Below are 65571 nucleotides of genomic sequence, written 5' to 3' on the forward strand. Positions count from 1 at the left end.
CTATGACGATGACTCACTAATCTCACAGTACCAGTGCACGTGCTTAATGTTTCTTTTAAGCAACAAAACATCCATCAAAAGGCAGCAACAGCTAATATCTGTATTAATGTAAGCTTAGACAGAAGCTACAAATGTGACATTGAGCTTTTCCCATACAATACCAGTAGTTGGCTGAATATCAATACTATCGGTACGTACTCGTTTCAAATAAAAACAAACGTAAAACAACTTTTTATCATCTACAAGCAAATATAATTTTCTTTTGTAGATTAAAATACAGGAAATTCTGATAAATAAGCCCTTAAAAAAGAAGAAAGTCCTAAGGCACATAATTAGCAATAAAAACAAGATGAAAATGTGAACTAGCCAGGATACCAAACCAAGAGTGCCTATAGAAGCATCCACCATGACGCTCTGTCATCACAGGTCTCACTCAAGCTGTGCACCCATAAGGTTATGGACCAATCTGTACCCAGCCAACCAGGTCAATAATCAATTACAGCTAATGACATCACCAAGCTATCAAATCTATGTTCAACAATTTTCTTGTCCTGGCAATTTAATTGAAAAACTTAATTTAAAGCATCTTGTTACTTAGCTTCCCATCATCAGCCCCACAAGTGACCTCAAGAAAAGAGTATGATATAAGGGCAATGTATACCAGGGAAGAAGGGAAGAGATAAATATGCATTTCCATGCGTTCATGTCTGAGTGTTGTGAGAGAGGGAGGAGGGGTGGGAGTTCATGTTGAGGTCATGAACTGTAGGGATCTCAATCCTGAAATCATGGGTAACCCCTCAACACAAAAATAGGGACAGTTGAGAATAGCATTGTAGCAACATCCTTGTTTGCTTCAATTTTAATGGGTCATGTTTATAGCTGACTTATAAGATGATTGATGCATTATATTAGATGACTGGACATGATTGAAGGTGCAGGAAACTCAGAACCGTATTGCACTGTAGGGCAAACATAAGCAGCCTCCTATGACGATGACTCACTAATCTCACAGTACCAGTGCACGTGCTTAATGTTTCTTTTAAGCAACAAAACATCCATCAAAAGGCAGCAACAGCTAATATCTGTATTAATGTAAGCTTAGACAGAAGCTACAAATGTGACATTGAGCTTTTCCCATACAATACCAGTAGTTGGCTGAATATCAATACTATCGGTACGTACTCGTTTCAAATAAAAACAAACGTAAAACAACTTTTTATCATCTACAAGCAAATATAATTTTCTTTTGTAGATTAAAATACAGTAAATTCTGATAAATAAGCCCTTAAAAAAGAAGAAAGTCCTAAGGCACATAATTAGCAATAAAAACAAGATGAAAATGTGAACTAGCCAGGATACCAAACCAAGAGTGCCTATAGAAGCATCCACCATGATGCTCTGTCATCACAGGTCTCACTCAAGCTGTGCACCCATAAGGTTATGGACCAATCTGTACCCAGCCAACCAGGTCAATAATCAATTACAGCTAATGACATCACCAAGCTATCAAATCTATGTTCAACAATTTTCTTGTCCTGGCAATTTAATTGAAAAACTTAATTTAAAGCATCTTGTTACTTAGCTTCCCATCATCAGCCCCACAAGTGACCTCAAGAAAAGAGTATGATATAAGGGCAATGTATACCAGGGAAGAAGGGAAGAGATAAATATGCATTTCCATGCGTTCATGTCTGAGTGTTGTGAGAGAGGGAGGAGGGGTGGGAGTTCATGTTGAGGTCATGAACTGTAGGGATCTCAATCCTGAAATCATGGGTAACCCCTCAACACAAAAATAGGGACAGTTGAGAATAGCATTGTAGCAACATCCTTGTTTGCTTCAATTTTAATGGGTCATGTTTATAGCTGACTTATAAGATGATTGATGCATTATATTAGATGACTGGACATGATTGAAGGTGCAGGAAACTCAGAACCGTATTGCACTGTAGGGCAAACATAAGCAGCCTCCTATGACGATGACTCACTAATCTCACAGTACCAGTGCACGTGCTTAATGTTTCTTTTAAGCAACAAAACATCCATCAAAAGGCAGCAACAGCTAATATCTGTATTAATGTAAGCTTAGACAGAAGCTACAAATGTGACATTGAGCTTTTCCCATACAATACCAGTAGTTGGCTGAATATCAATACTATCGGTACGTACTCGTTTCAAATAAAAACAAACGTAAAACAACTTTTTATCATCTACAAGCAAATATAATTTTCTTTTGTAGATTAAAATACAGGAAATTCTGATAAATAAGCCCTTAAAAAAGAAGAAAGTCCTAAGGCACATAATTAGCAATAAAAACAAGATGAAAATGTGAACTAGCCAGGATACCAAACCAAGAGTGCCTATAGAAGCATCCACCATGACGCTCTGTCATCACAGGTCTCACTCAAGCTGTGCACCCATAAGGTTATGGACCAATCTGTACCCAGCCAACCAGGTCAATAATCAATTACAGCTAATGACATCACCAAGCTATCAAATCTATGTTCAACAATTTTCTTGTCCTGGCAATTTAATTGAAAAACTTAATTTAAAGCATCTTGTTACTTAGCTTCCCATCATCAGCCCCACAAGTGACCTCAAGAAAAGAGTATGATATAAGGGCAATGTATACCAGGGAAGAAGGGAAGAGATAAATATGCATTTCCATGCGTTCATGTCTGAGTGTTGTGAGAGAGGGAGGAGGGGTGGGAGTTCATGTTGAGGTCATGAACTGTAGGGATCTCAATCCTGAAATCATGGGTAACCCCTCAACACAAAAATAGGGACAGTTGAGAATAGCATTGTAGCAACATCCTTGTTTGCTTCAATTTTAATGGGTCATGTTTATAGCTGACTTATAAGATGATTGATGCATTATATTAGATGACTGGACATGATTGAAGGTGCAGGAAACTCAGAACCGTATTGCACTGTAGGGCAAACATAAGCAGCCTCCTATGACGATGACTCACTAATCTCACAGTACCAGTGCACGTGCTTAATGTTTCTTTTAAGCAACAAAACATCCATCAAAAGGCAGCAACAGCTAATATCTGTATTAATGTAAGCTTAGACAGAAGCTACAAATGTGACATTGAGCTTTTCCCATACAATACCAGTAGTTGGCTGAATATCAATACTATCGGTACGTACTCGTTTCAAATAAAAACAAACGTAAAACAACTTTTTATCATCTACAAGCAAATATAATTTTCTTTTGTAGATTAAAATACAGTAAATTCTGATAAATAAGCCCTTAAAAAAGAAGAAAGTCCTAAGGCACATAATTAGCAATAAAAACAAGATGAAAATGTGAACTAGCCAGGATACCAAACCAAGAGTGCCTATAGAAGCATCCACCATGATGCTCTGTCATCACAGGTCTCACTCAAGCTGTGCACCCATAAGGTTATGGACCAATCTGTACCCAGCCAACCAGGTCAATAATCAATTACAGCTAATGACATCACCAAGCTATCAAATCTATGTTCAACAATTTTCTTGTCCTGGCAATTTAATTGAAAAACTTAATTTAAAGCATCTTGTTACTTAGCTTCCCATCATCAGCCCCACAAGTGACCTCAAGAAAAGAGTATGATATAAGGGCAATGTATACCAGGGAAGAAGGGAAAAGATAAATATGCATTTCCATGCGTTCATGTCTGAGTGTTGTGAGAGAGGGAGGAGGGGTGGGAGTTCATGTTGAGGTCATGAACTGTAGGGATCTCAATCCTGAAATCATGGGTAACCCCTCAACACAAAAATAGGGACAGTTGAGAATAGCATTGTAGCAACATCCTTGTTTGCTTCAATTTTAATGGGTCATGTTTATAGCTGACTTATAAGATGATTGATGCATTATATTAGATGACTGGACATGATTGAAGGTGCATTTACTTTTGAACCTAACCTGGAAACATGAAGATCAAGTGTAATGGTGTTTGGAGGCAGGCTTAGTTAACAACAAGCAGGCACAAGCCTGTACTATGACACCATACAAGAATCAATTTTGGGCAAAAATCATTTGGATTCCAGCAGAGAACCTGCCAAATTGGAGCTACAAGTTTACAAGCTCCCCCTTTAATGATCAGCCCATCAACAAATCTACACCTGCCACGATGTTATTTTGGACAAAGAAAGCATGGATCCTTATTATAAAAGGGAGCAAAACCATACCCCATTGCAGCTACTTTTCTTATCACGCGAATGTTCATATACAGAAAAACAAACAAAATTATTCTACTATAGATGGTTTTACATAAAATTGTAAAGGTCATATGCATACTTGTATCAAAGTAATTAAAAGCAATTGGATTGGATACTTAATTATCATGCTTCCTTATCAATAAAGAGCAGTAGTTATATCAAAGAAGCAAGCACAACTTTGGGGGAGGGGGGCCACAGGATCAAATCTGAATAGACAAAAGAAAACAACTTGGAACAAATAGCAAGAAACAGAAGTAATACTGCAAGTGACGATATTGTGAACCCTTCAAAGCTAAAAGCATGTTACTATTGAGGGCAAACTCAATCCGTGGAAATGGACACAAAACGTGAAAGTTATTGACAAACCTCTTCTCGAAGTGTTATAATCATCAACACTGATTTCTTGTATTGTTGGAGGAGTCCATTGCCGCACTGGGGAAATGTCAGAGGGACTACTATAATACGGGCCACCACCATCATTTGCCATATATGGATGATTGGCCACATGATTGCCTCTCAACCAGCTCCTACTTTCTCTACTATTTGAGGATGCTGAAGACCCAAACAGTTGAATCCCGTCATGGGAGCCAAATGACAGTGCTTCAGATTGGAAACGGAAGTCCCATCTCGGCGGTGGCGGTGAATAACTTGAGTTTGTACGCCAGTAAGGTTCATGTGGCCCCACAGACCACTCCCTGCTAGCAGCAGTAGATCCATGTGGCCTTGCAGCCACACAACACAGGGACCCCGTTTTAGCTATCTTTCAGAAAACCCACCAGAAATCAGAAATCCCTCCTGCTAGCTGTCAGAACTCTTTCTAAAGCTCAAAGCTAGCCTATCAAACACTAATCCTTTGTCCTTGTGAGATTGGAAATCTCTGAATGCTTCAAATATGTTTACGACACATAAAACTTGCAAAATAGGGATAAAATCTTCATGTCACTGTTTGAAACAATGAACCCATGCCTAAAGAACTTTGGAAACAATAGATATCTTAAACCCTGATTAACTTGTCACCAATGGAAAAAACAAGGGATAATTGCAGAAACCTCTCCTGAGATTTTTGACATTTGCGCTGACCTCCCCTCTAGGTTTAGAAATTGCATTCACCTCCCCTGAACAGTAACAATTTGTTGCAGAAACCTCCTTGACAGCTTTTGTAGAAGTGAGATAAGAAATTTCTTCCAATTTTGCCCTCTTCTTGCTTGACAATTATTATTTGCTTGACAATTGCTTAACTAATTATCTAATTAGTTAATAGTTAAACTAATTAACTATTAACTAATTATCTGATTAATTATTAACTAATTAACTAATTAATTAATTTCTATTTATCTAATTAACTAAAGCTATTGTCTATCCGAAACTAACAAACTATTTGCATGTTAAACTAATTAACTAATTAACTGCTTAACTAATTAACTAATTAATTAACTAACTAATTAACAAACTATTTGCTTGTTAAACTATATGCAGTACGCATTACCTATTTAAAGTATCGGCTCTTTATCGGTATTTTACTTTCAAATATTTAATTTATGATAAAAACATCAATGTTTGTAAGTAAAATTCAACAAGTGTTACAGTAATATTCTTATGAAAATGGAGGAGCATAGGGTCACAAATTAAATGTTTGAAAGTAACAATATTGATATTTTTTGTAACACTTTTTGAATTTTACTTACAAACATTGATATTTTTATCATAAATTAAATGTTTGAAAGTAAAATACCTATCAAGAGCCGATACTTTAAATAGGTAATGCATACTGCATATAGTTTAACATGCAAATAGTTTGTTAATTAGTTAGTTAATTAGTTAAGCAGTTAATTAGTTAATTAGTTTAACATGCAAATAGTTTGTTAGTTTCGGACAGACAATAGCTTTAGTTAATTAGTTAATTAATTAATTAGATAATTAGTTAGTTAATTAGTTAAGTAGTTAATTAGTTAATTAGTTTTACATGTAAATAGTTTGTTAGTTTCGGATAGACAACAGCTTTAGTTAATTAGTTAATTAGATAAACAAAAATTAGTTAATTAGTTAATTAATTAATTAGATAATTAGTTAGTTAATTAATTAAGTAGTTAATTAGTTAATTAGTTTAACATGCAAATAGTTTGTTAGTTTCGAACAAACAACAACTTTAGTTAATTAGTTTAACATGCAAATAGTTTGTTAGTTTCGGATAGACAACAACTTTAGTTAATTAGTTAATTAGATAAACAAAAATTAGTTAATTAGTTAATTAATTAATTAGATAATTAGGTAGTTAATTAGTTAAGCAGCTAATTAGTTAATTAGTTTAACATGCAAATAGTTTATTAGTTTCGGACAGACAACAGCTTTAGTTAATTAGTTAATTAGATAAATAGAGATTAGTTAATTAGATAAATAGAAATTAGTTAATTAGTTAATTAGTTAATTAGTTAATAGTTAATTAGATAATTAGTTAATAGTTAATTAGTTTAATTATGCAGAAATAGTTTGATTAGTTAATAACTATTAACAATTAGATAATTAGTTAATTAGTTAATAGTTAATTAGATAATTAGTTATTAATTAATTAGATTATTAGTTATTTAGTTAATTAGTTAAACTATGCAGAAATAGTTAATTTAGTGTAATTTTTATTAACAAATGTTTTGTTGGGTTTGATGAAAGTACTAATCACATTCATTTGGTAAAATTAAATCATGTCAGGGGTACTTTAGTAAGTTGACCCACTTTTGCCTATTAAATTGCCTCCAACTTTTGATAGGGGAGGTCAGTGCTATTTCAAAATTGATAGGGGAGGTCAATGCTATTACTATAAAAGTCAGGAGAGGTTTTTGCAATTATCCCAAAAAACAATGCAATCCTCTGCAGAGTGTTTCTCTCACCAACAAGATAAACAATAACCAAGACAGCTAAAATATTCTTCTTAGGCGCCCACCTTTCCCTTGAAGAGTGGATAAGCCTGATTTAAATTCAACACGACGTGAGTTAAGAAAAATTTATGGCAAAGACCTACAATTCAAACCGAAAGCCTGAAATGACATTTACCAGAAGATGAATGTCACAAAATCACAAAGAAAAGTATAGGGATAATTGCAGAAACCTCCCCCAACTTTTATGACCTCCCCTATCAATTTTGAAATAACACTGACCTCCCCTATCAAAAGTTGGAGGCAATTTAATAGGCAAAAGTGGATCAATTTACTAAAGTACCCCTGACATGATTTAATTTTACCAAATGAATGTGATTAGTACTTTCATCAAACCCAACAAAACATTTGTTAATAAAAATTACACTAAATTAACTATTTCTGCATAGTTTAACTAATTAACTAAATAACTAATAATCTAATTAATTAATAACTAATTATCTAATTAACTATTAACCAATTAACTAATTATCTAATTGTTAATAGTTATTAACTAATCAAACTATTTCTGCATAATTAAACTAATTAACTAATTAATTAACTAATTAACTAATTTCTTTTTATCTAATTAACTAATCTCTATTTATCTGATTAACTAATTAACTAATTATCTAATTAACTAATTAACTAAAGCTGTTGTCTGTCCGAAACTAATAAACTATTTGCATGTTAAACTAATTAACTAATTAGCTGCTTAACTAATTAACTACCTAATTATCTAATTAATTAATTAACTAATTTTTGTTTATCTAATTAACTAATTAACTAAAGTTGTTGTCTATCCGAAACTAACAAACTATTTGCATGTTAAACTAATTAACTAATTAACTGCTTAACTAATTAACTAATTAACTAAAGCTGTTGTTTGTCCGAAACTAACAAACTATTTGCATGTTAAACTAATTAACTACTTAACTAATTAACTAACTAATTATCTAATTAATTAATTAACTAATTAACTAATTAATTAAAGCTGTTGTCTATCCGAAACTAACAAACTATTTACATGTTAAACTAACAAACTATTTATCTAATTAACTAAAGCTATTGTCTGTCCGAAACTAACAAACTATTTGCATGTTAAACTAATTAACTAATTAACTGCTTAACTAATTAACTAACTAATTAACAAACTATTTGCATATTAAACTATATGCAGTACGCATTACCTATTTAAAGTATCGGCTCTTTATAGGTATTTTACTTTCAAACATTTAATTTATGATAAAAACATCAATGTTTGTAAGTAAAATTCAACAAGTGTTACAAAAAATATCAATATTCTTACTTTCAAACATTTAATTTATGGCCCTATGCCCCTCCATTTTTGTAAGAATATTACTGTAACACTTGTTGAATTTTACTTACAAACATTGATGTTTTTATCATAAATTAAATGTTTGAAAGTAAAATACCGATAAAGAGCCGATACTTTAAATAGGTAATACGTACTGCATATAGTTTAACATGCAAATAGTTTGTTAATTAATTAGTTAATTAGTTAAGCAGTTAATTAGTTAATTAGTTTAACATGCAAATAGTTTGTTAATTTCGGATAGACAATGGCTTTAGTTAATTAGATAAATAGAAATTAGTTAATTAGTTAATTAATTAATTAGTTAATAGTTAATTAGTTTAACTATTAACTAATTAGATAATTAGTTAAGCAATTGTCAAGCAAATAATAATTGTCAAGCAAGAAGAGGGCAAAATTGGAAGAAATTTCTTATCTCACTTCTACAAAAGCTGTCAAGGAGGTTTCTGCAACAAATTGTTACTGTTCAGGGGAGTTGAATGCAATTTCTAAACCTAGAGGGGAGGTCAATGCAAATGTCAGAAATCTCAAGGAGGTTTCTGCAATTATCCCAAAAGTATAATCTTTTTCTTCCTCAAGTCGAATGACACGAGCAAAGCTAGTCAACATTCAAAAGATGCCTTAAAAAAAATTTAAAAAACAGCAAATGTCTACACACAAAGGAAAACTTTTCTTTTCCACATCATTTGCCCCCTCTGGAATTTTCCCCCTTTTTGGCTTTAGTTTTCTTATGATTATGAGCACAGCTAAAAATACTCAGCTATAGTGACAACATAATTTTTAATGTAATAACCCGTAATAATTCACTATTATTACAAAATCATTGAAACTAGACTACAACCGCCAACTGCTGTATCTCAAGCTATAGTTTTTTAAAATAAATGAAAAAACAGCTAAGCACAGAATAATTCCCAATCATTCGTACCATATTATGTAAAAAGAAAGAAGCAATTAAAAAATTTGAACTTTACGAGAATTACTACCAATCCAGAAATAAAAACTTCTCAAATAAAGAATACCGCATCTACCACCAAAGATTCACGAGGACTTGTGAAGCTTAAGAAAATAAACAAGAAATACAATCCAGCATTAAAGGACTAAAAAACAATTTTTTTAGATAACTAAGCACATATTTACACGAATGATGGTGCTGATGTAAACAAACACAATGGGCTTACAAATTTATTATTGATTCTGTTGGGCTTCTGCTGGGGAAAGGAGTGAAGGTTTAGAGTGTGAATTCTCAGCGTGTAGAAAATAGAAATGTGAGTATAAGAACCCTAATTTGACGGAGAGAGCGCGATTATTTAAGCGTCCTTGTTGCTGACATACCCTCAAATTTGGCTTGATTTTTGGTTGTGTCCCCGTATATTTACTGTGCCCTTTGTAATGGCCCCTGAACATTTTTTTAAAAATTTTTATTATTACATTAAAGGTGCTTGTTTTGTTTCTAGGGAAATGGCGGAGGAAAAGTATGAAAAGTGTAAGTGTGTATTTTTCTTTTTTTCTTGAGCTTGATATTTTAACTTAGCTTTATACTACAAGAGAGTTATAAATTCTTATGTCCTTTCGTAGGTGGAGTATAAATATATAATAAGTGATTCATTCAGAGTTATAGGAGCATGTAACTTAAAAAAAATCGATTTATCGATCGAGTTTGATTCGAATTTTGGAATTCTCGAAATCGGTAAAGCGAAAAACGAAAAGGAAATCGAATTTTTTTATTTTCAAAATATACAAATTTGGTTTGAATTTGAGAATATGTTTTCTCAAAACAAAATTTTGGATTTCGAATTTACAATACGAAATCGGAATTGAATACCTAATTTGATATTCAATTTCAAATTCGTATGTGTTATATATATTAATATATATGTAATATAAAAATTTATATTATATAATAATAAATCTAATTATAATAATATTACAAAACAATACAATAATAAGTCTTATTAAGTTAGTTGTATATTATGTTATAACTATAAACTTATATTATACAAAAGTTGGCATTTAGTTTAGCAAAACTTATATATAATTACAGAATTAGGTGAAATCGGTTATTACCGACTTTCAAATTGCATTCGGAATTTGTGAAATCGAATTTGAAATCGATCGAATTTTCTAGTGTCCAAATTTTCAAAAATTTCAAATTTAAAATTCCAAATTACCGAATTTGATTTCGATGCACGCTCCTATTGAGTAATTTGGACAAAAAAAAAGAGCTTATGCATAGAGGTAAGCTATACTAGTTTGACTTTATGGCTTTTATTTTCACATTTCTTTTGTTATTTACTTCTTATTTTTCTTGCGTCGCATTATAGTTTGATAGGCACCTATATCTTGGGAGAATACAAGCCAAATAATATTTATGAGGGCACGCAGGAGGTATTTGTCAATTTCTTGCTTATTTTGTGTGGCAAGGTAAGAGGAAAAGTAGCAGTAGCCAAGTTTTATGCTAAAAGTCGTGTTAATGAAGGATTTTGTGATGAAAGAAAAGTTAAAACAAAGTCATTGCTCATGTTTAATTTTCTTCACCATCAATTCTTTCACGTCAAAAAAAAATTGAAAAATCTTTGATTTTCACAAGAGGGATAAGAGTTTGAACATGGGGACGCAATTGACACATTATGAATCCATGTTTGCAAATCCTTTTTGGAAAGCCTCAACTCATTCGTCATCAACCACTACCTTAACCAAGTTGGAAGATCAACTAATGCAATAACTTGGGAAATGGAAAATCAATCAATGAACACAGTCATCCACTCTCTAGACCTTTGTCTTTCTCGGACATGCTCCACATGGGAATGTTATCTACTGTCATCACCCAAAAGCAAAAAAGGTAACATGCATGTTCAAGGTTCGACACTCGAAGAGCTTGCCTTCGCCTTTAAGGATTTACCTTTCTTTTCTAGAAGAATCAAGACCAAACATGTTTATTAAATGAACAATTTCCCAATAGTTCCATCCATCCAAAGAATTGAAGAATCAAGACCATAATCGTATATTAACTATCATCTAGCCAAAGAACTGAAGACTTGGGCCACAATCATGTTTATTTACTCTACTACTGCTTTCAGGTTAAGATGAACTAATTGACCAGTAACAATTGGTCAATTAGGAATGCTATTCGACTACAACAATGAAGGTTAGACATCTCATATTTGCACAAGAAATATTTTCAAATATTGCATGAAGTGGCTAAAAATGTTATCTACTAGAGTGTGGGTCTGTTAATTGCTGGGGATCAGTTAAGTGAAAATCGCATGCTGAGAGTTCATAATTCTATTCCAAAATTTCCATACTTGGCAAAAGCCTGAAATGTAACTGTTTGGACATCTAAAAAATGGACAGAGGCCATTTGCGGCCACTGAAAAGTCAGCCACCATGTTAAAATACTGAAGCAAACAGACTACTTGTAAGTTGCAACCACAGCTAAATCAGCAATAATTGCAATATCATCCACCAGCAATTTTACACAAACCAGACATCTGTTAAGCCAATTTCCCTGGTGGCCCATCCGTATCCCAAAATCCCATTAAGGGTCAGCACAAAATATCAAGTATGACAACCAAATTTGAAGGAATATATAATAATGTTCCTCCTCTACTTAGCAAGGAAAGTTTCATTCTTTTGAATATGCAAGAACAACATCTTCAGAATGACAGTTGTTTCTCTATCAGAGCGAAAAACTGGCAATAGAACTTTGATAATAGTTCAAAGAAAGCATACAAAACTCAGTGAAAATCTACTCCATAACAGCAACTCCCCCTACAGTCGTGATCTTCTCTATAATATCATTTACCTCTTCTTTAGCATTAAAACTGGTACTTTCTCAACTAAATCTTTGGCTTCCTTCAACCCCAAATTTGTGAAAGCACGAACCTCTTTGATCACCTTAATTTTTGCAGCAGCATCAAACTTTTCTAACTTGACATCAAATGCAGTTTTTTCAATCTTTTCTCCTCAGCCTTTGAATACCCAGCACCAGACCCTTCCTGAGGACCCAAGTCCATGCCCTCCACTAAAACTGGTTGAATCTAAGGATGCCTTAGTCTGTCTCTAAGCATGGGACCAATCAAATTACGCTCCTCAGGAGACAGGACTGCAATCTGTTCTGCAAGCCGAATGATCTTATCTGAAGATGGGGGTCTAGGGCCATAAGGATCATAGAAAGTAGGATACTTGTGTCTTACGGGCTTTGATTTGGGATCCCTGGGAATGAAATCAGACTGAAATACACGAGACTATAGAGGGCCAGTAACCACACGAAGAGCGGGATAGCTACGCAAGGATTTGAAAACTACAGAAAGCTTCATGGTTTGAAGATAGTTACAAAAAAATAAACACTGAAGGATGATTTCTGGTAAAGCAGTGCCCTTTGGCACTTGTAGCACTAAATGCAGCAAATGAATGTAATCCTTCCTTCCTGTGTAGAAGCTTCACATCCTATTTCCAATGACCTTCTCACCTTAAGAAGAGAAATGGGGAAGATGTCAGTCTCATTCTTATTTTCAAGGACTATCATCTCATTCTGGAATATGGAAATACTACTGGTATAAGAAGACTAATCAACAATATGACATCCAGTATTGCAAGCCGTTTACAACTCATAAATTTTCAGTCCACCAATGTGAAGCCATTGGCTACCATGCTTGATAAATATTTTTTGCATGAATGTGCTTTGGGAAAGAAGACCACACGCAAGAATGTTTTGGTAAATGGTAGCATTCTAGGAATTGACTTCCATGCATATACCCAGAGCATGGCAGACTTGGCATACAACAAATTAAATACTAAGCAACGTTTTTTTGGATTAAGTTTGGTATTAGGCTGCATTCTTACTTGCAATCAAATATTACAAAGGAACAATCTTTAAAGAGAGTGGTTGGCTTATGGAATGAACCTAACCCTTATGAAAAGCTAATGTGCAAAATATACCAATCGATTCAATATTGAGTACCCTTGCAAGATTTTGTTGTTCAAAATCCAAACTATCCAATGTCTCAATAGATCAAAGGAGAAAGAAAAACTAGGAAAGGTATTCGAGGGCTTAAGTAAGGAACAAGTGGAAGTAATTTCGGATTATTTTCATTCATAGTTGACTCATATGTAAAAGAAACCTTAACAGCCAACTTAGGGAACAAATTTTACATCCATCTTCATTCGGGTTTCAGACCAGTTCCAGCCGAAAAATAAAATAAAATAAATAACTCAGGCTCCAGAACTAACAATTTCATTGAACTTCAATAGGTCTAAGCACAAAATAAAATCCAATCACCAAAAACAAATTGTTATGACAAAATATAAACTTTATGGAGAAAAGCTAACCACCAAGAAATAAAGAACTCCAGAGAGACACAATAAGGCATTAGCAACGAAAGGTTCACAAGCTACAATCAAGATCAAGAAATTAAAACATAAATAAATCATCTATTTAACAGGGGAAAAAATCCTTCACAGCTAAACAAACAAACAAATGAACTTACCAATTTTTTGTTGATTTTGTGGGTTGCATAAACAAATACAGAAAAGGACAGTGAGAAGCGTCTGCGTGTGCAAACGCGAATAAGAACCCTGACGGCTATTTAAGTGCCCGTTTTGCAATAATGCCCTTTTTTTTTTATTGATTTTACTCTTTGGCACCGTAAATTACTTTACCAGTGTCTGGCTCCTTTATGGCTTTCCCAATCGCCTTCCTTTATTGTTTTTTTTGGGATAATTTAAAAAATACAGAGACAACATAATTTTTAATGTAATAACCAGTAATAATTCACTATTGTTACAAAATCATTGAAACTAGACAACAACCGCCAACTGCTGTATCTCAAGCTATAATTTTTTAAAATAAATGAAAAAAATAGCTAAGCACAGAATAATTCCCAATCATTCATACTATATTATGTAAAAAGAAAGAAGCAATTAAAAAAATTGAACTTTACGAGCATTACTACCAACCCAGAAATAAAAACTCCTCAAATGAAGAATACAACATCTGCCACCAAAGATTCACGAGGACTTGTGATGCTTAAGAAAATAAACAAGAATTGCAATCCAACATTTAAGGGCTAAAAAACAATTTTAGATAACTAAGCACATATTTACATGAATGATGGTGCTGATGTAAACAAACACAATGGGCTTACGAATTTATTATTGATTCTGTTGGGCTTCTGTTGGGGAAAGGAGTGAAGGTAGAGAGTGTGAATTGTCAGCGTGTAGAAAATAGAAATCTGAATATAAGAACCCTAATTTGACGGGGAGAGCGCGATTATTTAAGCGTCCTTGTTGCCCTCAAATTTGGCTTGATTTCTGGTTGTGTCCCCATAAATTTATTGTGCCATTTGTAATGGCCCTCGAACATTTTTTTTTAAATTTTTATTACTACATTAAAGGTGCTTGTTTTGTTTCTAGGGAAATGACGGAGGAAAAGTATGAAAAGTGTAAGTGTGTATTTTTCTTTTTTTCTTGAGCTAGATATTTTAACTTAGCTTTATACTACAAGAGAGTTATAAATTCTTATGTCCTTTCGTAGGTGGAGTATAAATATATAATAAGTGATTCATTCTGAGTTATAGGAGCATGTAACTTAAAAAAAAAATCGATTTTTCGATCGAATTCGATTCGAATTTTGGAATTCTCGAAATCGGTAAAGCGAAAAGTGAAAAGGAAATCGAATTTTTTTATTTTCAAAATATACGAATTTGGTTTGAATTTGAGAATATGTTTTCTCAAAACGAAATTTTGGATTTCGAATTCGCAATGTGAAATCGGAATCGAATACCTAATTTGATATTCAATTTCAAATTCGTATGTGTTATATATATTAATATATATGTAATATAAAAATTTATATTATATAATAATAAATCTAATTATAATAGTATTATAAAACAATACAATAATAAGTCTTATTAAGTTAGTTGTATATTATGGTATAACTACAAACTTATATTATTCAAAAGTTGGCATTTAGTTTAGCAAAACTTACATATAATTACAGAATTAGGTGAAATCGGTTATTACCGACTTTCAAATTGAATTCGGAATTTGTGAAAGCGAATTTGAAATCGATCGAATTTTCTAATGTCCAAATTTGAAATTTTTGAAAATTTAAAATTCCAAATTACCGAATTTGATTTCGATGCACACTCCTGTTGAGTAATTTGAACAAAAAAAAGAGCTTATGTATAGAGGTAAGCAATACTAGTTTGATTTTATGGCTTTTATTTTCACATTTCTTTTGTTATTTACTTCTTATTTTTCTTGCGTCGCATTATAGTTTGATAGGCACCTATATCTTGGGAGAATACAAGCCAAATAATACTTATGAGGGCACGCAGGAGGTATTTGTCAATTTCTTGCTTACTTTCTGTGGAAAGGTAAGAGGAAAAGTAATAGCAGCCAAGTTTTATGCTAAAAGCCGTGTTGATTAAGGATTTTGTGATGAAAGAGGAGTTAAAACAAAGTCATTGCTCATGTTTAATTTTCGTCACCATCAGTTCTTTCACGTCAAAAAAAAGTTGAAAAATCTTTGCTTTCACAAGAGGGATAAGAATTGGAACATGGGGACGCAATTGACACATTATGAATCCACATTAGCAAATCCTTTTCGGAAAGCCTCAACTCATTCGTCATCAACCACTACCTTAACCAAGTTGGAAGATCAACTAATGCAATAACTTGGGAAATGGAAAATCAATAAATGAGCACAGTCGTCTACTCTCTAGACCTTTGTCTTTCTCGGTCATGTTCCACATGGAAATGTTATCTACTGTCATCACCCAAAAGCAAAAAAGGTAACATGCATGTTCAAGGTTCGACACTCTAAGAGCTTGCCTTCGCCTTTAAGGATTTACCTTTCTTTTCTAGAAGAATCAAGACTAAACATGTTTATTAAATGAACAATTTCCCAAAAGTTCCATCCATCCATCCAAAGAATTGAAGAATCAAGACCATAATCGTATATTAACTATCATCTGGCCAAAGAACTGAAGACTTGGACCACAATCATGTTTATTTACTCTACTACTGCTTTCAGGTTAAGATGAACTGATTGACCTGTAACAATTGGTCAATTAGGAATGCTATTCGACTACAACAATGAAGGTTACACATCTCATATTTGCGCAAGAAATATTTTCAAATATTGCATGAAGTGGCTAAAAATGTTATCTACTAGAGTGTGGGTCTGTTAATTGCTGGGGATCAGTTAAGTGAAAATCGCATGCTGAGAGTTCATAATTCTATTCCAAAATTTTCATACCTGGCGAAAGCCTGAAATGTAACTGTTTGGACATCTCAAAAATGGACAGAGGCCATTTGCAGCCACTGAAAAGTCAGCCGCCATGTTAAAATGCTGAACCAAACAGACTACCTGTAAGTTGCAATCACAGCTAAATCAACAATAATTCCAATATCATACACCAACAATTTTACACAAACCAGACATCTGTTAAGCCAATTTCCCTGGTGGCCCATTCGTATCCCAAAATCCCGTTAAGGGTCACCACAAAATATCAAGTATGAAAACCAAATTTGAAGGAAAATATAATAATGTTCCTCCTCTACCAAGCAAGGAAAGTTTTATTCTTTTGAATATGCAAGGACAACATCTTCAGAATGGCAGTTGTTTCTCTATCAGAGCGAAAAACTGGCAATAGAACTTTGATAACAGTTCAAAGAAAGCATACAAAATTCGGTGAAAATCTACTCCATAACAGCAACTCCCCTTACAACCTTGATCTTCTCTATAATATCATTTGCCTCTTCTTTAGTGATACCTTGCTTAATTAAAACTGGTAGTTTCTCAACTAAATCTTTGGCTTCCTTCAACCCCAAATTTGTGAAAGCACGAACCTCTTTGATCACCTTAATTTTTGCAGCAGCATCAAACTTTACTAACTTGACATCAAATGCAGTTTTTTCAACCTTCTTCTTCTCAACCTTTGAAGACCTAGCACCAGACCCTCCCTGAGGACTCAAGTCCATGCCCTCCACTAAAACTGGTTGAATCTTAGGATGTCTTAGTCTGTCTCTAAGCGTGGGACCAATCAAATTACGCTCTTCAGGAGACAGGGTTGCAATCTGCTCTGCAAGCCGAATGATCTTATCTGAAGGTGGGGGTCTAGGGCCATAAGGATCATAGAAAGCTGGATAATTGTGTCTTACGGGCTTTGATTTGGATCCCTAGGAATGAATCAAGCTGAAATGCACGAGACTGTAGAGGGCCAGTAACCACTCGAAGAGCGGGATAGCTACGCAAGGATTTGAAAACTACAGAAAGGTTCATGGTTTGAAGATAGCTACAAAAAAATAAACACTGAAGGATGATTTTTGGTGAAGCAGTGCCCTTTGGCAATTGTAGCACTAAATGCAGCAAATGAATATAATCCTTCCTTCCTGTGTAGAAGTTTCACATCCTATTTCCAGTGAGGGGAAGATGTCAGTCTCATTCACATTTTCAGGGACTATCATCTCATTGTGGAATATGGAAATCCTACTGGTATAAGAAGACTAATCAACAATATGACATCCAGTATTGCAAGCCGTTTATAACTCATAAATTTTCAGTCCACCAAACTGATGCCATTGGCTACCATGCTTGATAAATATTTTTTGCATGCATGTGTTTTGGGAAAGAAGACCACACGCAAGAATGTTTTGGTAAATGATAGCATTGTAGGAATTGACTTCCATGCATATACCCAGAGCATGGCAGACTTGGCATACAACAAATAAATACTAAGCAATGTTTTTTTGGATTAAGTGTAGTATTAGACTGCATTCTTACTTACAATCAAATATTACAATGGAAAAATCTTTAAAGAGAGTGGTCGACTTATGGAATGAACCTAACCCTTATGAAAAGCTAATGTGCAAAATATACCAATCGATTCAATATTGAGTACCCTTGCAAGATTTTCTTGTTCCAAATCCAAAATATCCAATGTCTCAATAGATCAAAAGAGAAAGAAAAACTAGGAAAGGCATTCGAGGGCTTAAGTAAGGAACAAGTGCAAGTACTTTCGGATTATTTTCATTCATAGTTCACTCATATGCAAAAGAAACCTCAACGGTCAACTTAGGGAACAAATTTTACATCCATCTTCATTCGGGTTTCAGACCAGTTCCAGCCAAAAAATAAAATAACTCAGGCTCCAGAACTAACAATTTCGTTGAACATCAATAGGTCTAAACACAAAATAAAATCCAATCACCAGAAACAAATTGTTATGACAAAATATAAACTTTATGGAGAAAAGTTAACCACCAAGATATATAGAACTCCTGAGAGACACAATAAGGCATTAGCAATGAAAGGTTCACAAGCTACAATCAAGATCAAGAAATTAAAATATAAATAAATCATCCATTTAACAGGTGGAAAAAATCCTTCACAGCTAAATAAACAAACAAATGAACTTACCAATTTTTTGTTGATTTTGTAGGTTGCATAAACGAATACAGAGAAGGACAGTGAGAAGCGTCTGCATGTGCAAACGCGAATAAGAACCCTGACGGATATTTAAGTGCCTGTTTTGCAATAATGCCCTTTTTTTTATTGATTTTACTCTTTGGCCCCGTAAATTACTTTACCAGTGTCTGGCTCCTTTATGGCTTTCCCAATCGCCTTCTTTTATTGTTTACCCTTTTTTTTGGGGATAATTTCAAAAATACAGTGACAACATAATTTTTAATGTAATAACCCGTAATAATTCACTATTATTACAAAATCATTGAAACTAGACTACAACCGCCAACTGCTGTATCTCAAGCTATAATTTTTTAAAATAAATTAAAAAATAGCTAAGCACAGAATAATTCCCAATCATTCGTACCATATTATGTAAAAAGAAAGAAGCAATTAAAAAAGTTGAACTTTACGAGCATTACTACCAACCCAGAAATAAAAACTTCTCAAATGAAGAATACAGCATCTGCCACCAAAGATTCACGAGGACTTGTGAAGCTTAAGAAAATAAACAAGAAATGCAATCTAGATTTTAAGGACTAAAAACAATTTTTTTAGATAACTAAGCACATATTTACATGAATGATGGTGCTGATGTAAACAAACACAATGGGCTTACGAATTTATTATTGATTCTGTTGGGCTTCTGCTGGGGAAAGGAGTGAAGGTAGAGAGTGTGAATTGTCAGCGTGTAGAAAATAGAAATGTGAATATAAGAACCCTAATTTGACGGAGAGAGCGCGATTATTTAAGCGTCCTTGTTGCCCTCAAATTTGGCTTGATTTCTGGTTGTGTCCCCGTATATTTACTGTGCCCTTTGTAATGGCCCCCGAACATTTTTTTTAAAATTTTTATTACTACATTAAAGGTGCTTGTTTTGTTTCTAGGGAAATGACGGAGGAAAAGAATGAAAAGTGTAAGTGTGTATTTTTCTTTTTTTCTTGATCTAGATATTTTAACTTAGCTTTATACTACAAGAGAGTTATAAATTCTTATGTCCTTTCGTAGGTGGAGGATAAATATATAATAAGTGATTCATGCTGAGTTATAGGAGCATGTAACTTTAAAAAAAATCGATTTATCGATCGAATTCGATTCGAATTTTGGAATTCTCGAAATCGGCAAAGTGAAAAGCGTAAAGGAAATTGGATTTTTTTATTTTCAAAATATACGAATTGGGTTTGAATTTGAGAATATGTTTTCTCAAAACGAAATTTTGGATTTCGAATTCACAATGCGAAATCATAATCGAATACCTAATTTGATATTCAATTTCAAATTCGTATGTGTTATATATATTAATACTAGGGGAAAAAGCCCGCGCCATGCGCGAGAGTTTAGTACCTATAATTAAAGATAGTTAATAATTATTATTTAGTATTTTGTAGTATAAGAATTGAAGTATGACGATTTTATTATGTGATATTAAACATAAAAATAATAAATTACGTATTGAGTAAAAAATATAATATGCACTGAAATATAATTATAAAACACAATTAACCACTTTGCGTCTAATCTAATAGAATAAAAGATCTACTTATATCTGCTCATGCACTTTAGGGATATTAAAATTTGTTGTTTAGTTTGAATTTGATTTTGATATGAGGGCAATCCACCTCATTATCTTGTCATATAAGTGAGATTTGAACAATTAGCATACTTGAAGAAATCATTGCTAATGGAATTTCGGTTCTTACAAGCCAAATTCTTTGATTTATATTGATTCCAAGGGCATATCATCATGAAACATCCACATTGACCAATTAATCAATTATGATTTATTGTATCATTTATGACATATAGCAAAGCATCTCCTTCTCAGTAGGGGTTACAATTACAAAACATCAGTTTTTGACCTAGTTGCAAAGATATACAATAGCTAACATTCTAATCTAGATGAATAATTATCTCAAAAAAGTACTAAAACATCTTAATCCATTCAATTCAAGAAAATAATTAAAAGTAATGAAGTACATACTTTGGATCTACAGCCAAATACTTTTAAGTAGATAGTTAAATATATTAGCAAATCAAATGGAGTGAAAAATTGCCTAAATAGAATCATCAATAAAGTAGCAAATAATTTGAAAATTACCATAACTAATAGTTAAAACAACTAAAGAAGTAGATGCAATCTATAAATGAAAATTTTTTGATGATAAACTTATTCTAAACCACAAATAACAATTAACAAATGATATCTCCTCCCTATCAAGCTTATCTAACATGGACAATTGAATTAAAACACTAAAAAAAGTATTGCACATACAATTTGCAAGATTATAGATTTCTTACAACCGAAAAAGTAGATTAACTAAAGAAAACATATTGAAAAAGATGTTGCAAAATGGGAAAGAGAAGTAACTAATATAGCAACATCTGAATTCAATAGACTACATGATTGTAGTGGAACAAAGTTATAAGTAAATGAAATGAATTTGAATAGATGAGAGTTACTATGGTAATGACCAAGAAACCAAACTTCTCCACTAATCAGTATTAATTGTATCTTAACATCTATATATCATAAGTTTGCAAATAACTGATAAGAAAGGCTTTAAGAAATTAAGAGACTTGAATGTTAATCCAATTAAATGATTAAAAGGATTTTTATGTAATTCCACTAAAATACAAACTGAATTCAATTGTACCCAATGTTTAATCGGATATCGAATATTGCCACATGTTAAACTTACCCATAGTTTTAAATGTCTGATAGAACATTTAAGTAATTATAAAAAAAAATCAAATTAGCTATAATGATTCATATTCAATACTTCAATTGCACTTCAAATACTTTTATATTCCCAAAATAGCCCCACTATTGCGGTTGAAATTTTTGCCCTAAACTCATTCTTATATAGTATAAGGAAAATGATTAAAAGGATTTTTATGTAATTCCACTAAAACACAAGCTGAATTCAATTGTATTCAATGTTTAATCGGATATTGAATATTGCCATATGTTAAACTTACCCACAGTTTTAAATGTCTGACAGAACATTTAAGTAATTATAAAAAAATCAAATTAGCTATAATGATTCATATTCAATACTTCAATTGCACTTCAAATACTTTCATATTCCCAAAATAGCCCCACCATTGCAGTTGAAATTTTTGCCCTAAACTCATTCTTATATAGTATAAGGATATATGTAATATAAAAATTTATGTTACATAATAATACATCTAATTAATAATTATATTATAAAACAATACAATAATAAGTCTTATTAAGTTAGTTGTATATTATGTTATAACTATAAACTTATATTATACAAAAGTTCGCATTTAGTTTAGCAAAACTTACATATAATTACAGAATTATGTGAAATCAGTTTACCGACTTTCAAATTGAATTCGAAATTTGTGAAATCGAATTTGAAATCGATCGAATTTTCTAATGTCTAAATTTCCAAAAATTTCAAATTTAAAATTTCAAATTACCGAATTTGATTTCGATGCACACTCCTGTTGAGTAATTTGAACAAAAAAAAGAGCTTATGTATAGAGGTAAGCTATACTAGTTTGATTTTAAGGATTTTATTTTCACATTTCTTTTGTTATTTACTTCTTATTTTTCTTGCGTCGCATTATAGTTTGATAGGCACCTATATCTTGGGAGAATACAAGCCAAATAATACTTATGAGGGCACGTAGGAGCTATTTGTCAATTTCTTGCTTACTTTCTGTGGAAAGGTAAGAGGAAAAGTAATAGCAGCCAAGTTTTATGCTAAAAGCCGTGTTGATTAAGGATTTTGTGATGAAAGAGGAGTTAAAACAAAGTCATTGCTCATGTTTAATTTTCGTCACCATCAGTTCTTTCACGTCAAAAAAAAGTTGAAAAATCTTTGCTTTCACAAGAGGGATAAGAATTGGAACATGGGGACGCAATTGACACATTATGAATCCACGTTAGCAAATCCTTTTTGGAAAGCCTCAACTCATTCGTCATCAACCACTACCTTAACCAAGTTGGAAGATCAACTAATGCAATAACTTGGGAAATGGAAAATCAATCAATGAACACAGTCATCCACTCTCTAGACCTTTGTCTTTCTCGGTCATGCTCCACATGGAAATGTTATCTACTGTCATTACCAAAAAGCAAAAAAGGTAACATGCATGTTCAAGGTTCAACACTTGAAGAGCTTGCCTTCGCCTTTAAGGATTTACCTTTCTTATCTAGAAGAATCAAGACCAATCATGTTTATTAAATGAACAATTTCCCAAGAGTTCCATCCATCAATAGAATTGAAAAATCAAGACCATAATCGTATATTAACTATCATCTGGCTAAAGAACTGAAGACTTGGGCCACAATCATGTTTATTTACTCTACTACTGCTTTCAGGTTAAGATGAACTAATTGACCAGTAACAATTGGTCAATTAGGAATGCTATTCGACTACAACAATAAAGGTTACACATCTCATAGTTGCGCAAGAAATATTTTCAAATATTGCATGAAGTGGCTAAAAATGTTATCTACTAGAGTGTGGGTCTGTTAATTGCTGGGGATCAGTTAAGTGAAAATTGCATGCTGAGAGTTCATAATTCAATTCCAAAATTTCCATACCTGGCAAAAGCCTGAAATGTAACTGTTTGGACATCTCAAAAATGGACAGAGACCATTTGCGGCCACTGAAAAGTCAGCCGCCATGTTAAAACGCTGAAGCAAACAAACTACTTGTAAGTTGCAACCACAGCTGAAATAGCAATAATTCCAATATCATACACCAGCAATTTTACACAAAACCAGACATCTGTTAAGCCAATTTCCCTGGTGGCCCATCCGTATCCCAAATCCCATTAAGGGTCAGCACAAAATATCAAGTATGACAACCAAATTTGAAGGAAAATATAATAATGTTCCTCCTCTACCTAGCAAGGAAAGTTTCATTCTTTTGAATATGCAAGAACAACATCTTCAGATTGGCAGTTGTTTCTCTATCAAAGCGAAAAACTGGCAATAGAACTTTGATAACAATTCAAAGAAAGCATACAAAACTCGGTGAAAATCTACTCCATAACAGCAACTCCCCCTACAGCTTGATCTTCTCTATAATATCATTTGCCTATTCTTTAGTGATACCTTGCTTAATTAAAACTGGTACTTTCTCAACTAAATCTTTGGCTTCCTTCAGCCCTAAATTTGTGAAAGCACGAACCTCTTTGATCACCTTAATTTTTGCAGCAGCATCAAACTTTTCTAACTTGACATCAAATGCAGCTTTTTTAACTTTCTTCTCCTCAGCCTTTGAAGACCCAACACCAGACCCTCCCTGAGGACCCAAGTCCATGCCCTCCACTAAAACTAGTTGAATCTTAGGATGCCTTAGTTTGTCTCTAAGCGTGGGACCAATCAAATTACGCTCTTCAGGAGACAGGGCTGCAATTAGGGATGACAATGGGGGCGGGTGCCCGCCCAGCGAGGGGCTCTCGGGGCGGGGGTTGGGGCGGCGGCGGGGTAGAATTTTTCCCCCCGCTTAGAAACGGGGCGGGGGAGTATACCCCTGCCCCGCCACCCGCAAAAAAAAAAAAAATATATATATATATATAAATATATATAATTATATATAATATGTAAGTTAATTAGTTATAAACTTATGATAATGATATTATTAGTTAGATGTATTATATAATGTATATTAGTTTACGTAATATAATTGATATTATCAATTATATAAATAATTATACATGTCTACTAATAGAATTTATTAATTAGTTATACTAAATTTACTAATACATTTATACTAAATTTCTAATTACACTTAATAGAATAACATTTTTTTTCTCAAAAAAAGCACAAACACAATAATGAATTAGTTATTGTATTTGTACTAAAAGTGAAAATTTGACTATTTTAGTTATATTTATTTTATCATATTGGATTGTATTCAAATAACTTCTGTTTGATTGTTTTTATGAGTTTCAATTGCAAAATTACAATGAATAATAATTTGGTGATGTGTTGATATTTTAGTACTTGATTATTTATTAAAATTTAACTATAATAAAATTTTATTAACTCCGCGGGGCACCCGCCGGGGAAGCGGGGCGGGGGGAGCGGGAGGCGGGGGACGGGGCGGGGGTCGGGGGGAATTAATAGGCAACGGGGCCCCAACCCCGCCCCGTTGCCATCCCTAGCTGCAATCTGTTCTGTAAGCCGAATGATCTTATCTGAAGGAGGGGGTCTAGGGCCATAAGGATCATAGAAAACAGGATACTTGTGTCTTATAGGCTTTGATTTGGAATCTCTGGGAATGAAATTAGGCTGAAATGCACGAGACTGTAGAGGGGCAGTAACCATACGAAGAGTGGGATAGCTACGCAAGGATTTGAAAACTACAAAAAGCTTCATAGTTTGAAGATAGTTGCAAAATGATAAACACTAAAGGATGATTTCTGGTGAAGCAGTGCCCTTTGGCTAAATGCAGCAAATGAATGTAATCCTTCCTTCCTGTGTAGAAGTTTCACATCCTATTTCCAGTGAGCTTCTCACCTGAAGAAGGGAAATGGGGAAGATGTCAGTCTCATTCTTATTTTCAGGGACTATCATCTCATTCTAGAATATGAAAATCCTACTGGTATAAGAAGACTAATCAACAATATGACATCCAGTATTGCAAGCCGTTTACAACTCATAAATTTTCAGTCCACCAATCTGATGTCATTGTCTACCATGCTTGATAAATATCTTTTGCATGAATGTGCTTTGGGAAAGAAGACCACACGCAAGAATGTTTTGGTAAATGGTAGCATCCTAGGAATTGACTTCCATGCATATACCCAGAGCATTGCAGACTAGGCATACAATAAATAAATACTAAGCAACGTTTTTTTGGATTAAGTTTGGTATTAGGCTATCAAATATTACAAAGGAACAATCTTTAAAGAGAGTGGTCGACTTATGGAATGAACCTAACCCTTATGAAAAGCTAATGTGCAAAATATACCAATCGATTCAATATTGAGTACCCATGAAATATTTTCTTGTTCAAAATCCAAACTATCTACTGTCTCAATAGATCAAAGGAGAAAGAAAAACTAGGAAAGGCATTCGAGGGCTTAAGGAACAAGTGCAAGTACTTTCGGATTATTTTCATTCATAGTTCACTCATATGCAAAAGAAACCTTAACAGCCAACTTAGGGAACAAATTTTACATCTATCTTCATTCGGGTTTCAGACCAGTTCCAGCCAAAAAATAAAATAAAATAACTCAGACTCCAGAACTAATAATTTCATTGAACTTCAATAGGTCTAAGCACAAAATAAAATCCAATCACCAGAAACAAATTGTTATGACAAAATATAAACTTTATGAAGAAAAGCTAACCACCAAGAAATAAAGAACTCCTGAGAGACACAATAAGGCATTAGCAACGAAAGGTTCACAAGCTAAAATCAAGATCAAGAAATTAAAACACAAATAAATCATCCATTTAACAGGGGGAAAAATCCTTCACAAATAAATAAACAAACAAATGAACTTACCAATTTTTTGTTGATTTTGTGGGTTGCATAAACGAATACAGAGAAGGACAGTGAGAAGCGTCTGCGTGTGCAAACGCGAATAAGAACCCTGTTGGATATTTAAGTGCCCGTTTTGCAGTAATGCCTTTTTTTTATTGATTTTACTCTTTGGCCCCGTAAATTACTTTACCAGTGTCTGGCTCCTTTATGGCTTTCCCAATCGCCTTCTTTTATTGTTTACCCTTTTTTTGGGATAATTTCAAAAATACAGTGACAACATAATTTTTGATGTAATAACCCGTAATAATTCACTATTATTACAAAATCATTGAAACTAGACTACAACCGCCAACTGCTGTATCTCAAGCTATAATTTTTTAAAATAAATTAAAAAACAGCTAAGCACAGAATAATTCCCAATCATTCGTACCATATTATGTAAAAAGAAAGAAGCAATTAAAAAATTTGAACTTTACGAGCATTACTACCAACCCAGAAATAAAAACTGCTCAAATGAAGAACACAGCATCTGCCACCAAAGATTCACGAGGACTTGTGAAGCTTAAGAAAATAAACAAGAATTGCAATCCAGCATTTAAGGGCTAAAAAACAATTTTTTTAGATAACTAAGCACATATTTACATGAATGATGATGCTGATGTAAACAAACACAATGGGCTTACGAATTTATTATTGATTCTGTTGGGCTTCTGCTAGGGAAAGGAGTGAAGGTAGAGAATGTGAATTGTTAGCGTGTAGAAAATAGAAATGTGAATATAAAAACCCTAATTTGACAGAAAGAGCGCGATTATGTAAGCGTCTGATAGGTCATAATTTGTTGCTAAATTTATAATTATTTTTCCCTAGATTTTAGCCAAATATTATTTTAATTGATTGATTCTAATTATATTTGGTATTTGGTACTAATTGTAGGAAGGTGGAGCAAAAGGAGATTAAAAGATGTGATTTTTCCAGAGTTTTCTAATTCAAAATGGAATCTACGTGGATTATTGACGGAAGATTAGGAGGGAAGTATTATACTCCTAGTAGGCCTGCTTGGCTTGGCATGTATTTCGTTTGGCTTTGATATGCTTTGTAAGCAATAAGGAGACAAAGAGGCCACAATTGTTGAGCTTGGGAGATGGCTTTTTCATCTTTGGTTGACCGAAGATAGGAAACAAAAGAAACATTCTCTCGTAAGCTTTGGAGGAGACTTGTTTTGGAAGTCTTAGTAGTTTTCTTCTCCTATTAGGTATCTATCATGTGGGCCGCAAAGGCCATAGGAGGGAACATTTAATTATCCCTTTGGCTTGGTAGTTCGGGATAGTTTTGATTCCATCGAGTTTTCTTCCTGCGAATTTGGAGAAGAATGCCGTCGGCTATTATTTTTATTCTTGCACGGCTGGTTCTCCATTAACCATTAATGGAGAACTAGCTTCTTAATTCTAGTCAAGGGACAATTGAAGATTTGGTTCTGCAATTACTGTGAGATCGAATTTATTTTAATCGCTTTCTCATTTATTGGTATTTATATGATTCCTGCTTTTAATTGTTATAACTCTTGTGTATGATTGATTAGTGCACAATAATTAGTTATTCATATAGGCTATTTTGCTAAATAGGGGTAATTGAATTTGTAATTGTTCGTTATCTCTATCCCAATAGCAACTGGCGTAATTGGGTTTATGTCAGGGAAACATACGATCTAACTTAAACAAACCCTCTTAGCATGTTTGTTAGTTAGGATTGGGCCTTTCTAATTCTTAATGCAATCTAGAAATTAAATCCTACGGTCATACCTAGGGTTGTTTTTGGGTTAGAGAAATAGTTAACGGTCGTACCTTAACTATCGAGAAAGTAAGGAAAGGTTGGTTGTTTATCGCGTGTATGACAACTATAACCAATCTATTAATAAATGTGAAATTATCTGTGAATCGATGATCAGTGCATGAACCATTTCTGAAGTGTACCCTTGGCTAGAGTTTCTCTTAATCAATTATTTTCTGCTGTTAATTTATTTAGTTAGCATTTAATCCAAGAACCCCCCATTCTTTGGACTCTAGAAGAAACGAATTATCCTCAATCCCTGTGGATTCGACCCTACTCACTGCTATATACAAAATCTGTATTTTTCTCGAATAGGTATTTATTATTGCACAGGTTCGGCACCTGTCAATTTTTGGCGCCGTTGCCGGGGACTGGCGTTCGTTAATTCGTTTTCTTTTTGAGTTCATTTTATTTTGAATTTATTTTTTTCTTTCGATTTTATGCCCCGCTCCTCTTGAGCAGGTGAATTAATTTTTGACCATGAGATAAAGAAGACCGTGCATAGTGCCAACTCGAGCAATCCTGATCAAGAAGACGTCGCCATGGCTAATGCTCGAACTTTAAGGGAGTTGGCTACTCCAAACTTTAATCAACAGTTATTATGCATCACCTTTCCAAATTTAGATGAAGAACCTCCTTTTCAATTAAAGTTTGGCCTAATTCAGCTCTTACCTTCTTTTCATGGTTTTTCCGGTAAGGAGCCTTACAAGCACTTGCAGGAATTTGATGTAGTATGCACAAGTATGAAACCCTCGGGAATTACTGAGGAGCAAATAAAAATGCGAGCATTTCCCTTTTCCCTCAAGGACACGGCAAAAGATTGGTTCTACTATCTGCCACCAGGTAGTATAACAACTTGGGAACAATTAAAGAAGAAGTTTTTGCAAAAATATTTTCTTGTGTCAAGAACCGCCAATTTGAGAAAGGAAATATGCGGCATTACACAGCATCCAGGGGAGTCACTCATGACTATTGGGAGAGATTTAAGAAATTGTGTATTAGATGCCCTCAGCACCAAATTAGCGAGCAGCTCTTGATTCAATATTTCTATGAAGGTTTGCTATATACGGATAGAAGTCTTATAGACGCTGCCAGTGGAGGTGCTTTGATGAATAAGACTCCCCAAGATGCTTGGAAATTGATAGAAAGGATGGCAGAAAATTCTCAACAATTTGGCACAAGGAAGGATGCCCATACTTGTCGAGTAAATGAGGTAAATGTCTCATCAATTCAACAACAAATATCTGAATTAACTTCGGCTATTCGACAGTTGGTTGTAGGAAATTTTCAACAGGCCAAAACATGTAGTATTTGTAAGGACACGAGTCATCCCACAGATTGGTGCCTAGTGTTACAAGATGAAGGAGTTGAACAAATGAGCATGGTTGGCAACGTGCCCGTGTCTCGTAGGCAGTGTGACCCTTATTCCAATATGAATGATCCGAATTGGAGAGACCATCTGAATGTTAGCTATGGAGGCAACAAGCAGTAAAATTCTTTGCCCAATAGGCAACAAGATTTTCAGCCGCGACACCCCTCCAAATACCAATCTCATTCATCAAATGCTGACATGTCTTTGGAGGATATGGTCAAGGCATTAGTTGCCAACACCACGCAACTCCAGAAAAATGCCATTCAATACCAACAAAGGACAGACACGAGCATCAGAAACATAGAACATCAGTTGAGTCGGATGACCTCTACACTACATCGTTTGGAGTCTCAAGAGAAAGGAAAACTTTCATCTCAACTTGAAGTTAACCCAAAGAATATGAGTGCCATGACCCTCAGAAGTGGAAAAGAAATTAAAGGGCTTACGGTTCTGAAGGATAAGGGTCAAGATCAAATTCAAAAAGAGATGGAAGATGAAAGGCGTGAATTGGTATCTACACCGAGCAAATGGAATTCTCCAATTTATAAAGAATTGCCCTCACAAACCATCATTGACCTTAAGAAAGATGAGGATGCAATTATCCTGACAAGTGACATGGAACTACAAGAGTCTCAAGAAAACGGATCTAAAGATGCGGTTGAAAAGAAAGTTGAAGTGCAAGAAATGAGATCCCAACATCAAATCACTCAAGTGAATGAATCCGGTGAACATTTTTCAAATGCGGTGACATCTCCTCCATCTCTTAATCAACATTTTCTTGACTCTTATTCTTCAATTCCTGTTAGTGAAATTGATTTTATTATACCAGAAGATTTTTAAATTTCATGACAGGAATAAGTTAAGAGTTGCAATGGTAAAATATCTCGAACCAATAAGTGCTTGTGATGGAGGAGTGAATGAAGATTTAAGATCATCACTTGTTTGTTTGGCGCCATCTACTAATCCATGGAAGACCGTAGCTCGTGGACTCAAGAATTACTCTATTTACGAGGGCTATCAGGATTACATAGAAGATGAAGCACTGAAACGAGTTATACGATTTTATCCTCCGTGAATAAATATGGCAATGTCAAGCCAAAAATATTAAAGAAATGCGCTGCGTGGGAGGCAACCCAAGGCTCTTTATTTTAGTTTTCTTATGCTTTTTGGAATTTTTGTTAAGTGTTAGTTGCATTTAGTGATTTGTTACTTTTGTGGCAGGAAGCTGGCAGTTAGACGTGCCCACACTAGATAGTCACGCCTAAGGAAGGAAGTTTTAATTTGGCGGACAGAAGACTAACCAGCAGTTAGGCGTGACCACGCCATATGGTCACGCTTAAGGAAAACAATTTTCGTCGGCGGTCAGAAGACTCTATAGTAGTTAGGCGTGCCCACGCCAAATAGTCACGTCTAAGGAACTCAATTTCTGAAAATTGGTCAGAAGACTCTAATAGTTAGGCGTGCCTACGCCAGGTGGTCATGCTTAAAGATCTTAATTTCGGATGGTTGGTCAGAAGCACGCCTAACACAGGGGTTCCTTTATTCAAAAAAAAAAAGGGGTCCCTCACTGCCTATTCTCATCTCTGCTCAAACAAAGGATAAAAAGAAGAACCCCCATTCCCACCTATGCTATAGCTGCTTAAGACCCTCCATTGCGTACTCAGGGAAGTTTCGTTGTCCCTTTTTGTTTTGAATTTTATTCTTTATTTGTTACATTGAGGACAATGTAAGATTTAGGTGTGGGGGGGGAGTAGTATATTGGTATTTTATTGAAAAAAGTGCAAGTATAGGCATTTTTGTTGGAATTTTTGTTTGACTTTGTCGAATTTTGTCCAATTTTGGCCTATCTTTGTGCATATTTGTGATTATTCCTGATAAACGATGGTTAAATGTCTCAAATTTTTCTACTGCCAAGATTTTATACTCTAAGATGTTAGGTATGACATGGTTAAATTTAAGGGTATCTCTTTGGTGAATATTTGAGACTTTGTGACTTTTGCACTTTTTGGTTAACTTTTCTAAGTACTGTAAATATTTGTCTAGTATTTTTTGTGCAAATTGGTTCAGCTATTAATCTTAGTTCTCCATGTTTAAGAAATGAAGCGGGTTTGTGTGATTTTTAATTTTAATTTGGTGTTTATTTATGAATAGTATTCAGCTATACTCCTCTAGTATCGTTACCTAGTAACCGGAGGTCTTCACCACAAGTGTCGACTTTCACGTCAAAAAGCCACGATAACTATGAGTATGTGATTTTTAAGCGATGATGGCTGAGTAATTGGGCTCCTTCATGTGGCCAATGTCGGAGTTCGCTTCAAAACGCTTGAATGGCTAAAAACTAAGCATTCCCCTGAAAAAAAATGTCAATCAAGTGGGAATATTCAAAAAAAAAGTGCTAATAGTGAAAAATATGAATGAATTGCTAGCCCGCTGATCCATGAATTTTATTATTGAGATTTTGCTTAATAGTCGAACCATTTGCTTATGGATGCTGGTTGAATATTTTATATTCTTAGATTAGTTAGTCATAAATTGAAAGAGTCCTTGATCTTGAAAGCTAATTGGAGAGATATTTCTTGCAAATTGCCATTAATACTTGACATGTATTTTAATTGTATCTTGGCAATAGAAGATTTGAATAATACCATTGTTTGAACTTGATTACTTGATTTATATTCTAATGCTTGAGGACAAGCATGGTTTAGGTGTGGGGGAAATTGATAGGTCATAATTTGTTGCTAAATTTATAATTATTTTTCCCTAGATTTTAGCCAAATATTATTTTAATTGATTGATTCTAGTTATATTTGGTATTTGGTACTAATTGTAGGAAGGTGGAGCAAAAGGAGATTAAAAGATGTGATTTTTCAAGAGTTCTCTAATTCAAAACGGAGTCTACGTGGATTATTGACGGAAGATTAGGAGGGAAGTATTATACTCCTAGTAGGTCTGCTTGGCTTGGCATGTATTTCGTTTGGCTTTGATATGCTTTGTAAGCAATAAGGAGACAAAGAGGCCACAATTGTTGACCTTGGGAGATGGCTTTTTCATCTTTGGTTGACCGAAGATAGGAAACAAAAGAAACATTCTCTCATAAGCTTTGGAGGAGACTTGTTTTGGGAGTCTTAGTAGTTTTCTTCTCCTATTAGGTATCTATCATGTGGGCCGCAAAGGCCATAGGAGGGAACATTTAATTATCCCTTTGGCTTGGTAGTTCGGGATAGTTTTGATTCCACCGAGTTTTCTTCCTGCGAATTTGGAGAAGAATGCCGTCGGCTATTATTTTTATTCTTGCACGGCTGGTTCTCCATTAACCATTAATGGAGAACTAGCTTCTTAATTCTAGTCAAGGGACAATTGAAGATTTGGTTCTGCAATTACTATGAGATCGAATTTATTTTAATCGCTTTCTCATTTATTGGTATTTATATGATTCCTGCTTTTAATTGTTATAGCTCTTGTGTATGATTGATTAGTGCGCAATAATTAATTATTCATATAGGTTATTTTGCTAAATAGGGGTAATTGAATCTGTAATTGTTCGTTATCTCCATCCCAATAGCAACTGGCGTAATTAGATTTATGTCAGGGAAACATACGATCTAACTTAAACAAACCCTCTTAGCATGTTTGTTAGTTAGGATTGGGTCTTTCTAATTCTTAATGCAATCTAGAAATTAAATTCTACGGTCGTACCTAGGGTTGTTTTTGGGTTAGAGAAATAGTTAACGGTCGTACCTTAACTATCGAGAAAGTAAGGAAAGGTTGGTTGTTTATCGCGTGTACGACAACTATAACCAATCTATTAATAAATGTGAAATTATCTGTGAATCGATGATCAGTGCATGAACCATTTCTGAAGTGTACCCTTGGCTAGAGTTTCTCTTAATCAATTATTTTCTGCAGTTAATTTATTTAGTTAGCATTTAATCCAAGAACTCCCCATACTTTGGACTCTACAAGAAACGAATTATCCCCAGTCCCTGTGGATTCAACCCTACTCACTGCTATATACAAAATTTGTATTTTTCTCGAGTAAGTATTTATTATTGCACAGGATCGGCACCTGTCAGCGTCCTTGTTGCCCTCAAATTTGGCTTGATTTCTGGTTGTGTCCCCGTATATTTCCTGTGCCCTTTGTAATGGCCCCCGAACATTTTTTAAAATTTTTATTACTACATTAAATGTGGTTGTTTTGTTTGTAGGGAAATGACGGAGGAAAAGTATGAAAAGTGTAAGTGTGTATTTTTCCTTTTTTATTGAGCTAGATATTTGAACTTAGCTTTATACTACAAGAGAGTTATAAATTCTTATGTCCTTTCGTAGGTGGAGTATAAATATATAATAAGTGATTCATTCTGAGTTATAGGAGCATGTAACTTAAAAAAAATCGATTTATCGATCGAATTCGATTCGAATTTTGGAATTCTGGAAATCGGTAAGCGAAAAATGAAAAGGAAATCGGATTTTTTTATTTGCAAAATAAACGAATTTGATTTGAATTTGAGAATATGTTATCTCAAAACGAAATTTTGGATTTCGAATTCACAATGCGAAATCGGAATCGAATACCTAATTTGATATTCAATTTCAAATTCGTATGTGTTATATATATTAATATATATAATATAAAAATTTATATTATATAATAATAAATCTAATTATAATAATATTATAAAACAATACAATAATAAGTCTTATTAAGTTAGTTGTATATTATGTTATAACTATAAACTTATATCATACAAAAGTTGGCATTTAGTTTAGCAAAACTTATATATAATTACCAAATTAGGTGAAATCGGTTATTACCGACTTTCAAATTGAATTCAAAATTTATGAAATCGAATTTGAAATCGATCGAATTTTCTAGTGTCCAAATTTCCAAAAATTTCAAATTTAAAATTCCAAATTACCGAATTTGATTTCGATGCACACTCCTGTTGAGTAATTTGAACAAAAAAAGAGCTTATGCATAGAGGTAAGCTATACTAGTTTGATTTTATGGCTTTTATTTTCACATTTCTTTTGTTATTTACTTCTTATTTTTCTTGCGTCGCATTATAGTTTGATAGGCACCTATATCTTGGGAGAATACAAGCCAAATAATACTTATGAGGGCACGCAAGAGGTATTTGTCAATTTCTTGCTTATTTTGTGTGGCAAGGTAAGAGGAAAAGTAGTAGCAGCCAAGTTTTATGCTAAAAGCCGTGTTAATTAAGGATTTTGTGATGAAAGAGGAGTTAAAACAAAGTCATTGCGCATGTTTAATTTTCTTCACCATCAGTTCTTTCACGTCAAAAAAAAAAGTTAAAAAATCTTTGCTTTTCACAAGAGGGATAAGAGTTGGAACATGGGGACGCAATTGACACATTATGAATCCACGTTAGCAAATCCTTTTTGGAAAGCCTCAACTCATTCGTCATCAACCACTACCTTAACCAAGTTGGAAGATCAACTAATGCAATAACTTGGGAAATGGAAAATCAATCAATGAGCGCAGTCATCCACTCTCTACACATTTGTCTTTCTCGGTCATGCTCCACATGGAAATGTTATCTACTGTCATCACCCAAAAGCAAAAAAGGTAACATGCATGTTCAAGGTTTAAACACTTGAAGAGCTTGCCTTCGCTTTTAAGGATTTACCTTTCTTTTCTAGAAGAATAAAGACCAAACATGTTTATTAAATGAACAATTTCCCAGCAGTTCCATCCATCCAAAGAATTGAAGAATCAAGACCATAATCGTATATTAATTATCATCTGGCCAAAGAACTGAAGACTTGGGCCACAATCATGTTTATTTACCCTATTACTGCTTTCAGGTTAAGATGAACCAATTGACCAATAACAATTGGTCAATTAGGAATGCTATTCGACTACAAAAATGAAGGTTACACATCTCATATTTGTGCAAGAAATATTTTCAAATATTGCATGAAGTGGCTAAAAATGTTATCTACTAGAGTGTGGGTCTGTTAATTGCTGGGGATCAGTTAAGTGAAAATCGCATGCTGAGAGTTCATAATTCAATTCCAAAATTTCCATACCTGGCAAAAGCCTGAAATGTAACTGTTTGGACATCTCAAAGATGGACCGAGGCCATTTCCGGCCACTGAAAAGTCAGCTGCCATGTTAAAATGCTGAAGCAAACAGACTACTTGTAAGTTGCAACCACAGCTAAATCAGCAATAATTCCAATATCATACACCAGCAATTTTACACAAACCAGACATCTGTTAAGCCAATTCCCCTGGTGGTCCATCCGTATCCCAAAATCCCATTAAGGGTCAGCACAAAATATCAAGTATGAAAACCAATTTTGAAGGAAAATATAATAATGTTCCTCCTCTACCTAGCAAGGAAAGTTTCATTCTTTTGAATATGCAAGAACAACATCTTCAGAATGGCAGTTGTTTCTCTATCAAAGCGAAAAACTGGCACTAGAACTTTGATAACAGTTCAAAGAAAGCTTACAAAACTCGGTGAAAATCTACTCCATAACAGCAACTCCCCCTACAGCCTTGATCTTCTCTATAATATCATTCGCCTCTTCTTTAGTGATACCTTGCTTAATTAAAACTGGTACCTTTTCAACTAAATCTTTGGCTTCCTTCAACCCCAAATTTATGAAAGCACGAACCTCTTTGATCACCTTAATTTTTGCAGTAGCATCAAACTTTTCTAACTTGACATCAAATGTAGTTTTTTCGACCTTCTTCCTCTCAGCCATTGAAAACCCAGCACCAGACCCTCCCTGAGGACCCAAGTCCATGCCATCCACTAAAACTGGTTGAATCTTAGGATGCCTAAGTCTGTCTCTAAGCGTGGGACCAATCAAATTACTCAAGAGACAGGGCTGCAATCTGTTCTGCAAGCCGAATGATCTTATCTGAAGGTGGGGATCTAGTGCCATAAGGATCATAGAAAGCAGGATACTTGTGTCTTACGGGCTTTGATTTAGGATCCCTGGGAATGAAATCAGGCTGAAATGCACGAGACTGTATAGGGCCAGTAACCACACGAAGAACGGGATAGCCAGGCAAGGATTCGACAACTACAGAAAGCTTCATGATTTGAGGATAGTTACAAAAAAATAAACATTGAAGGATGATTTCTGGTGAAGCAGTGCCCTTTGGCACTTGTAGCACTAAATGCAGCTAATGAATGTATTCCTTCCTACCTGTGTAGAAGCTTCATATCCTATTTCCAGTGAGCTTCTCACCTTAAGAAGAGAAATGGGGAAGATGTCAGTCTCATTCTTATTTTTAGGGACTATCATCTCATTTTGGAATATGGAAATCCTACTGGTATAAGAAGACTAGTCAACAATATGACATCCAGTATTGCAAGCCATTTACAACTCATAAATTTTCAGTCCACCAATCTGATGCCATTGGCTACCATGCTTGATAAATATTTTTTGCATGAATGTGCTTTGGGATAGAAGACTACACGCAAGAATGTTTTGGTAAATGGTAGCATTCTAGGAATTGACTTCCATGCATATACCCAGAGCATGGCAGACTAGGCATACAACAAATAAATACTAAGCAACGTTTTTTTTGGATTGAGTTTGGTATTAGGCTGCATTCTTACTTGCAATCAAATATTACAAAGGAACAATCTTTAAAAAGAGTGGTCGACTTATGGAATGAACCTAACCCTTCTGAAAAGCTAATGTGCAAAATTTACCAATCGATTTAATATTGAGTACCCTTGCAAGATTTTGTTGTTCAAAATCCAAACTATCCAATGTCTCAATAGATCAAAGGAGAAAGAAAAACTAAGAAAGGCATTCGAGGGCTTAAGTAAGGAACAAGTGCAAGTACTTTCGGATTATTTTCATTCATAGTTCACTCATATGCAAAAGAAACCTTAACATCCAACTTAGGGAACAAATTTTACATCCATCTTCATTCGGGTTTCAGACCAGTTCCAGCCAATAAATAAAATAAAATAAAATAACTCAGGCTCCAGAACTAACAATTTCATTGAACTTCAATAGGTCTAAGCACAAAATAAAATCCAATCACCAGAAACAAATTGTTATGACAAAATATAAACTTTATGGAGAAAAGCTAACCACCAAAAAATAAAGAACTCCTGAGAGACACAATAAGGCATTAGCAACGAAAGGTTCACTAGCTACAATCAAGATCAAGAAATTAAAACATAATTAAATCATCCATTTAACAGAGGGAAAAAATCCTTCCTAGCTAAATAAACAAACAAATAAACTTACCAATTTTTTGTTGATTTTGTGGGTTGGATAAACGAATACAGAGAAGGACAGTGAGAAGCGTCTGCGTGTGCAAACGCGAATAAGAACCCTGACTGATATTTAAGTTCCCGTTTTGCAATAATTCCCTTTTTTTCATTGATTTTACTCTTTGGCCCCGTAAATTACTTTACCAGTGTCTGGCTCCTTTATGGCTTTCCCAATCGCCTTCTTTTATTGTTTACCCTTTTTTTGGGGATAATTTCAAAAATACAGTGACAACATAATTTTTAATGTAATAACCCGTAATAATTCACTATTATTACAAAATCATTTAAACTAGACTACAACCGCCAACTGTTGTATCCCAAGCAATAATGTTTTAAAATAAATGAAAAAACAACTAAGCACTGAATAATTCCCAATCATTCGTACCATATTATGTAAAAGGAAAGAAGCAATTAAAAAATTTGAACTTTACGAGAATTACTACCAACCCAGAAATAAAAACTCCTCAAATGAAGAATACAGTATCTGCCTCCAAAGATTCACGAGGACTTGTAAAGCTTAAGAAAATAAACAAGAAATGCAATCAAGCATTTAAGGACTAAAAAACAATTTTTTAGATAACTAAGCACATATTTACATGAATGATGGTGCTGATGCAAAACAAACATAATGGGCTTACAAATTTATTATTGATTCTGTTGGGCTTCTGCTGGGGAAAGGAGTGAAGGTAGAGAGTGTGAATTGTCAGCATGTAGAAAATAGAAATGTGAATATAAGAACCCTAATTTGACGGAGAGAGCGCGATTATTTAAGCCTCCTTGTTGCCCTCAAATTTGGCTTGATTTCTGGTTGTGTCCCCGTATATTTACTGTGCCCTTTGTAATGGCCCCCGAACATTTTTTTTTAATAATTTTTATTACTACATTAAAGGTGCTTGTTTTGTTTCTAGGGAAATGACGGAGGAAAAGTATGAAAAGTGTAAGTGTGTATTTTTCTATTTTTCTTGAGCTAGATATTTGAACTTAGCTTTATACTACAAGAGAGTTATAAATTCTTATGTCCTTTCGTAGGTGGAGCATAAATATATAATAAGTGATTCATTCTGAGTTATAGGAGCATGTAACTTAAAAAAAATCGATTTATTGATCGAATTCGATTCAAATTTTGGAATTCTCGAAATCGGTAAAGTGAAAAACGGAAAGGAAATCGGATTTTTTTATTTTCAAAATATACGAATTTGGTTTGAATTTGAGAATATGTTTTCTCAAAACGGAATTTTGGATTTCGAATTCACAATGTGAAATCGGAATCGAATGCCTAATTTGATATTCAATTTCAAATTCGTATGTGTTATATATATTAATATATATGTAATATAAAAATTTATATTATATAATAATACATCTAATTAATAATTATATTATAAAACAATACAATAATAAGTCTTATTAAGTTAGTTGTATATTATGTTATAACTATAAACTTATATTATACAAAAGTGGGCATTTAGTTTAGCAAAACTTACATATAATTACAAAATTAGGTGAAATCGGTTATTACCGACTTTCAAATTGAATTCGGAATTTGTGAAATCGAATTTGAAATCGATCGAATTTTCTAATGTCCAAATTTCCAAAAATTTCAAATTTAAAATTCCAAATTGCCGAATTTGATTTCGATGCACACTCCTGTTGAGTAATTTGAACCAAAAAAAAGGCTTATGTATAGAGGTAAGCTATACTAGTTTGATTTTATGGCTTTTATTTTCACATTTCTTTTGTTATTTACTTCTTATTTTTCTTGCGTCGCATTATAGTTTGATAGGCACCTATATCTTGGGAGAATACAAGCCAAATAATACTTATGAGGGCACGCAGGAGGTATTTGTCAATTTCTTGCTTACTTTCTGTGCAAAGGTAAGAGGAAAAGTAATAGCAGCCAAGTTTTATGCTAAAAGCCGTGTTGATTAAGGATTTTGTGATGAAAGAGGAGTTAAAACAAAGTCATTGCTCATGTTTAATTTTCGTCACCATCAGTTCTTTCACGTCAAAAAAAAAGTTGAAAAATCTTTGCTTTTCACAAGTGGGATAAGAGTTGGAACATGGGGACGCAATTGACACATTATTAATCCACGTTTGCAAATCCTTTTTGGAAAGCCTCAACTCATTCGTCATCAACCACTACCTTAACCAAGTTGGAAGATCAACTAATGCAATAACTTGGGAAATGGAAAATCAATCAATGAACACAGTCATCCACTCTCTAGACCTTTGTCTTTCTCGGTCATGCTCCACATGGAAATGTTATCTACTGTCATCACCCAAAAGCAAAAAAAGTAACATGCATGTTCAAGGTTCGACACTTGAAGAGCTTGCCTTCACCTTTAAGGATTTACCTTTCTTTTCTAGAAGAATCAAGACCAAACATGTTTATTAAATGAACAATTTCCCAATAGTTCCATCCATCCAAAGAATTGAAGAATCAAGACCATAATCGTATATTAACTATCATATGGCCAAAGAACTGAAGACTTGGGCCACAATCATGTTTATTTACTCTACTGCTGCTTTCAAGTTAAGATGAACTAATTGATTAGTAACAATTGGTCAATTAGGAATGTTATTCGACCACAACAATGAAGGTTACACATCTCATATTTGCGCAAGAAATATTTTCAAATATTGCATGGAGTGGCTAAAAATGTTATCTAAAAGAGTGTGGGTCTATTAATTGCTGGGGATCAGTTAAGTGAAAATCGCATGTTGAGAGTTCATAATTCAATTCCAAAATTTCCATACTTGGCAAAAGCCTGAAATGTAACTGTTTGGCCATCTCAAAAATGGACAGAGGCCATTTGCGGCCACTGAAAAGTCTGCCACCATGTTAAAATGCTGAACCAAACAGACTACTTGTAAGTTGCAACCACAGCTAAATCAGCAATAATTCCAATATCATACACCAGCAATTTTACACAAACCAGACATCTGTTAAGCCAATTCCCCTGGTGGCCCATCCGTATCCCAAAATCCCATTAAGGGTCAGCACAAAATATCAAGTATGAAAACCAATTTTGAAGGAAAATATAATAATGTTCCTCCTCTACCTAGCAAGGAAAGTTTCATTCTTTTGAATATGCTAGAACAACATCTTCAGAATGGCAGTTGTTTCTCTATCAAAGCGAAAAACTGGCAATAGAACTTTGATAACAGTTCAATGAAAGCATACAAAACTCGGTGAAAATCTACTCCATAACAGCAACTCCTCCTACAGCCTTGATTTTCTCTATAATATCATTTGCCTCTTCTTTAGTGATACCTTGCTTAATTAAAACTGGTACTTACTCAACTAAATCTTTGGTTTCCTTCAACCCCAAATTTGTGAAAGCACGAACCTCTTTGATCACCTTAATTTTTGCAGCAGCATCAAACTTTTCTAACTTGACATCAAATGCAGTTTTTTCAACCTTTTTCTCCTCAGCCTTTGAAGACCAGCACCAGACCCTCCCTGAGGACCCAAGTCCATGCCCTCCACTAAAACTGGTTGAATCTTAGGATGTCTTAGTCTGTCTCTAAGCGTGGGACCAATCAAATTACGCTCTTCAGGAGACAGGGCTGCAATATGTTCTACAAGCCGAATGATCTTATATGAAGGTGGGGGTCTAGGGCCATAAGGATCATAGAAAGCAGGATACTTGTGTCTTACGGGCTTTGATTTGGGATCCCTGGGAATGAAATCAGGCTGAAATGCACGAGACTGTAGAGGGCCAGTAACCACACGAAGAGCGGGATAGCTACGCAAGGATTTGAAAACTACAGAAAGCTTCATGGTTTGAAGATAGTTACAAAAAAATAAACACTGAAGGATGATTTCTGGTGAAGCAGTGCCCTTTGGCACTTGTAGTACTAAATGCAGCAAATGAATGTAATCCTTCCTTCCTGTGTAGAAGCTTCACATCCTATTTCCAGTGAGCTTCTCACCTTAAGAAGAGAAATGGGGAAGATGTCAGTCTCATTCATATTTTCAGGGACTATCATCTCATTCTGGAATATGGAAATCCTACTGGTATAAGAAGACTAATCAACAATATGACATCCAGTATTGCAAGCCGTTTACAACTCATAAATTTTCAGTCCACCAATCTGATGCCATTGGCTACCATGCTTGATAAATATCTTTTGCATGAATGTGCTTTGGGAGAGAAGACCACACGCAAGAATGTTTTGGTAAATGGTAGCATTCTAGGAATTGACTTCCATGCATATACCCAGAGCATGCAGACTAGGCATACAACAAATCAATACTAAGCAACGTTTTTTTGGATTAAGTTTGGTATTAGGCTGCATTCTTACTTGCAATCAAATATTACAAAGGAACAATCTTTAAAGAGAGTGGTCGACTTATGGAATGAACCTAACCCTTATGAAAAGCTAATGTGCAAAATATACCAATCGATTCAATATTGAGTACCCTTGAAATATTTTCTTGTTCAAAATCCAAACTATCCAATGTCTCAATAGATCAAAGGAGAAAGAAAAACTAGGAAAGGCATTCGAGGGCTTAAGTAAGGAACAAGTGCAAGTACTTTCGGATTATTTTCATTCATAGTTCACTCATATGCAAAAGAAACCTTAACAGCCAACTTAGGGAACAAATTTTACATCCATCTTCATTCGGGTTTCAGACCAGTTCCAGCCAAAAAATAAAATAAAATAACTCAGGCTCCAGAACTAACAATTTCATTGAACTTCAATAGGTCTAAACACAAAATAAAATCCAATCACCAGAAACAAATTGTTATGACAAAATATAAACTTTATGGAGAAAAGCTAACCACCAAGAAATAAAGAACTCCTGAGAGACACAATAAGGCATTAGCAACGAAAGGTTCACAAGCTACAATCAAGATCAAGAAATTAAAACATAAATAAATCATCCATTTAACAGGGGAAAAAAGCCTTCATAGCTAAATAAACAAACAAATGAACTTACCAATTTTTTGTTGATTTTGTGGGTTGCATAAACGAATACAGAGAAGGACAGTGAGAAGTATCTGCGTGTGCAAACGCGAATAAGAACCCTGACGGATATTTAAGTGCCCGTTTTGCAATAATGCCCTTTTTTTATTGATTTTACTCTTTGGCCCCGTAAATTACTTTACCAGTGTCTGGCTCCTTTATGGCTTTCCCAATCGCCTTCTTTTATTGTTTACCCTTTTTTTTTGGGATAATTTCAAAAAATCTATGAGGTTTCTCGTAATATCATTCAGCTCCTTGAGGTTTGTAAAATTTTGCTTACCTCCTCTGTGAGTTTGACGAGACTAAATATTCTTATCAAATGTCATAAATTGACAATAACACCTTTGCTCTTAATAACTATGTAAGGCCCAAAACAACCAATGCAAAGATCATAAACGAAACAATAAGTAAATAAAAAGGAAAGGATTGCAAACCAATTAACTACCCAACTCCTCTTGAGCTTGTAGATTAATTGAAACAAGCTACTTCAAGTTGATGAATTACAATCACTCTTGTGTACAAAGGAAGGTTCACCTCCTCCTTGCCCCAAGCAGCACTCGGTCAAGCTAGGACGTTTTACTATCCCTCAGGACAACCCTCACAGAGCTACACTCATGAAAGATTCACTCACAAGTGAAAAGCTTACAATGAACCTCACACCACTAAGACTACAAATATTCTTTTTGGAGTATTTTCTCACTAAAATCTCTCTAGATCTTTTGTATCTTCAGTGTGCCAAAGTTGTTTGAAATATCTGACCAATCACTATTTATATAGGACCAAGAAAGAGTCTCATTAAAGCTTCCAACGGATAGAAAGTAGCTGAAGAGTCAACTAGCCGTTGGAGTGTCGGACGTCCGATAGCCCTGTTTTATGCGTCCGACAGCAGGCAGTGAGTTTCAGAGATTTTCTTCAATTCTTTCGGACGTCCGGTGCAAGCTCTTTGTGCGTCCGACAGCAAACAAACAGATTTGAGAAATTATCTTGTTTCTATCGGACGTCCGGTAGAGACATATTCAGCGTCCGATAGTTTCGTCGACTTCGAAGGATCCTATCGGACGTCCGAAGCATGCGTCCGAAGTTGTACAATGATTATCGGACGTCCGATCCTGACTTCTTGAGCGTCCGACAGCTTCAGCATACTTTGTCATCTTTCAATTGTACTTGATCATGGAATCAAATAACTTCATAACTGAAAATATATCTTGAAGAAATATTAGTATCATCCATTTGTTTTGTAAACATCAAAAGATAGGGATCAAGATCAACAATCTCCCCCTTTTTGATGATGACAAAACAATGGATGGAAAGAAACAAAAATAAGTATAAGCTCCCCCTCAATCATTGCAACCAAAACTTTTAAGAGCCAAACTCATAATCTCAGAATAACTCCCCCTTACACATTGCATCCATTTCTCCCCCTTTTTGTCATCATAAGAGTAAAAATCAACTACTATAATCCAGCAACAATAGCAGAGAATTCAATATTCCAAGAAAAAATAGAGAAATGACATCAATCACAGCAAATCATCATGAGATCAGCATTATTCTTTTATCTCTCTTTTTGACATCATATAGATTCAGTAGTATTCAAAGATATCAGCGAAAACTCAGATCAAAGTATCAAAAGAAAAAATATTCTGAACAAGAATCACTGCAATGATTAGACAAAACCTCCTACTTGTTAAAATTAGCATCATGTCTAACTATCCACATGCATTTCATGCCTTTTTTTATATTCTTTCTCACATAGCAATCACTTTTCATGTGACCTTTTTGACAACAGAAATTACACATAATCAGGGAATTATTTATATGAACAGATTTAATAAATCTTACTTGTCTTCTCCTATGGATAGCAAACTCATTTGCAGCAGAATTTATCTTAAAATGAGTTTTTGATTTATTACTTTGAAAACAGTCTTATTTTTTATGTTGAAACAACTCATTTAAATCATTCATTCTTCTTTTCAAATCATCTTGTTCCCTTTTGAACATTTCACAAAAACTTGTTTTTCTATCAAGATCCAAGTGTAAAGCAGTCTCACTTTTTTTGAAGTAATCATTTTCAGCTTTCAACTTTTTATTTTGTTGAAAAAGATTTGTATTATCTCGAAGCAAAAAATTAATTTTCTGTTTTAACTCCTTGTTTCTAACATAAGATTCTTTCAAACTATCATGCAATTTTATAATGAAAGATTCAAGATTATCATCATCTTCATCATCACTTTCAAATTGAGAGTTAGAAGATGTTATCTCATCATCTCCAATGGCCATGAAAGCCAATTGAGCAGATTGATCTTCCTCTTCAATTTCACCATCGGAATTGCATTCATTCCATGTGAATTGAAATTTGTTTATGCTTGGTTTTCTTCCTTCTTTCTTCTTCATCACTAGACAGTCACTTGCATAGTGTCCAGGTTGGCCGCATTCAAAGCACTGATCAGTTTGCTTTTTGTTGAACTCTAGCTTCCCTTTGATTCTCGAGTTGTTGAACTGATTTGGGAATGAATTGCTAGGTCTACCATTTCTGAATCTCCTCTTGTTGAGTATTCGTTTGAAACTTTTTATGATGAGAGCGATATCATTATCATCACCTTCCACATCTTCTTCATCTAGGGAGGCAGAATCATCTTCATCTTGTGAGGCTTTTAGAGCAATATTCTTTCGCACTTTTGCATCCTTTTCCTCTTGCACCTTAGTCTTAAATTTCAGCTCATAAGAGATAAGAGAATTAATAAGAGATTCAATAGGCATAGTATTCAAATCTCTAGCCTCCTCAATAGCAGTCACTTTATTTTCCCAATCATTGGACAAGGCATTCAGAATTTTTCTATTTTTCTCACCAAGAGAATATTCTTTTTCCAGCACCTCTAAATCTTTAATGAGATCATTGAATCTACAATACATTTGATCAACATTTTCATGAGGTTCCATTTTGAAAGTTTGTAACTAGAATGGATTTCTTTTGTTCTCTAACATTCTCACTACCTTCATGAATTTCTTTCAGTTTGTCCCAAATTTCTTTAGCTGACTTGCAACCCTTGACTCTAATAGATTCATTTGAGTCTAATGCACAATATAACACATTCATGGCTTTTGCATTTAAGGTGAGATGAGCTCTATCCACAGCAGTCAGTTCACTTCTTGTTTTCGGTCTAGATGCATGAGTATTTTCATCTATAAGAGAGGCATCATATGGACCTTCACTAATAATAAACCACAATTCGATATCAATAGATTGCAAAAAGATAATCATTCTTTCTTTCCAACTCATATAATTTGACCCATTAAACACAGGTTGTCTAATAACAGAATGTCCGTCAAAAAACATAGCATTATTGGTTGTCATCTTTACTCCAAAGCCGATTGAGCTTAATCTCTAGGAGACCAAGCTCTGATACCAATTGTAAGGCCCAAAACAACCAATGCAAAGATCATAAACGAAACAATAAGTAAATAAAAAGGAAAGGATTGCAAACCAATTAACTACCCAACTCCTCTTGAGCTTGTAGATTAATTGAAACAAGCTACTTCAAGTTGATGAATTACAATCACTCTTGTGTACAAAGGAAGGTTCACCTCCTCCTTGCCCCAAGCAGCACTCGGTCAAGCCAGGACGTTTTACTATCCCTCAGGACAACCCTCACAGAGCTACACTCATGAAAGATTCACTCACAAGTGAAAAGCTTACAATGAACCTCACACCACTAAGACTACAAATATTCTTTTTGGAGTATTTTCTCACTAAAATCTCTCTAGATCTTTTGTATCTTCAGTGTGCCAAAGTTGTTTGAAATATCTGACCAATCACTATTTATATAGGACCAAGAAAGAGTCTCATTAAAGCTTCCAACGGATAGAAAGTAGCTGAAGAGTCAACTAGCCGTTGGAGTGTCGGACGTCCGATAGCCCTGTTTTATGCGTCCGACAGCAGGCAGTGAGTTTCAGAGATTTTCTTCAATTCTTTCGGACGTCCGGTGCAAGCTCTTTATGCGTCCGACAGCAAACAAACAGATTTGAGAAATTATCTTGTTTCTATCGGACGTCCGGTAGAGACATATTCAGCGTCCGATAGGTCCGATAGTTTCGTCGACTTCGAAGGATCCTATCGGACGTCCGAAGCATGCGTCCGAAGTTGTGCAATGATTATCGGACGTCCGATCCTGACATCTTGAGCGTCCGACAGATTCAGCAAACTTTGTCATCTTTCAATTGTACTTGATCATGGAATCAAATAACTTCATAACTGAAAATATATCTTGAAGAAACATTAGTATCATCCATTTGTTTTGTAAACATCAAAAGATAGGGATCAAGATCAACAAACTATTTAACCAAAAAGTCAAAAAGTAAAATTGTTAAACCAAAAAATGTAGATTAAAACAAAAAATGAATTGTTATCTAATAATGGTCTATATTTCTCTATATAGAGATCGTGGTGGGACAGCAAAAGATGTGGATAAATTAAATCTATTTAGAATCAACCATTCAGGAGGATTTTGGTGAGTAATTAATACCTTGAAAACTTTCATAGATAGTTATACGAAAGTCAAGAAATATTTTGGGGAAATACATTTTAATACATGATGTAGTTTAAGTTATGTTAAAAATTAAAATAATCTCTTCATATGTGTGAATTCTTCAAGGTGTAAATTTTGCTTTGTTCCAAAACAACTAGTTTAAGTTAAAAAATTTACAACTTATAAAAAGTTAACCTTATTTTATTTTTTATTGTTGTTGTAAACTTTATAAATTAAATTGTTGTTGTAAACTAAAATAAAAGTATTATCTTTCTTGCATTTCCTCAAAGGGGCTAAAATGCTACAATGAATGTCAATTCAAAGGAGTTAAGTGAGATTTTAAAGACATCAGGAGAGCTGAGTGATATTATGAGAAACCTCAAGATAGGTTTCTGAAATTATCCCTAGTAATAGTTATTTAGGGAAATGAAAAAGGGAAAGAGAACCCGAGAATGAATTAGTATGTTTTATTATTATTTTTTTGAATTACTTTACATGTTTTATTACTTTTTTTCGAATTTCTTTATTTATTGTCTTTTTTTAACTTAATAATAAGAGATGACCCCCAGATGAGAAGTTCAAGAATTTGGCCCATATTTCTAATTAACAATTTAAGGTAGTATCTAGTACCTCAATTTTATTACTCACAATGCCTCATCTCTTTCATGTCCAATTTCGTGTTCTTTTTTGCTTAATCCATTTTTCCTATCTTTTTTTGTTTGTAAATATGTCGATAGCTAAATGAGAGTGTGCTACTTGTCGTTTTCTTTCTTATTTTGTGCACCAAGGTAGGAGGTAAAGTAGTACCCAACTGTTAATTTTGTGCTTAGACTTCTTGCTATTTAATAATTGATGATGATCATAGAGCAATGGAATAAGAATTAGTACATGTAAACAATCTTAACCACTCAGAAGATCAACTAAGGCACTAACGTCGAAAATGGCAAATCAATAAATGAATCAAAGCCATCCACTACCTTGAGAGCTTTGTCTTTCTTTTTCAACTTTTACATGGAAATGGCACCCTTCGGGCATCTGCTATCTTTGGTAAGGACCACCACGCTTGGACCACAAAGAGTAGTACAATAAGAGAATTACAGAAGTTGGAATTTATTACTGATTCTGATGAAGGTTGGAATGTATTACAATAGAGTAGTACAACAAGTATAAGTAATGGTTGGAATGTGTAACTGGTGTTTGGATTGCAAATTTATCTCAAATAATATTTCGCTTGCATCATAAACACATTTTCCAATCCACCTTTTTATATTTTCAACTAATTTTTATCTCACATACATCACATCACAAAAAGTGCTACATTAATTATTTCAAATAATATTTCAAATGATACTCTAGCCAAATACACTAGACACACTCAGTATTCAAATAATTATTCCAAGGTTTGCAGCAGGAATATTTTATGTGGCATAACATTAATCTAGGCTACTTGTGAGCTATCCCATAAACCTGAGGATTTGCTATTGAGGCAGAAGACACAAATGCCCGCTGAAGTTCAACAGATGAGAAGACCGCTTTAGCAATAACTTCACCAGTTTTTCTAGTGAAGTGACAGCCATCAGCAACAAACTGCTGCAAAGGATCAAGAATCCCTTGGAAAAATCTCCGAATTGTTCCATCTGCCAGCAAAACAGACAAATCAAGGCTTTGACGTTATAATTCAGTTAGATGGAGGTGGCGGAGAAGTTAACGTGAAATAAAAGCTTTCATTATCGCAAATAGGAAGTACATCTTTATTACCTTCTGCTGCTACGTGTTCCACAAACACACAGAGCCCACCTGGCTTTAGCACCCTCATAATCTCTGAAAACAATTACTAGAATGTGTATTAGCCCCTGCTATCTTCTTTTCCACTCGATATACACTGAGCAGTACAAACCTAGCCACTGAGGCGTATATGACATGTTCTTCCAACAAGAAGTAGACCATTCATATTTTCTTAAGACTAGGAGGCACAAACGCGATGGAAATCGAAAATGCCCTGGCCAGTTTTATATTGACCAAAAAGCATAATATATGAGGTATTAAAAATAGTAATTTATCTAGAAATCATTATTTGGCTGTAGTTTAACACATAAACGACTAATTGCAAGTCAAGATTTTGGCTGTTACAAATGATCACCCACAAAACAGATTAACATAGAATGCAAAAAAAAAAAAAAAAAAAAAAAAAAAAAACATAAATACTTATAAAAAATTAAGCCACGTACAAACTAAATGGCATTTGAGCCATATTAATCAACAACCTAACTACTACAAAATATTTGTGGTTGAATTCTTTATAAGAATGATATCTACACATTAACTAAAAACATCTACTAAACTGTTCTCTAGAAAAAGACTAAACAGATTAAAAAATTACAATAATCAATTTAACATTGAGTCGCACTCCTAATCAGACTACATGAATGCCTAACACAGCACAACAGATTCCTCCTTCTTAGCTACTCTACCACATGATCCTGCACTTCAACATTCTGAAGCAAAAAATCACAAGGATAATCATAAACAGCATAAGAATAAATAGCCAATATACCCCACAATGTAAATTTGTCTCTCGACTCCATTGCAAAGGATCAGCCCCACAATGTAAGGTATGCATAAGACCATGACAACCATTAAGAACGTCATTTTTAACGATCCAAATTCTATTCCTTCAATAGAAAAATAGACACAAAGAATTTCAGTTTCATACAAAATCAATAGACAACAAGCACAAAATTTCCTCCATATGTCACAATGTCAAATACCAAAAGCAATTCAACTCAAATATCTGAGGTACAAACTCAAACAAAATTCAAAACTGCATTGAAAATTGGATTCTTATCAACAAGAACTTATTTTATTGAAAATCTGGTTTTTTTCTCAAGGATGAAGTTCAAACATACTCAAAACATTGACCGTGATTTTAGAAAAAATTTCATTATTTATAGCCATATGAAAACACAACCATTAACCTTTGACAGTTAACCTTCTTTGAATCTAGGGAAAAATTGCATTTTTGTTGGCAATATATATATTCTATCAGTTTCCACAAGATCAACCAAATTAAACTAAAATACATGAGAAAACAGAAGATTTGAGGCTGTCAGCAAGTGCAACTTCACTAGTAATAATCGCAACACACCAAACATCTAAAACAAAGCAAAAAAATAGACATTAGGAATGACTCAGCATGCAGCCAACACAAAACTAACTGTAATTTCTCTCTTGCGATCAGTCCATTATATATAAAAAGAACAAAAGTAAGTCAAACTTTTTGGCATTCCATTTGGAATGACTCAACAAGCAACCAAAACAAAGAAAACTGACCGTAATTTTAATCTTGCGATTGGTCCATAATATATAAAAAAGAACAAAAGTCATTAACTTTTTGGCATTCCATTCACATTTCATGGTGGAAACTAACCTCAGCAATCATGAGTAACTATTCTCTGGCAGTTTGGCAGAGTGATTGCCTGCAAATATACATCATAAGAGTAATGAATATGATGGGGAAAAAATCTGTACACAAATCATAGCATGTACTACAATATTTTCCACTCCCTAATGAGACCAATAGTTGTATATTGATATAATACCCTCCTATAACAGTTCTATCATGACGTTCAAGCTACATTATAGAAGAAAAAATAGTAAAAAACAAATAGAACAGGTGATAGAGGGGCTCTAATTACTCAATTGCAAATCTATGTTAATACAGGTGCTGCTTTGATATTGACCTAACAGATGATACTAACATGTTCATTGCATCAGTCTTTGGTGACTTATCAGGGATTGCCCAAATTCACTACACTTCAGGCAAGCAAATCCCGTAACATAAAAGGGCTACACTTCGCTGCAGCACAACCTCTGTTGAGCACAGAAGAATAACCTACATAATCAACAGAAAGACGAGTATAACAATTACTGAACTTTGTGGCACAAAACAATCGCAGAATAAGCCAAAAAATAAACAAAACAAAAGAAATGGCACAAAAATTAGGAAAAGAAAACAAACACAATTAAAGGATGACTAAAACAGGTAGTTCTACATCATTTATACCAATTGTAATCATCATTCATCCCTTGATGTACATACCATAAAGAATTCATTAGCTATGAGCAAAGGATTCATTAGCTCAAATGAATGCTGCATTTTGAGAATGCACAAGAACATACCTTGGATTTGCATATTCTGGTAAGTATTGCAACAGGAAACGAAGAGCAGTATCTCTCTACAGCAACAAAATCATAACATATTTATTAGGCATATTATTTGAAAAGCCAAAAACTCAAGGATGGGAAAAAAAGAAAATGTCTGTTCCTTTTGGTTCCTTTGTTTCGAAAAATTATGGACACAGGGAGAGAAATATCATTATCAGAACAGTGCTTGGCCAAACAAGAGGAGGGTTTCTTTTTTCTAGGAGGAGAAAAACCTATTATGTTTACTTATGATCTCTTCATTTCTAACTGCTAAAAATACACCGAAACAGAAAATGAGAATACAAAAAATCTGAAATTATCTATATAAAACATCAAGACAGGGGAATAGGATTCAGCTAGACCCAAAAATTATGTAAAAAGTAGCTACCATTTTGACAGTTAGGATCTTGAAGTTTTAGTTCTTCCAGTGCTAATAAAGATGATGGCAAAATTATGGATGAGCTTTAAGGGAAGATTATTAATTTCTTGTGCCAGGCAAAGAGAGAGGCTAACCAAGCAATTGAGTTGCATAGCTATTCCACATTAAATGGGAAAGCCTAGGAAGAAGAGTTACAGCAACATTTCCTCTTCCGCCACCCGGCAAACTCCCTCAGTCCTGCCCTCTCTAATCTTGCTGTCATGGTGTAGTACTTTTGAAAGTTTATACTTGTAATCATCCTTCTAGGACCACTTATCAATTAAGTATTTTATGTTTATTGAGTGCGATTTTTACTATATGTTTGAAGCAAGATGAAACCCTTGGCAACTCAATTTCAGTTAACATACTGAAGCACATTACATATACTTTTGCACAGTACTATACTGAAGCAATGGGTAAGTTATCATCTAGGCTATCTGATCAATGAGATTATCATAGCCAACAGGTATTATGTAGAGCTGTTAAACGAACCGAGCTGTTCGTTAGCTCGGTTCGTTTCGGCTCGTTCGTGTTCGTGAAATGCTCGTTCGAAATTTTAAACGAACCGAGTTCGAACGAATTTTTTTGTTCGATTAATAATCGAGCGAACACGAACATGTTCGCGAGTTTTAACGAACGTTCGCGAGCATGCTAAACGAACGTTCGCGAACACGAGTATGTTCGCGAGTTTTAACGAACGTTCGTGAACATAGACATAATTATCATTTGACAAATTTTAGGGTTAATTTTATGGCTGGACTTTTATATTTGGAGGGCAAATTTCTTTGTTTTATTTGTTGTTTTTATGTTAATGTTAGTTATATAGTTAATGAATAATAGAATTTAGTCACTTAGTGCTTTAATTATTTTTAAGAATAATTAATATTTTGCATGGCATATTTAAAGCATAAAATAATTTGGATTCGAGCATTTCAAACATGTTCGCGAACGGCTCGTTTATGTTAAACTAGCCGAACACGAACTCGAACTCGAACACGAATTTTACTTAACGAACCGAACACGAACACAAGTTTGGAGTTCGAAAATTAACGAACGAACACGAACGTTGTTCGAACTGCTTAACGAACAGAGCTCAAACATGAGATACTCGGTTCGATTCGGTTCGTTTACAGCTCTAGTATTATGAAGGAACTTTAGTCGAAGAAAAGAAAATGGATGGTCAGCTTGTTCATTCAAACCCAAACTTTTTCGGATGAAAGAAACAAGAAATGAATAAATGTATAACTATGAGCTGGACCTTACACAAAGGTATAATTAGGCTTTCTAACTCTGGGCATCAAAATCAAAGCTTCCTTGCCACCTGAACTCTAGGCAAATCGAGCATTTTAAATCTGCAATATCAAAATTTCAAAAAATCAACTTTCAGTTTATTCACCATTAACAGGAAGAAATACAAAGAGGAAAAAAAACTAATCAAAAAAATGCATAAAAATAGTAACAAAAATCAAAGAACATAAAATTTTAAAAAAATATATATAACAAGAAGAAATACAAAGAGGAAAAAACGAAGCACAAAAATACATAAAAATAGTAAGAAGACTCAAAGAACATAAAACTTTTTAAAATTACAAAAAATAAACGATACCTCTAATCCATGGCTGCAGTAACAGTCGTTGATTCTCTGAAACTAAAATTCCTAAAAAACTTAGAGATGTATACAGAACACTGTGAAATTATATCGATCTATTGAATGTAAGGCTTTTCGGCAACTGCAAGCAAATCCGTGGGCAGATAAAAGAGCCATAGATTTTGCAGTCCCGGAGAGCCCAAAAATTTTCTAAAATTTAAGGGAGAATCGCGGAAACATTAGCTTTGCAGTTGATCGGAGAATGAGAGAGAAGGGACTGACAACCTCTTTTTAGAGGAGAGGGTATAAGTGGACTTACGAACACACCAAAACCAACTATAGTCAAAGCGACGCCTCTGTGAAGCATTCCATCCAACACCTTACGGGCATCCTTTAGGTAGCTAATAGAGGATAGGGAGATGATATGGTGGCAGAGGAGGGAACGAAGAGAGTCTGAGGAGATGAAGGGCGAGGGAGTGGAGATCTAGGAAGGAAGGCAGTGAAAGATGTTGATGATGGCGAGGATTTAGCGGAGGGATTGGAAGTCCTAGAATCCCAGGGCTGGTGGGAGATGGGGTGCTTGTGATGTTGGGTGTCGGAGAGGGAGATGATGTGGCGGCGAAGGAGGAGGGAACGGAGAGAGTCTGAGGAAAAAATACAGACAGGAGAGAGGAAGAGGAAGCAACGGGGAAAAAAAAGAGAAGAGAAAAGGAAGAAGAGAAGAGAGGCGGCGGCAGCGGAGGAAATTTACGAAAACCCTAGAGAGGAAGTATATGCAGACGTCTGGCGCATTGCGCGGAAAAAAAAAGGCTGGTGACTCACATGATTGGCACGTGAGAGGACGACGAAAAACCTCCAGGTCACCACAGCCCTTCGCTCTTTATCTACTTATGTTGAAAAACCTTTAGATGCTGCATGCTAAAATTGTAAATTTTATCTACCAAAGTTTAAGTGTCTCATACAGGAATTAACCTACCTTGCAGCGCCAAGTCAACATCTTTGACAGAACATAGGACAAGTGTGGCCACTACAGCATCCACAGATGCATCACCAAGGGGCAGAGCCTCTGCAACCTGCACAATTCAATGGTCAGACACTCCCATTGCAAAATTAACTCCGAGGGATAAATGACCTTCAAATGAGCTGTGACTAATAAGTCTGCAACAACAGACGGAAGAGGCATCTAAAGTGGATCGTTGACCAATATCAACACCAAGAAAATCCTAAGCTCAAGCCAAAAGCATTTGACAGGAACTATATGCAACTGCCTAATCTCAAACAGACAGAGCAGATATCTTGGCATCTGATGTCCAAGATATAACTTAAATGAAGGAAAGAAGCTTTCATAAATGAAGCAACTGGGTAAATAAGGTAAGACAGGAAAAGCTCATAAACGAGGCATAAAAATCATCATTTCTTGCACCATAAGATTAGGTATGTGCACCAGTCATATCAACTTTAGATGAAAACCAAGCATGCTATCGACATACACAAATTAGCTTTTGGCTGTGGCCTTCTGAAAACCAAAATTCAGCTTTCAAACAGTTAATCAGCCATGCAAAGATATTGTTATCTTGCAGACATGAAAAAGACATCGCTAATAGAAGCCATCTGATTCACCATAGACAGGCTCATACTGCTTGTGTAAATTTAAAGTGAACTACGCCTTTCTGGTGGCTGCCGTGCATTTGCTACTGGTGGTAATAGAGGTTTTTGCGAAGAAGGGAGTACTTCAGGAGTGTATCTTCTTGTTAATGAAGAAGAGATAAATGAGCTGCCTAAACGTGATAACGTAGGCGTCCCCAGGAAGTTAAGACTTGGAGATGGTACACTGCTGTATAAATCGATGGACTGCCTGATACAAGGATATGAGATACCAAGCATTATCAACCAGAGTTTGAACACAGTCCAAGTGAGATGACTAATGTAACCATTTCTCAAATATATAATCCAGTTGTGCAAGTTTAAAACAAATTAACAAAGAACCATTGGAATTGATTCTAAATCTTAAAAGCTAAGAGCCAAATTATTTGCAGCTGGTAGAATTGCACATGAGGGAGTGATGGTTGTACTCTTGATCAAACCAGTATGTTTTATCCTCTCCAAAAACAACTGAAAACTGATGCAAATAAGAAACGCTGGTACATGATTGGAGGAGGAGAGTGGATCTCTGGCACTTATTTCAATCAAAATATCTAGCAGACGGTCTAAAAGTTGGTATAGTTCTGGCCAGATGTTATGACACACCAAAGTTATGGAAATTGGTTCAGTCTAAAGCCCATGAAATGAATACTCTGGATGTGGTTTGGAAACTTCTCTTCCAGAATCAGCGGTTCGATGAAAGGTAATATCCAAAATATGGTTTCTACCATTGATAAATGTAGTAACGACAATTCACTTCCAAAGATGGTTCACAGGGATTAACCACCAGTCCCTCATGACGAAGGAAAATCTTTTCAATAGAGGCAGTAGTCAGCAATATAAGTGCATCATACCAAGTTCCGCTAAGCTGAAGAAGGATCCAGGGAAGACATAAAATGCTCTGGCCTTTTGATAACATTACATAGCCTACCTTAAGCCCATAGCTATCCTTTACTGATGTTACTGGATCCATTCAAACTCATAAACTATTGATATTCATGGCCGAAACAGAATGAAAATACTTGAAGAAGCTCCAAAATATGAATGATGAAAGCATTTCAATCCCATTTCTAAATATCTCTCCTAGCCAAAAATGAATAGGTAAAGCTAAACATCCGGTACCATATAAATATAACAGCTTTCAAGAAACCAAGTGCTTCACTGCTAAATACAGAATCTGCAGAACAAGAACAGAACAAACGTAGAGAACACCATAGCTAGATGTAGAAAGAAACAAATATAGATATGTGCGATAAGATGATACCACCTGTAACTTTGAGGCCAAGAGGTGGTGATAGATTTGCTCTCCGGCCTTTCGTCCTCATTATCATTAGAATAACTGCTAGAATCAGAATTATTTCCATCTTCACTATCTTCTTTCTCCAGTGCCTAAAATCAGTGCTAGCTGCAAAAAAGCTAAGCTCTTCAGAAGCCTAAAATCAGAACAAAATTCGCTTAGCATCAGAGGCAGCAACTAAAGTACAGAACAAAAGAGAGGGTTGCCCCTCTAGAATTCAACACTTCTCTCTGTAACATTATTCAGCAATATAGCAGGTTGTTTACAGAATTTGGACTATTAAACAACTTTTATTGCTAGTAACAACAAAGAAATTTTAAAATATAACAGAAAATCGGCCCTCAAAAATCTCAAATACACCACGGGTGCAAATTATATAGCTTTGAACTGTACCTGGCAAATTCAGAGTTTCAAAGATATTCCCTTGCAATCAGTAACAAAATTTAACCTTAATGCACGTATGACAATATGAGCATATAAGCAGAGGTGAATAAGCTACACCCAGAACACTACATTCCATTTCCTATACATATCTATGCACACGCTCACTTTGTTTTGCATCTTTGCCTGTACATGATATGTATGCATATGTGTATAAATACACATATACATATATAATATGCATACACACACGTGTAGATTGATGCATATATGCAAATGTCACCATGGTATCAGCAAAAAAGTGTCTCATGCGCTGATTATCAGAATTCAACTCTCACTAAGAAACAGATTATATACTTAGAAAATCACACCAAAATTTTGGAAGCATTCAATTTAAAGCTATCAACTGCTTTTTTTCATCAGTAACAACTACTTCTCCAAAGAATTAACTGATGTAGAAGCATCAAACAACTCAAATCTTTACCTACAAAATGAGCTGGCTGATAGAAATGAACATCACATCTCATTAATGCTTCTTGTTAATGCTGCAAAACAGCCAATGTTCCACTAACATTCGGCTAAGGCTTGCAATAATCAACAACCAGTTCTAGTAAATAAATTGACTTCAATTTACAACCAAACTCTGTTAGAAACCATCTATTCAGTTCTCTAATACAGTCTTTCGACTAATTTTGCCGGAATAAAACCGATAGAAACGAATAGATATTCAAACTTGGAAGAGTGATATATGTTAAAAGTCTCTATCACTCCAGTTAGGGTCTGTGTACACCTCTGAATTCAGTAAACTTGAAAAAAAAAATAGACAAAAATAGAGTCACTTTCCTATAATAGAACTCCAAGAATTACATGTAACTCCCTATAAAAAAACTGTAATCACTGACCAGCTAGTTCAAGCTTCTGTCTACATCTTGGGTTTATAAGTCCAAACCATCTGCAGCAGAAAATTAGAATCCTAAACATTAGAAACAAAGGAAATCTGATAGTAGCAAAACTAACAAAACGAATACCCATTCAGCAGATACAAGTTTTCACAGTACGGCAATTAAGAAAAAATTTCTTTTAGAAACAAGAAACACACGTGACCTTGAAAATTTTCTTGTAGCAGTATATGCTCAATAAAACAATGAATATCAAGCTGATGTGTGTACCTTCTCAAAAGTAGATGTACAGGCTTGGAGCAAGCTACTTCGTTCTCCCAAACTCACTGGGTTCTGTTTATTTACTCTTCCACATCCTATTCCTCTGCTTCCTCCACATCCAAAATACCAATAAGGAAAATTCTAAACCTTTTTTTTTTTTTGCAAAATCAACAGCATGATTACAAAATCAAGCCCTTTTTACAAAAAAAAAAACAAAGAGACCAAAAAAGAAGTCTTTTTGAGTACAATGCATTGTTAATGAGTATAATGCATAACCATTATGAGAAAAGATATCCTCCCCAAGAATAATTCAAACTGAACCTCCCACCTTCATATATGATTCAGAAATTGGTAAAATTAACAATTTCAACATGCACCAAAACTTCGTCAAAACCACAAATAGCACATAAATCAGAAATTTGAAATTCAAAGTTAAGGTAATCTAGAAACATGACCGCAAAATAAAAAGAAAAGACGATAACCTGAAAAGCTAAATCTTTTTCTCCTCCTTTTAGTATTTCCTTGTGATTTTCCTCAATCTATCAAATAGGCGGCAATCTAAGATTATGAGGAGCAGAAAAACTAAAGAAGTAAGCAAAAATTTAAGAAATGAAAAGGAAGCAGAAACTTGAAGGTCCAATCTAGTGTAAAATTGGAAAAATGACAGGGAAATAAATCAAAAAAATTCACAACCTGAAAAGTTAAATTTTTTTTCTCCTTTCAGTAGATATTCCTTCCATTTTTTCAAACTGTTTTCACATTTAAATACTATAACGTTGAGATACCAAGAACCATACACCACATACACTAAACAAAATGACTTCACCAATAATGACAAACCATAGAAAAAAGGGTTTTCAAAATCTCATTTGGCAAATTCACATACAAAGGAAATAAAAGCACAAGTAAGATATTGTCAATAATATTAAAAAAAAAAACCAAAAAAGTATAAATAAACGATTATGATCAGACTAAACTTGGCTGTTTTATCTTACAATTACTACGGGCAGAATCGACTACTATTGTAGGCAATGAACCACATAGTTCAGTTGTCAACTCTGCTTTACCCAACTTGCTCACAAACGCTTCTAGAACAAAGGCCACGTAATTAAATGATAATGCTCAAAATGTAAAAGCATTTGCTAAAAATTTGATCTTCTAGTTTTTAAAACATTAATGAGATGTTATGAAGTTTGAGATGCAAAGAAGAAAAGTAAGTTTGTAAAATCTACCCATTGAATTGAAGAAACAAAATGTCCAACCTAACCATGCTATAATAATAACCAAAGTAATAGGCTCTTTGAAGAGCTAAGAGAACTGGAAAAAAGAAAAAAGAAATAACAGGCCAGAAAAGAAATTACCCCAGTCCAAATCATAATTCGAGAGTAGAAAAGGCAAAGAAAATTATAAGGCACAACTATTCAATATGTTATTTTTAACTTTCACAAGCAAATGTATCAACCCCGTGGAAGTTTCTATTCTAACTTCCTAACCTTCAACCAGCACCTTCTTGTTGAGGAAAACAATCTCTTCATAGAATCAAATAAACAAAAGAACGCAATTAGTAGATAATCTAAATATGTTAATTTTCCTATCAGCATATAAATTTAAGAATTTAGGGAAGGGAAAAAAATTCTCTTATTCAGGGAAAAAATAAAAAAAAACGGATAAATCAATTTAAGTCCATTGAAATAAATGAAGTTTTTTTGTCCAAAAAAGAAACCAATAACAAAATCAAAATTTTTGAAAAAAAGGGGGACCCAATACATTAGGCATTAGAATCCGCCAAGAAATGAGGGAAAAATTACACTACAATCAGAGCGGCAGACAAAATTTGCAAGCCCAAAAATAACGGCGAGAAAAGTGGAGTTGTATAAAGCATTAAGGAAACCACCGGGATAAAGTAGAAGCTTGTAGTGTAAAATTGATGTTGAACCCATAGCCAAATATTTTAAAGCAAAACAGGAAATCTTTTATGACTTCCGGCAAGGGTGATTTACCATACATATAGATTGAAAGCAAAACAAGGTAAAAGATACCTAAAACCATGAAACTTTCCTCAAATTTCTGTAAAATTATTGAGCTTTTATGAATTTTGATGCATTACATGGTTAAAAGAAATTACCTAAGCAACGCAAGAAAACAACCCAAAAATAATGAAATTGAAGTTCACCTCAGGAAATTTCCTTTCCTCTCCAAAAATGGTACAAGAAAGACAGTAGCAGCTGCATAGACCTAGAGAATGAAGAAACCCAAAATTATTTAAGGAAAATGATAAAGCTGAACGAAGAAACAAAGAAAAGCCAAAATTTTGTTTAAGTAGAAAATAAATCAAAATATCATACCAAGAAAATGCGCGAGGCCTTCAAGACCTTCTGGATCACTAAAAGAACCTACTCCAACATTCATTAAATACTAAATCAACAAAAGAAATTAAGCAGGGTGAAAAAGAAGAAACCGGATGGATTGAAATTTAGTACCTTATCAGTTTCTGGATAGCTGATGAGGAGGACCTCGAGAGCGTTGTGAAGAACGATTCTTCGGTAGTCTCTTTTGTCGGTGCGAGGCTTCACGATCCCTCTGACTTCCTGCTCGTTCCTGGCTCCAAACGCCATTTTTCTTCTCGGCAGGAACCAGAGACACAGAGAGCGAGAAGAAGCTGAGAAGAACAATAAGCTGGAAAGCGAGCAAAACCAACAGAACAGGAGAAGAGAAGGCTCAATTTTCTAAAGTTTGACAGCAAAAGTAAAAAGCTATTGTAAAATGACTATGTTAGACATAAGTTGAAAATATATAGTCCATTCAATGAGTGTTTTGAAGGAGCAAAATGTAATTAAACAACGCAAAATGAGCTGGCTCGAAAAAATGAACATCACGTCTCATTAATGCTTCTTGTCAATGCTGCAAACACCCAATGTTCCACTAAGAGGCTAAGACTTGCAATAAGCAGATGAAGTGAGCAGATGAAAAGCTAAAAGGACAAAAATGCCCCTGAAGTGAGCAGATGAAATTGCAATGAATAGGAACCCAAAGCGCCTTCTTATATATTATAAAGATATATGTAATATAAAAATTTATATTATATAATAATACATCTAACTAATAATTATATTATAAAACAATACAATAAGTCTTATTAAGTTAGTTGTATATTATGTTATAACTATAAACTTATATTATACAAAAATTGGCATTTAGTTTAGCAAAACTTACATATAATTACCAAATTAGGTGAAATCGGTTGTTACCAACTTTCAAATTGAATTCGGAACGAATTTGAATTTAGAATTTGTGAAATCAAATTTGAAATCGATCGAATTTTCCAATGTCCAAATTTTCAAAAATTCCAAATTCAAAGTTCCAAATTACTGAATTTAATTTCGATGCACCCTCCTGTCGAGCAATTTGAACAGAAAAAAGAGCTTATGTATAGAGGTAAGCTATACTAGTTTGATTTTATGGCTTTTATTTTCACATTTCTTTTGTTATTCACTTCTTATTTTTCTTGTGTCGCATTATAGTTTGATAGGTACCTATATCTTGGGAGAATACAAGCCAAATAATACTTATGAGGGCACGTAGAAGGTATTTGTCAATTTCTTGCTTATTTTGTGTGGCAAGGTAAAAGGAAAAGTAGTAGCAGCCAAGTTTTATGCTAAAAGCCGTGTTAATTAAGGATTTGTGATGAAAGAGGAGTTAAAACAAAGTCATTGCTCATGTTTACTTTTCTTCACCATTAGTTCTTCTCAAAAAAAAGTTGAAAAATCTTTGCTTTTCACAAGAGGGATAACAGTTAGAACATGGTTAGGCAATTGACATATTATGAATCCACTTTTGCAAATCCTTTTTGGAAAGCCTCAACCCATTCGTCATCAACCACTACCTTAACCAAGTTGGAAGATCAACTAATGCAATAATTTGGAAAATGGAAAATCAATCAATGAACACAGTCATCCAATCCACTCTCTAGACTCGGTCATGCTCCACATGGAAATGTTATCTACTGTCATCACCCAAAAGCAAAAAAGGTAACATGCATGTTCAAGGTTCGACACTTGAAGAGCTTGCCTTCGCCTTTTAAGGATTTTCCTGTCTTTTCTAAAAGAATCAAGACCAAACATGTTTATTAAGAGAACAATTTCCCAATAGTTCCATCCATCCAAAGAATTGAAGAATCAAGACCATAGTCGTATATTAACTGTCATCTAGCCAAAGAACTGAAAACTTGGGCCACAATCATGTTTATTTACTCTACTACTGCTTTCAAGTTAAGATGAATCATGAATTAATTGACCAGTAACAATTGGTCAATTAGGAATGCTATTCGACTACAACAATGAAGGTTATACATCTCATATTTGCTCAGGAAATATTTACAAATACTGCACGAAGATGCTAAAAATGTTATCTACTAAAGTGTGGGTCTGTTAATTGCTGAGGCATTACACCTAATCAGTTAAATTGAAAATCGCATTCTGAGAGTTCATAATTCAATTCCAGAATTTCCATACCTGGCAAAAGCCTGAAATGTAACTGTTTGGACATCTCAAAAATGGACAGAGGCCATTTCCGGCCACTAAAAAGTCAACCACCATGTTCAAATGCTGAAGCAAACATACTACTTGTAAGTTGCAACCACAGTTAAATTAGCAATAATTCCAATATTATACACAAGCAATTTTACACAAACCAGACATCTGTTAAGCCCATTTCCCTCGTGGCCCATCCGTATCACAAAATCCCATTAAGGGTCAGCACAAAATATCAAGTATGAAAACCAAATTTGAAGGAAAACATAATGGTCCTCCTCTACCTAGCAAGGAAAGTTTCATTCTTTTGAATATGCAAGAACAACATCTTCAGAATGGCAATTGTTTGTCTATCAGAGCAAAAAACTGGCAACAGTACTTTGATAACAGTTCAAAGAAAGCATACAAAACTCGTTCAAAATCTACTCCATAACAGCAACTCCCCCTACAGCCTTGATTTTCTCTATAATATCATTTGCCTCTTCTTTAGTGATACCTTGCTTAATTAAAACTGGTACTTTCTCAACTAAATCTTTGGCTTCCTTCAACCCCAAATTTGTGAAAGCACGAACCTCTTTGATCACCTTAATTTTTGCAGCAGCATCAAACTTTTCTAACTTGACATCAAATGCAGTTTTTTCTACCTTCTTCTCCTCAGCCTTTGAAGACCCAACGCCAGACCCTCCCTGAGGACCCAAGTCCATGCCCTCCACTAAAACTGGTTGAATCTTAGGATGCCTTAGTCTGTCTCTAAGTGTGGGACCAATCACATTACGCTCTTCAGGAGACAGGGCCGCAATCTGTTCTGCAAGCCGAATGATCTTATCTAAAGGTGGGGGTCTAGGGCCATAAGGATCATAGAAAGCAGGATACTTGTGTCTTACGGGCTTCGATTTGGGATCCCTGGGAATGAAATCAGGCTGAAATGCACGAGACTGTAGAGGGCCGGTAACCACACGAAGAGCGGGATAGCTACGCAAGGATTTGAAAACTACAGAAAGCTTCATGGTTTGAAGATAGTTACAAAAAAATAAATATTTAAGGATGATTTCTGGCGGAGCAGTGCCCTTTGGCACTTGTAGCACTAAATGCAGCAAATGAATGTAATCCTTCCTTCCCGTATAGAAGCTTCACATCCTATTTCCAGTGAGCTTCTCACCTTAAGAAAAGAAATGGGGAAGATGTCAGTCTCATTCATATTTTCAGGGACTATCATCTTATTCTGGAATATGGAAATCCTACTGGTATAAGAAGACTAATCAACAATATGATATCCAGTATTGCAAGCCATTTACCACTCATAAATTTTCAGTCCATCAATCTGATGCCATTGGCTAGCATGCTTGATAAATATTTTTTGCATGAATGTGCTTTGGGAAAAAAGACCACATGCAAGAATGCTTTGGTAAATGGTAGCATTCTAGGAATTGACTTCCATGCATATACCCAGAGCATGGCAGACAAGGCATACAACAAATAAATACTAAACAATGTTTTTTGGATTATGTTTGGTATTAGGCCGCATTCTTGCTTGAAATCAAATATTACAAAGGAACAATCTTTAAAGAGAGTGGTCAACTTATGGAATGAACCTAACCCTTCCGAAAAGCTAATGTGCAAAATATACCAATCGATTCAATATTAAGTACCCTTGCAAGATTTTCTTGTTCAAAATCCAAACTATCCAATGTCTCAATAAATCAAAGGAGAAAGAGAAACTAGGAAAGGCATTCAAGGGCTTAAGTAAGGAACAAGTGCAAGTACTTTTGGATTATTTTCATTCATAATTCACTCACACGCAAAAGAAACCTTAACAGCCAACTTAGGGAATAAATCTTACATCCATCTTCATTCAGGTTTCAGACCAGTTCCAGCCAAAAAATAAAATAAAATAACTCAGGCTCCAAAACTAACAATTTCATTGAACTTCAATAGGTCTAAGCACAAAATAAAATCCAATCACCAGAAACAAATTGTTATGACAAACGCTAACCGCTAAGAAATAAAGGACTCTTGAGAGGCACAATAAGGCATTAGCAGCGAAAGGTTCACAAGCTACAATCAAGATCAAGAAACTAAAACATAAATAAATCATCCATTTAACAGGGAGAAAAAAATCCTTCATAGCTAAATAAACAAACAAATGAACTTACCAATTTGTTGTTGATTTTGTGGGTTGCATAAACTAATACAGAGAAGGACAGTGAGGAGCGTCTGCGTGTGCAATCGCGCGTAAGAACCCTGACGGATATTTAAGTGCCCGTTTTGCAATAATGCCCTTGATTTTTTTTTATTGATTTTACTCTTTGGCCCCGTTAATTACTTTACCATTGTCTGGCTCCTTTATGGCTATATCCAATCGCCTTGTTTTATTGTTTACCTTTTTTTTTTACCTCATAGGCGTTAGTAATAAGGGATAATTCAAAAACATCCAGAGATTTCTCATAATATCACTTAGCTTTCCTGAGATTTGTGAAATTTCGCTTACCTCCCCTGTCAGCCGGACATGACTAAATATTCTTATCAAATGTCACAAATTAACAATAATACCTTTGCCATTATTAATAACTATTTAACCAAAAAGTCAAAACAAAATAAAATGGTTAAACCAAAATATGTAGATTAAAGTTTTCTGATAATGGTCTATATTTCTCTATATTGAGATCATGGTGAGACAGCAAAAGGCATGGATATATTAAATCTAGTTAAAATCAACCACTCAAAAGGAATTGGTGAGTAATTAACACCTTGAAATGTTCTCTTAATTCTTTGGATGGATGGAACTATTGGGAAATTGTTCTCTTAATAAACATGTTTGGTCTTGATTCTTCTAGAAAAGAAAGGAAAATCCTTAAAGGCGAAGGCAAGCTCTTCAAGTGTCGAACCTTGAACACGCATGTTAACTTTTTTGCTTTTGGGTGATGACAGTAGATAACATTACCATGTGGAGCATGACCCGAGAAAGACAAAGGTCTAGAGAGTGCATGAC

At 34.4% G+C, this 65571-nt stretch overlaps 4 protein-coding genes, 1 non-coding gene and 3 pseudogenes across 5 annotated transcripts in view; all 8 read right to left on the reverse strand.

The window, feature by feature from the left end:
* LOC113763926 overlaps nucleotides 1-5160 on the reverse strand; it is a 7958-nt gene extending 2798 nt beyond the window's left edge. Inside the window, exon 1 of the mRNA XM_027307925.1 lies at nucleotides 4570-5160. Within this exon, the coding sequence (XP_027163726.1) occupies nucleotides 4570-4690 (121 nt within the window). The 5' untranslated portion in view covers nucleotides 4691-5160. The remainder of the gene's footprint in view (nucleotides 1-4569) is intronic.
* Nucleotides 5161-11934: 6774 nt separating this feature from the next.
* On the reverse strand, nucleotides 11935-60717 carry LOC113761508 (annotated as a pseudogene).
* LOC113771168 (50S ribosomal protein L7/L12-like) lies at nucleotides 17032-17734 on the reverse strand. Its single transcript, XM_027315785.1, is given in 3 exon segments — nucleotides 17032-17621; nucleotides 17624-17644; nucleotides 17647-17734. Coding segments are annotated over 3 exon segments (579 nt in total). The 3' UTR covers nucleotides 17032-17151.
* Nucleotides 23998-25283, reverse strand: LOC113761516 (50S ribosomal protein L7/L12-like). Its single transcript, XM_027304539.1, has 2 exons — nucleotides 25061-25283; nucleotides 23998-24311 (listed from the first exon to the last, which is right to left on the reverse strand). The coding sequence occupies exons 1-2, from the start codon at nucleotides 25281-25283 to the stop codon at nucleotides 23998-24000; spliced, it is 537 nt and encodes a 178-aa protein (XP_027160340.1).
* Nucleotides 29139-29244, reverse strand: LOC113752904. The gene has a single exon (XR_003464925.1). It is a non-coding gene; the product is annotated as a small nucleolar RNA R71 (small nucleolar RNA).
* On the reverse strand, nucleotides 35942-36670 carry LOC113771178 (annotated as a pseudogene).
* Nucleotides 40973-42022, reverse strand: LOC113761500 (annotated as a pseudogene).
* Nucleotides 60718-63004: 2287 nt separating the features above from the next.
* On the reverse strand, nucleotides 63005-63737 carry LOC113779946 (50S ribosomal protein L7/L12-like). Its single transcript, XM_027325746.1, has one exon. The coding sequence runs from the start codon at nucleotides 63587-63589 to the stop codon at nucleotides 63005-63007; it is 585 nt and encodes a 194-aa protein (XP_027181547.1). The 5' UTR covers nucleotides 63590-63737.
* Nucleotides 63738-65571: the final 1834 nt, after the last annotated feature.

Source organism: Coffea eugenioides, chromosome 1, assembly GCF_003713205.1.
Source record: "Coffea eugenioides isolate CCC68of chromosome 1, Ceug_1.0, whole genome shotgun sequence".
Lineage (NCBI taxonomy): Eukaryota > Viridiplantae > Streptophyta > Magnoliopsida > Gentianales > Rubiaceae > Coffea > Coffea eugenioides.

Coding starts and splice junctions, on each gene's coding strand:
- LOC113779946 (XM_027325746.1), bottom strand. CDS start 63,589: ATGAAGCTTTCTGTAGTTTTCAAATCCTTGCGTAGCTATCCCGCTCTT.
- LOC113761516 (XM_027304539.1), bottom strand. CDS start 25,283: ATGAAGCTTTTTGTAGTTTTCAAATCCTTGCGTAGCTATCCCACTCTT. Junction 24,312..25,060: donor ACAGATTGCAGCTAGGGATG/GCAACGGGGCGG, acceptor CCCTAATTGCAG/CCCTGTCTCCTGAAGAGCGT.